This window comes from Idiotropiscis lumnitzeri, chromosome 3 (assembly GCF_059441095.1).
Source record: "Idiotropiscis lumnitzeri isolate Australia: NSW breed Sydney's pygmy pipehorse chromosome 3, RoL_Ilum_1.0, whole genome shotgun sequence".
Lineage (NCBI taxonomy): Eukaryota > Metazoa > Chordata > Actinopteri > Syngnathiformes > Syngnathidae > Idiotropiscis > Idiotropiscis lumnitzeri.
The window spans coordinates 11,762,212-11,823,159 of record NC_142393.1 but is presented as its reverse complement, the minus strand read 5'-3'; the positions used below and the strand labels follow the sequence as shown (position 1 = coordinate 11,823,159).

At 41.0% G+C, this 60,948-nt stretch overlaps 1 protein-coding gene across 4 annotated transcripts; it reads right to left on the bottom strand.

The window, feature by feature from the left end:
• Positions 1-3,225: 3,225 nt before the first annotated feature.
• On the bottom strand, positions 3,226-30,750 carry zfp64 (zinc finger protein 64 homolog (mouse)). Of its 4 annotated transcripts, XM_088292212.1 has the most exons (9): positions 30,462-30,750; positions 29,106-29,149; positions 23,337-23,421; positions 7,935-8,004; positions 7,670-7,831; positions 7,162-7,296; positions 6,261-6,323; positions 5,916-6,167; positions 3,226-5,154 (listed from the first exon to the last, which is right to left on the bottom strand). In XM_088292212.1, exons 4-9 carry the CDS (start codon positions 7,957-7,959, stop codon positions 3,977-3,979), a joined length of 1,815 nt encoding a protein of 604 aa, XP_088148338.1. In that variant the 5' UTR covers positions 7,960-8,004; positions 23,337-23,421; positions 29,106-29,149; positions 30,462-30,750; the 3' UTR covers positions 3,226-3,976. The 4 variants fall into 4 exon arrangements, with proteins under 4 accessions (XP_088148338.1, XP_088148340.1, XP_088148337.1 ...); XM_088292214.1 differs by lacking the exons at positions 23,337-23,421; positions 29,106-29,149; positions 30,462-30,750 and adding an exon at positions 10,451-10,469; XM_088292211.1 differs by lacking the exons at positions 23,337-23,421; positions 29,106-29,149; positions 30,462-30,750 and having other exon boundaries at positions 7,935-8,220.
• Between the last annotated feature and the right edge of the window lie 30,198 nt (positions 30,751-60,948).

Sequence of the window (60,948 nt, the reverse complement as noted above, 5' to 3'; positions counted from 1 at the left end):
TTATTAATTTTTTTTCAGTGTGAATAACGAAATTCAACAGCAATCCAAAGACATTTTTTGTGTTAAAATACGTATGCTGGACATTCAGACTGTTCAAATAGAAAGACAAAAATGAACATGTGTGTCGTGTCACACCCGGTGCGCCTATTTGTGGAGCTTTATGAAATCACATGTACACATCGTAAAAGTCACACGACAACGTGGGCTACTAAGGAAGGAAGATGTGATGACGACAAAACCTCAACAAAATGTGGTCGCTAATTCGAAGGTGGCTTTGTTTTGTGAAAAGATTCACCTCCCGTGTGCTCTGCGATTGGCTGGCAACAAAACACACGCACGCACTAAATCAGGACAATCGCTAGAAGAAATGGATGGATGCACTTTTTACACCAATATTGTGAGTTTTAGATAAGAATGTTAAAAGAATTATGTGTGACGTCCCCTCACAGAGAAATTGTCCATCTCCAATTTTGACTTAAAAAAGCGTTTGTTTCATTTATTACTTTGACTTTTCACCATGCGCCAGTTACTTCTTTTTACATTTGTCTGACATTTGCAACAATTTAACAAAATGAGATGCGGCATGTGCGTTTGTGATGCAAATCGCCTTGGCATTTTCCGTCTTTGTCAATGAAGTTAAGATTGAGTGCTTTATTGTTTTTAGGTGTTAATATTAACTTTCCCTTTCAATTTCCTGCAGGCCGCAAATGGCGGAAAGCCACGACCAAGCCGTACATTTAGCCCAGGAATGAAAAAACTTTGCCTGCAGAGAGAATAAACGGTTTGATGACGGTGACAATTTAACCCTGGCATAGTTTAACCCTATGGAGGAGGTTCGTCGGTATTTGCTACTAACGAGCAAACAAAATGAATCCGGCAGCGGTTGACCACATCATTTGTTTTTTCATGAAGATAAAAACATCATGTAGAGCAAGCAAATTTCTGTTGCAAGCTTGCCAGAATATAGAAGAAAAAATTATTAATTATGGAAAACGGTGCAATTAAATTGTTTAAAAAGCAAGACATCAACTATTACATGACTCTTAAAAATGTAAATTTGTTCTGTATTAAATAACAGCAAGCAGAATGTGGCCTGCGAGCCAAAACTTTCCAACCTCTGATATAAAGTCACAGTCATCAATGACAACAATCAGTTAATTTCATTAGCGGCTGGATGGCGTATTGTGTGCATACAAAACAAAGGTCATAATGGTGGAGTTAAAGTTGACACATGCAAACACACGTCATCATTCATTCAGCATGAAGACATGTTGACACTCTTTGTGTGTTTGTGGTGGTTCTTTATGTCCAGGAGGAATGCTTCTCGCAAAACTTACGATTTCTTTAAGCAGCTGGTGAGTGGAAATGGCTTTTTTTTTTTTTTTTGTCGGGGGAGTTGGGGGTCATTTATGACCCCACTCAAACACAGGAAGGAAGGAAGACGTGCCGAAACATTATCAAACTGCTGCGACCTTCAAGAGAAACACGCACGCGCGCACTCACAGACACACACACAAACACATTCTAAAGCCAATCAAACTTTGAGACACAATCAAAATGAGATATAAAACATCAATAAATGCTATTTGTCATACCACTTCAAAATTCAAAATCACATTCATACAATCAATCTAAAAAATAGAAAATTAGCCCAACTGTGTGAACAAAACCCAAATATGAAATCAGAATGTCAAAGATGAGTTCATGTTTCTTGTTAACACTCAAGTTTTACAACATCTTACAATCTAATAAATAGTCTTGTTATATTGTAGGTCAAAACAAGAGCCCGACTGGTTTGAAGGGGTAAGTTAACCATTACAAGATGGCAGAAGGAGATGAGGACCAAGTTATAAATACGCTCCCCGGCATGGCTCACCAAACCTTTTTCAAATTGAGAGCAACTTCTTGAGTATTTATTCATGCACGGGGCTACCAGATTCATGCACATCACCTTCAATTTGTTGCTAATAATTTGTTATATTCATCTACACCGATCACATGGTAATAATTTCTCGAGTGAACGACCATCAACGATTTAACGAGGCACGTGAATATCAATATGCAACACTTTATTTCTATAAATCTCTGAAAGTGTCCTACAGCCTTCCTAGGAAATCACAATGCCCCATCACTGGTGAGTTACAGAAGAGACCCGCAGGCAACTCATGTGGTCCTCTGGCAACCTGCTGCCCGCGTGGACCACGTTGGTGACCCTTTCTCTAACGCCAAACATATGCTTCTCGTCACGTCTCTTTTGGTTCTTATGCATTCATTTTCTATGACACTTGTCCTCGTTGGGGTTGCGCGGGAGCCGGAGCTCAGCCCAGGTGACTTGAGGTGAGAGGCAGGGTCAAGAGGGCAAACGTTTGATTTTTAGAACAGACAAATGGACCAGGTCATTCGTACAGTAGATGAGGGATTTAGAAGAAAAAAAAAAAGACTGTCAAATGTGTATGTACACTTAAAAATAAATAAAAATAGCTGCCACGACTACTTCAATCGAAAAAGTTTGGAACCTTAAATGTAAATTGTAAAATGTTAAATTAAATGTAAAATTAAATGTATTCTGAAAATGGCTTCTTTCTAATTGCACTTTCTTTTACACTATCTCAACCAACCACTTATCAAATTAGACTTTAAAAATGAACAAATCAAATGCAACAAAATAATTGGAAATCGATGGGATATTTATTAAATTAATGAAACAAACATTAACAGGACAGGAATAGACGTAGACCAGATTAAAATATGGCCTAGTTTTCAATCATGAACCCAGTACACACATTTAGGGGATGTGGGAGGTAGCCAAAGAAAAGTTGCGCAAGCAAAGACAGAAGTCGCACATGCACCTCCAACAAAATAGCCAGAGCAGTTTCAAACCGAGACCTCAGAAATGTGAGGCAGATGTGCAAACCACTGTTGCACTGTGCTGCACAGGTTATCAGATTTACAAAAACTGTTGCCATCATCACGATACACACTTCGTTTTGTGTAACACTTCAACATTCATAATTGTCATACAAGAGAAGCTTGGTTGCTCTTCATCTTCTTTAGTTTCTTTTGAGTCAAAGGTTCCTGATGCCCACAAAGCATCTCCCACAAGAACTATATGATTTAGGCTAAAAGGTATTTTAAAAAAAAATCAATGGTCAAGTGTTCTAGTGCAACCTTCACTTAAAAAGCAACTAAGTGCTGAAGTCAAGAGAGGAACAAGAGGCCAAATGATAGAGGCTTGAAAAAGAACAGCACTTTATTGAAAAATCAATCAATGGAGAGAAATACGGCTTTTAAGAAAATCAGACATTGGTGAGCATCATTAGATTTTCTACTTGCGAGATCCACGACGAATAGGATCTGGATGGATGCATTTGAAGATTAAAAAAAAATGCCTATTGAAAGCTTGCAATCATATCTATCTGCTTCCTTCTTGTGGACCATTTGGGGAACTGCAGTCCAGCTGCTTCTGCCACATTTTTTGCTCAAGGCTCCACACAAAATATCTTGGGAGCATTTGTGGGTGAAGTGCTTTTTGGTTTGTTTGTTTTGCACATTTTTCCCACTATTATTTTTTTTATAACAGTTTTATTTGTTTTTAGAATTGCATTGTGGGCCAGATTAAACGTGTTGGAAAACATTGTGGATTTTCTTTTTGACATCCATGATATCTAGCTTAAGGTCCATATGCCAGCACACTCTTTAGTGCACAAGAATAACAATTGTTACAGCCCTTCAGTGGCCCACATGCTCCACGTCTGCCTATGAGAATCCATCCAAATTCTATTTATGCAGCACCACTTCATCAAATAGATATTCTAAATCCTAAAAAGAAAACAAAAGATCATTTTAAATCTATCATATATCATTGCAAGTACACGACTAAAGTGAACACCAGACCCTGAAAAAGTTTATTCCAGGGAAAGTAGCTTATGTTGCAGTAAATGTCCATTTTTAAAAGTTCTGGTTGGGTCAGAGCTGGTCACATGCTAAGGCACTGCCCTCGACCCTCCGCCGGACCAACGGTGGATTCTGTAGCCCGTTCCGGCGTGGGATTCTTCGAGGTCGCCGTTGCCGCATTCCCTTCCGTCACCACTGTCACCTCTGTGCCGCCGTCTTGGACCAAGGCGCTTAAGTCATCCAGTTCGGTGCAGGTGGTGATAAAAGTTTGCGGGACAACATTGGAGTCCTGAGCGCCCATTGCTGAGTGGACCAGCGTTTGGTGCAGAGGGTTGTTGGTGTCGTCAGCGGAGAGGAGCGGTGTCAAAAGGACTGTCTGGGGTACAAAGGTGGCCTCTGTACTTTGGGACAACCCAGGTGGCTGCACAGGCGCCAGTAGGTTGACCTGCTGGATCATGGAGTTCACCACCATGTCCTGGTGTTCTGGACTCAACAGAACCATCTTGCTGGGACTCTCCGCCGAAGACACGATAATTTTAAGCTGTGTGCTATTGTAAGGGGCCAGGGAGTCCACCTGAACCGAGCCTTCCAGCTGAGTGTTGTCGCGCGGTGACATCACATGAGCAAGCGGAGTGGTGCCTTGCGCCTGCAGCGGATTCTGGGTCTCTCTGTGCTGCTTCCTGTGACTCCTCAGCGAGTCTTCCCTCACAAAGGAAGCACTGCACAAGTCGCAGCTGAAGGCTCGAGTGGCGTCCAGCTTGGCTCTGTAACGAGAGCTGATCGGTTTTGGAGGGTCCTCGCCTGTTCTTTTCCCGCCACCCTTTTCGGGCGTGTCCGAGTGGAACCTCTTTTTGTGGATGACCAGGTTGCTGCGCTGCTTGGAGGCATAGTTGCACGAGTCACATTTAAAGGGACGCTCATCAGAGTGGATCCTCTCGTGGACTTTGAGTGCCCCGCGACTGGCGCAGGAGTATGTGCACTTTGGGCACTGAATGGGCTGAGCGGGCCTGTGCTGGCGCGAGTGCTGCCGCAACGCCATCTTGTTTGCGCACGTGAATTCGCAATGGGCACAATGGAAGGCGTTCTCTGTGCCGTGTTTGATCTGAACGTGAGACTTGAGGTTACCTTTCATGGCGCAGCGGTACTCGCACAGGTCACACTTGTAAGGCTTCTCTCCCGAGTGGACACGAATGTGTCTCTTTAAGTCGGAGTTGATCTTAAACTTGGCGTCACACTGCTGGCATTGGAAGGGCGCATCTCCTTGGAGAACACAAAAACACATGACGTCAAAACAGCGCTCGTGGAGCTTCAACGAACCAAATCGAAATTCGGCTTCCTGCATCAAAGAAACGGTGTGACATTCCTTTCTTCTCATATTAGTCACAAAAATGTCAACAGGAAGAAGGCATGATGCATGGACTAGTGAAGTGATGCCAAAAATCTGTGCTGCCACATCAGCAGGTGTGCGAGAAATGACCAAATTTTAACTGCACTGATCCCAAAGGTGTTCATTTACTACAAACAAATAAACCAGTGTAGCCAGCTGTTGCATACAACTAAATCACAACTTAATTAATAAGGACACAGCTACAGACAGTGCCGAGCAACAAATCATTAAGTAGACATTAAGTGAATAAATTATCCTCTCTTGCAAGGTGTAATATGATCATACAAGCTAAACCCAAGACGTGTTCGTCGAGTCTGCAGTCTTAATTGTTTATTAAATGCAGAAAAAAAGTACTACTTGGCCACTGGAGAGTCCATCTTTTGCTATCATAATGACCAGCGCCATTTTTATTTGCAACGAAAAATCCTTCTTTTAAAGGGAGAAGAATTGGAGTAGACAAAAAGCAAGTGCTCAAATAGACAATAAAATGATTCTGACTCATGGAAGCTGCATAAATGCATCATAGAAGATGTATACATCCCAACAATCGCAACATTAACTTTCCCATGGGGGCACACATGCAGATTCCACTACATTAGGAGCAAATGTACCGTTGAGATGAGCGTTGACCTACCGGTGTGCGAGCGCAGGTGCACGGTGAGCTGGCTGGAGTTCCGGCTGGCGTACGGACAGATCTGGCACTTGAAGGGCCGCTCATCGTAGTGGATTCGCAAGTGCTTCTTTAGACTGCTGCTGTCGGCCGCCGCATAGGGGCACAGTTTGCATTTGTGAGGCTTCTCACCCGTATGCGAGCGGCTGTGCATGTTGAGCTTGTCCCGCCGGCTAAAGCGTTTGTGGCAGAGCTCGCATTCGAATGGCTTCTCACCTGAAGGGGCAGATAGCAAAAGATGTTTGAGTAAAAGTTACGACCAAGCTTTTCCGCTTTTAAATGCAGTAGGAATCAAAGTTAGGAATGTACCAGTGTGAGTTTTAAGGTGTCGCTCCATGTCTTTTTGGCCATACTGTGTCTTAAAGGTGCAGCCTGAAGGAAAGAAAATACACTTTGTGACACAATGCAAAAAAGATTATTCATATGCAATGATGTTATTAGTAAAATTCGACACATCCTCATTGCCACTATTACACATACACTGCAGTATTAGAACGTCAGAAATGGCTGGCGTCAGGCGAAACCTTCAATGTCAAAATGTCCGATTTTTGTCACAAATCAATACTATTGGTCAATTAGATGTGTGTGTTCCATTTACACAAACCAGCAACAACAATTTAAATTGACTCTGGCCAGGCCAGAGCTGTGGTTCATTATTGTTGTTTTAGTTGCATAAAGTGCCTGCCAAAAAAAAAAATACATTTGTTTACTTGACTTAAGACTGTAGCCACATCAGTACTGGTAGCATTAATTCTGCAAAATCCATCTATCTTTCAAAATTAATGAGCATCAAAATGATTAAAAAAAAACAGTAGTTGTGACTAAAGCAGGGCACTGTCATTTACATTGACAGATTTTTAATGTCATAACTGATTTTGTTTAAAATGTGGCAGACTCCAAACATTATAAGGAAAAACTCGCCACAATACTAAGACTGACCTATAAGAGGCAACGTGGAGCCACAGGGCATCCAGACTGTCAGGAGTAGGCCAAAAAAATAGTCGAACCTGGACTAAGAGCGCAATAACAGTATTTGTCTACTCCATTTAAGACATACCGTATCAAACATATTCCTTTGAACGTTGTTTACTTTTAAGGAACTTTATGATTATGTAGGGTCCTTGGAAATGTTTTTTCTATTTGAATGAAAGAAGCAATTCATTTTTTGTGACAGTTTTCTATTGTTTTGCTGAGATAAGACACGACTAACCTGAGAAACAACAGCTGTACCTCTTGGACGTCAGTGTGCCTTTCAACTTTTTGGTCTTCTGCGGTTTGGTCAGGATTTTCTTAACCCCTCTGAGGACACACGTCTGGAAGGTCTCCTCTAAAACCACCTCTATGCCTGAGTGGGAAAAAAGGAGAAACAATGAAAACTAGAAAGAGAAAACGGAAAGATGAAGATGTGGAGATAGATCCGAAGTAAACAATGCGAAAGGAGAACGACAAGGGCAATTCTGCACGTGAGATGATGTAAAAAAAGCAGAGTTGAGGAACTCAAATCACCAATTTAAGGACTTGTTATTTATTTGCTGAAAAAATGCTAAGGCTAGGCATGAGAAGCTTGAGGGATGATGCTTTTTCGAATTTTCATATTGAGTGGAACTTTCTTGGACATCTTCGATCAAAGGTGCATTATTGTTGAATTTGGTGAGTCACAGGGATACGTATGTTTTTATCCCCAATGAAAGAATTAATGAGTACAAAAAAAACGTCACCTGGAAGAGAGGAAGCTGCTGTGGCCGTGGCTGAGGTGTCACGAGTGGGTAGTGAACATCCACTCTGCTTGTGAGCCAGAAACACTTCAAAATTGTTAAACTGCTGCTTGCAGAATCCACAGATGTGGATGTCCGGGCTCACTTCCACCACTACAGAATGTCCTTTAAAGAGGGCACGCTCATTTAGACTCAAACGTGTACATGCTAAGTGAACAAGTAAGACGAAATCAGAGAAAGTTGACTGTGTTTACTTCATGTTTCCTACCTTCTGCCTCCGCGTATGTTGCCATTGTCGAGTTTATTTTTGCGACACATCAAGTCATCGTTTGGCGCCTCTTTCGGGAAAAAAACCTTTATTACAGCTCGATTCACAGGGCGGTCACAACAACGACTTTTGGTGTGGGCTAAAAAAGATCCCATTTACAATATCGAATGAAATAAAAATGATTACTGTCCAGAAGAAAAACCGTCGGCTTGGTTGTATTTTACGACATGCTGTGCGAGGTTTACGGCTTTCTGAAACACGCATGCGTGGAAAAGCTGGGGTCGCCTAGAGTCAGTGACGTCATGTGCAAAAGAGGTTATTTAAGGTAGGCTATTTTAATATCCACTTTCCCACTCTTTTTGAGGATAATTTCAAATGTCTAAAATTTAAAAATAATTCAACAATATCAAAACCTACAGTTTCATCACCAAAACCATGATGCACGTTCTGTGTATATATAAAATGATCAGTGACTAAATTGGATTTACTGTTTACTTTGACATTTTATTGATTGAGATTATATATATATATATATATATATATATATATATATATATATATATATATATATATATATATATATATATATATATATATATATATATATATATAGAGAGAGAGAGAGAGAGAGAGAGAGAGAGAGCGAGAGAGATAGATGTTTGTATATGTTATAACAAGTAATTTAAATATGATATCAAAAATACTATTACACATTAAATGATCTGGAACAGACACGATGAAATAAAAGGATATGATTAATACAAATTGATTTACAACAAATAAAATAATATTTACGTTCAAATATTAATGAATGCATATATGAACAAACCAACAATATGAAATTTTAAGGAGATCAACCTTTGCAAAATTATTCATACCGATCACATTCCTTTTATTTCTAATTAAGGCCAGAAATTTATAGTGTTAGCTTCTTGTATTCCTTTTGCTACACCTTCTCTTTCTTCTTCTTTGTATCTTACGGCAGTCTGGATGCCCTGTGGCCAATGTGTTAACTTTGGGTCAGCATGTAAATCTCACGTGACCACATGGGTAACGTGCTAAAATTCAAAGCTGAGTTGAATCGCTCAACATAGCAAATAAACGTGCACCTCCTCCAGCATTACAGTGCTAGCTGGAGGAGGAACTTGCAATGCCGTTTTTGACCTTAAAAAAAAAAATCTATTTGGCAACCACAAGTTATCACACAACATTTAACAACACAAGTTATTTTTCAGTCAGCTGGAGTACCAACTAGTAACTTAGTGACAGTAGAAACTGTTGCACCATCTGAACTTGCCACCAGAAATGCTTAATACAGGTTGTTCTCACTGTCATCGATAGAAAAACAAAGATATATTTGTAATTAATAAATAATATTTTTGGGACGAATGAAGTGAAATTGGATAATTCTTTTGTGGCACCGCTAATGATCTTTCACTGCACGCAACCACATCCAAGCTGGGAATCACTGACTTAGCACTGTATTAGCAATCGGACTGTTTCTTTAATCAATCAGATTAAAATTTTGCCTTTTTGCCCCCCGATATTTTTGGTTTAGTTTTTATTTATTTTTTATGTGAAAGTCTGTCTGTGACCTTATAACTGTAAAATGTTATATAACTAAAGAAAAACAGGGTTGAGATCAAATTACTTTAGGATTCAATAAAGTTCAAAACATTTAAGTATATGTGTGGATCATTTCTTTTTCTTTTTTTTTTTATTTTATTTTTTTTATATGTGAGCCTCTTAAACGATCAGAAGTGCCATAAAAAGTGAAGAGAAATCAGGCAGGTGCAAGTTGCAACCCAAAATACCCCTTCTTATATATCGCCTATACACACATTTTACTGTCACTAAAACAATTGAATCAATTTTTTAACTTGTTGTCCCATAATTTACGAGTTGCTCTTGGATGTGTCATTTACCATGGTTCGCAAAAATAGCTTTTAACTACACAGAGCAGGCGTTTGGACAATACAGTATTTGATACGTTAAGTAACTTCTGCGTCCAGTTGGCATCGGCACAAATGATCACTGACGTCTATATTGTCGGCAAATAGCACACATCAGCACATGGCCCTGAGATTTAGCATGGGCGGCTATCTCCAACGAGCCCATATTTCACGTGCAGCTGCTCTTACAAGGCACTTACACACTCACACACACTCCGCCATCTTTCAAGTGAGGGCAATTTAGTGGCTTGTTGGGGCGAGTGAACGAGAAAAGCCTCTTTATGCGCCGTCGCTGTGAATAAGCCGTGAACGTGAGTGACGCGCTGCGCCATTTTCATTGGCAGCTCTTTAACTGGCTCATTGCTACTGGGAGGCTCAAGACTTTGGCCTGATTCCCACCATGCTGAAACAGCAAAATCCTGGAGGCAAACAGGAAGTGCACACGCACGTAAATATGTGGAGACAGAAGCAGAGCCTTTTCAACAACTCTGACTTGTCACATATCTCATCTCCATTTGGTGCACGTGTAGCAACACAACAGATCACGTCAATCAGAACACTTACGGTATAGTTTGGCGGACCAAAAATGTGATGACACGGTGTAAAAGCGGAGAAGACATGGAAGGCTGTAAAGCAAATCGTAATTAGATAAGTGTGAGTGAGTGGCGTGCAAATCACATGCACATAAATCTGCTGCGGTTAAATGTGCATCAAAACATGCAACATACAAATGACCCACAGACAAGCTCATTAGCGAGGACTGGGAACGTCTGTCAGCAATGGAGGGCAAGGCCATTATACTTTGATCGGGACTTTATTATTTTTCGATGCGGTTCGCACCTATACCTCTCAGTTTGGAGGTTTTGGGGATCGAATCTCCTTTTCTTGTGCCAAAAACATGCATGTGGTGCTCATTGAACACTGACTTGTCCACGTTTGTGAAGATGAGTGAATGGTTGCTTGATTACAGTATATCTGCCGTGTGATTGGCTAAAAACAAATCCAAGGTGTATTGATTGTATTTGTCCATTTATAAAACATAAAAGCATTTTGCTCATGCTGTGGCTAATATGATAAAGTCCAGTATATGTATAATACTGTAAATGTGTGCGTGCATGCGTGTGTGTTGGGGTGTCTGCTCCGCTGTCACATGATTTTCTCCAGTCGAGGTGTACCAGCTGCTTACACTTGCTTAATGGCTCCAGCCTGTCATCCGGCATCACAGCCTGCTGCCACACTGGAGCGACACATGCTTTAATTGCACAATGACTTGTTGGACGTCAACAGCAATTATACCCGGCCTCCACCTGAGGGCACCCCAACAACATCCACCACTCTCCCACCTCACACAGTGTGGCGCCTCAAAGTGTCTTTTTCAGCCTCCCACCCCTCCAACCCCACCTCTTCCCAATCATATTTAGGCATCAAATATTAATCCAGCTTTGTCACCTAAGGGCCCGCTGCTGCAGGTTCGTCTTTGAGTCATTTTGCTCATTATTATTTCATGTCATTCTAGGGCGGCTCATTTAAGATGATTATGATTTCAAGGAAGAAAATAAAATGTGTGAGCGCAAAGATGGTGCAGTTCGTTCAGTTTCAAGCACTGCAGATTCAGCGAGTGCGAAAATAAAATTTTTTCTTTACTTGTGGAAACGCTTACCTTTTATAAGAATTCGCAATGTTGTAGAATCTCTTTAAATATTCAGCACCAATCAACACACTTTTTGGCTTCAATACCCCGTCAATGGCGGGGAATGAGTTAACTGACACAACGCCGTAATCAAGCCCAAAACATCAAACTCGTCCAAACATCCATGATGCAAGGCAGATATTTGTTTCCGTTGTTTTCTAAAGTTCTTCCGACACTAAACAGGCTCCGACTTGCTCACAAATCTAACAGCAACCATGTGAGATATCTGAATGATAGTCAGCAGGAGTGGATGAGAGGTAAGATGGCAACACCAATATCAGCTGTGGCAATCAACAAACAAGCTAAAGCAATCTTTGACCACCAGTTCATGTTGTCACTGTGTAGATTCATTGACTTTCGGGTCAGCAAACACAGATGCCCAGCCGTTCTAGCGCTAACTGCAACGTCAGCCCAGTGGCCTTTGAAGCAAGACGTTTGCCACCACAACAGGCCGCCCCATTAAAGGTGAGCACTATCAATGCAACGATACGCTTTGCGGTAAAATGTTCATTTTTTTCCCCCCATCGGGCTGCACCGCTACAGTAATTCTTTATCATCATTATCATATTGCAACACAGGCACCAACACGAGGCAATAAAAACATAGAAGTAAAGAATCTACATATTTAAAGCTTACATACTTGACCTCATTGATTTAACTCAGGGGTGGGCAAACTTTTTGATTGGTTGGCCACAATAGGTTAACATTTAATTTGAAATGAAAGTGAACAAAACCATTACAACAATATATATATGTCTTTGAAAAACCACAATATTTAGTTAATAAAACATTAACAAGGTTTATACATTTAATTTTTCTTCAAGTTCGGCGGGGCGGATTAAAACATCTAACGGGCCACACGCGGCACCCGGGCCGTAGTTTGCCAACCCCTGATTTAAAAGAAAGTACCCTCCCTATTATTATAATTGTTTATTATCCTTTCTATCTTATGCATATGCATATTTGTGTCATATATATTTGACTGTGCTTTTGTTTTAGTTTAGGTTTACAACTATTTTTTTTTTTAATGCATTTGGGCAGACAATGGTCGGTCATATAAACAAGATCTTACCAATCGATCAAGTCAAGCATTCTGATATGATTCTGATCCAAGGCGATCCAATACCATATGTTGTTTTCTATTCAACCAGCAAAGACTCATATCATAATAGTTCCACTTGAGAACAAACTTTTGGTCTTAGTCTCATCTGGGGACTGCGATGACATGTCGCAATATATTCAAAACAGAGCGAACTAGTAATCGCTTTCATTCTTTCATATTACACCTCGCTAATGGGGCCTGTTATAGTCTAAAGATGATAACCAAGCGTCCTGTAATTGCTTTGTGGCCTTCTGTCTGTCACAGCACACCCTTTGATTTCCCGTGGTCACCATCTCAACGCGATTGCCAGTTCCTCACGGCCAAAACGTTTACAAACCGTCCGATGACTCCGCCCACTTGATCATGGTTCTTGACTTACACGTGAGCAAAGTGCAGCGGCGCCGTGCACAAAAGGCACACATGCTCACACGCCATGCTCTTTGTATGTGTGAAGTGATGCAGATGATATGACTGCAGCACACCGGAGGGCTAAACGTGGCCTCCTCATGGACAAGAATAAAACACATCCAAGCATTAAAAGCATTGAACAATCAGCACTCGCAATCACCATTCATATATATTTGCATACATATCATGTGACATTATTTCAGTGTCTTTGACATTTATCCACTCAAAACAGCTGTGTTCTGATTTTGAACCAACAGGGGGCGTCCTACATCAGTTTAGCGGAGCGAATATGTTCGAGACCGCTTTGCACGCCAGACTCACTTCGTTGTCTCTGACATTTTGGAAATGGCTGGTCAGCAAAATAGAGAAAGCACAGAGAAGAATGAAAAGCACTGACATTTCTCATCATGGGACACTTGTTTTTTTTCTATTTACCATTGATGATTTATGTGGTTTAATTAAGCAACAGCGCTCGGGGAAGTGACCATTTTTAGGTTTCAGGTCTCTGCATCACAAGCAGACCAGATAATGAGTGCATTAGCTGATTCAATCAACTCAAATCAAATACATCCAGCTCAGTGTAGTGATGTAGTAACGGCATACTATCACATTGCAATTCTTTTCAAATACCACAGTCTGACCCACTTTTCTATTAGCCTATAAAAATATTAATATGGGACAAAATTAGAATTGGAACTAGAGTTGCATTGAAACAACAAAGGGTAACAGTACAACGATAAAGAATCTCTGAATCTGACAATATCATTTACTGTCTCAGTCGTGCCGCCTTGCTGTAATGATTATGAACCTGTACAAACAAAATGACATCATGACTAATTGGTGGTGCTGCTGGAATGATCAACATGCAAGATTGTCCAATAATTGCATTAAGAGTCTCTGAAAAATCCCGGCAGAAAAATATAAGATAGGGTGAGGTATTAAAATCCCTGATTTTAAAGCAGCATCTTCCAAAAATTGTCTACATTTTGTATTATACTATTATGCAACTTGTATTATACTTCAGCATAACCTGGAAAAAGTAATATTTTGATGTCATTGACTTATACAGTATATATAATATAAACAATATTATTGTCAATGTTTTTAAGACCAAATTAATCACTTATGTAATAATAATATAAAAATAAAAGTACCCCTTCAAATGCAATAAAGTTTTTCTACTCGTGTATTTTTTAACCATTGCAATTTGAATAAACTTTTATAGTTCGTATCCAAAATAAATAAAACAAACAAAAAACTATAAAAATAAAATGGACTCTCAGTCTCAGCTAGTAAAAATTGCACATGAATAAAAATCACAACCAAAAACAATAAAATAGACCCTGTCTCAGCTATAAAATAAAATAAAAAAAAATCACTCAAATATAAAACCAATCAACCAAAACAATAAAGAAAATGGCTAATACAGTGTTGACAAACACAATCGCACTGCAGGCATTTAAAACGTATGAAAGGGCAGCATTTCTTTTGCAATGTAGTGAACTAAAATTTCTGTGGGCGCACACCATTTTGCACCCCGTCGTTGATTGCCCCACGTCAAAAAAATTTGATGCTGTCTACTTGGTCCCCACTACCCACCCCACCCCCGGCCATCATTGAATATTCCCGGGCAAAATATTGGTCCCAGAACGTCCCTACCTCTGGTGAAGCTGATGACTTAGTAGTAAACTGCAGTACAAACATTCTTGTATACTCACATTATATATACGTACATCTACAAAAGAAAATATGAGAATCTTTTTTTCTTTCTTTTTTTTCAATGGTTGGACAAATAACCAGCTCATTGCATTTATCTTATTGTTGCAATGCACGTGCACACCAATAGACACCATCACAGGTGGTGCCGCCAAAATCATGGAAGCAAGCGTGGCTCATAATAATTGGAAAGAGGTGTGCGGAGATAATGATCCCAGACCTCACACCTGCCAAACCTTGACTGGCCATTTAAATCTCATCCTGTTCTAGCGGTCCAAGAAAAAAAAAAGTAAGGAAATCACGGAAGGGAAAATAAAGGGAGGGTCCTTGTCAGCACTCTACCCCCACACACTTCACTCCACTGTAAATCCTCGCGTGTCAAGGATTTGAGACAGAAAACGGCAAAATGCTGCAGCAGCTATTTTGTTTCAAACTCTCCAAAATAGTCGCGAGTCGTCTCCGGTGACAGCGTGCGGAGCCAGCTCTTAGCAGCATGTCACACACTTGCTGTGCCGAGAGAGCGGGAAATCACGTTGACGCTTCAAGAGAGAACGAGCGTTCACCTGACAGTCAGCGACCGAGTTGTGACGACGCAACGGCGTGAGCAAAAAGCAACGCCAATTAGGGACGGAGCTCAAAAACCTCGCCGTTTCACAAGGAAACACAAAATGTGACTATTTTCAATGTGATGGAAATATTTTATTCTCTAAACACACAGACAGAAGCGACAGACTGGAGTAGTCTTCCATGGATTGCAGTCAGATTTTTTTTTTTTTTTTTTACACATGCGTCATTGCTAAATGCTAATCAGTGAAGTTTTGCTGAGATATAAGATTAACTTGTCACACAAACACACACATCTGCACACATACACATCCACAAGCAGCATTTTGAAGCAGAAAAGCTTTCTGATCGCAAAGGTGATACCACATTTTTCGCCAGTTAGTGATATAATACGTCGACATTCGTCTGTCGGCGTAATGTGGTAAGGAAACATAGCGGCCGTTGGGCAGTCAATCCCCTCTGAGCCTTCGCTTAGTCCTCTGTACCTCTAATAGCGTCTGGTCCGCAGACCTGAGGCCCCGGGCAGGTGCGTTAGGGTTGAGGATCTCCGAGAGCTAAGCTGGGGCAAGGCCATTTAAAGATTTGAAGACAAAACTAATCTTAAAAAGATCTCTAAAATGTTCAGGGAGCCGCTGCAGGGATGCCAGAGTTATGTGCTCCCACTTACGAGTAGCAGTCAAAAGGTGAGCAGCAGTATTATGGACCAACTGGAGGCGCTTGATGGAGAACTGGCTGCAACGGGCTCAATATTCGCGTAGGGCCTGATTTGACAGGGAAACCCCCGCATTTTAGAGTTGCTCCTTTTGGAGTGCATGCCTGGCTTTGAGGGTGTGTAAAGATTTCAGCAGACAAAAGAATGAGCACAGCCAGAAAAGTACATAGCTACATACACGAGAGACTGTGGACCATAGAGTGTAGTCTACTCGAGATACAGAGAGCCACGGACAAAAAGGTCACATCTCCAAAATGTGAAGTCTTGTCTCTTGTCTGAGAAAGGAGTAGCACAAGTTAGACTGCGCACAGGAACTTCTTGGTAACGCGAGTCATTTCTAAAATGGTCAATGACCTGGAGTGCAAATGATACAAATGCAGTCATTTATTTTATGACGTCACAGCCTCAGGCCTTTTGTGACTTTGCTCAGAAGAGCGACACCCGAAAAGCTTTTCATGTACTTTCCCCGAGGATCCTCTTGCGGGTCTGCAACGATAAAAGCAAGACTGAAACAAAATCACATGAAAACCAAAAGCTTATCAAGATGAAACGCAAAGAGCGACGGTACAGGAATCATCCATCACCATCCATCATGTACTGGATTGTTTGCAAGAAAACCGATTACATGGCTCTTAATTGGAATATTATTTTACCTTCACTTGAATTATTTATGCCGATTGGATTCGTTGTTTGTAAAGTGTGTTTTTTTTCCTCATATATTATTCAAAGTGCGGGGGGTCAGAATATGTGGCAATGTAGTTGTCTGAGGGACCTCAAAGTGTCCATCTTTGAGACAATTTACTTGAAATCCGGCGGCCAGAGCAGAGCCGTCCGTTAGCCTTGCGTCGCTAATGAGATGGGGGCGGGAGGGTAAAATTGAGAGTGGTGGGCCGGCTGTCAACTGCTAGGTGATGGTTTTAGGACTAAGCAGTGATACTTCATTAATTAACCTTCACATTCTATGTAGATCCGCTCATCAAGATGCAGTTAATTAAAGAAAGGTCATTCCAAGGGCTGCTGGAAGCAGCATTATTACAATAGAGGGACGGCACTGCTTTGGGCCAGCCAGATAACACCGGGGGAAAAGCGGGTGGGGGGGGACGCCATCAGTCGCTGTTGAAATGGCAGACAACTTGCCAAAGCCATTTTCTGACTCTCGATTCGCAGCACATTCACTCGAAGAAAAAAAAAAGTGTGTTTTTAAAAGCTGTTTTTGTCTTTTTGTAAAGAAGCATCTCGACTAGAGGCTCTAATGGAAAAAGCTACTGTAAAAAATTCAGTGCACTCAATCGACAACATCTATCTTTTAACATCTCTGCACAGTTTTTCCACTTGTCTTTTTGCAGCCCCATGTCTTTGCTGTCAATTTCTCGACGGACGGCCGTTTTTTCGACTCCTGCCCGAGTCAATAATGGATTTGACCAGTAAAGCACATTTCAGGCTATTTGAAGACATTAAAATATTCAATCTCATGCAAAGAAAAAATTTAACTCTTGAGCTATGACGAAAGCTCCAGGATGTCAGTGGGACATTATCTGTCATCTTTAAGTGAAATCCACTTTGGCTTGTTGACACACTGATGAAGTGTTTTACATAAGATCTTGGGCAAACATTACACATTTGAGTTATCAGAATCAAAATCGGCTTTACTTGCAAGGATGTTAAAACATTTGCCTCCAGTATTTTGAGCCATTTTAGTATTGCAGCAGCAATCAAGTTTTTACGACGGGACACCTCGGTACAGAGTTGTAAGGTAATCTAAGTATCCGATTAATGTGGTAGTACTTAGGCATGTGCAAAAAAATTAATTTACTCAACTAGTGTGATTTTATATGCGAAGATTCAATAAATTGTCAAAAATCAGAAGTTACCACTTTCCTCCAGCAGATGGCAGCGCGGAGCCAGTTCGTTTTGGTGAGTCAGCAGAGTCACGCGATGTCAGCTAAATGAGCAAGTGCCTGAGCCACGCAGCTGGAGCACAAATAATAGTCATAAATGTTATAAAATTAGATAAAGTATAGTTTAAGAAAAAGTAGGAATAACCGTGATGTTGAATCGCAAATCACAGTTTCATCAATTATCGGGAAAAACATTTTTGTGATTTGAATCGTAAGAGTGAAAACACAAAAATGACAAATCTGATTTAAAATGCACAAAAGTAAATATTAATTAAATTAGTAAAATGGGCTCTCTTGGCCAGTACTAATTTAATTGTGTTGACTAAACTCTCAGGTTGTAATTGAAAGTTACCGTATGAGGGAAAATGAATGTGATCACGATGGTGGTTGCCTCACAGTTCATTTATGTTTCCCAGATGCTACTTGTCTGTATATGAACAGGGCTCTTTAAGCAGTTTGAATAAGTTGTGAAAAGCTTTTATTGGACGCGAGATAAAGCAAAAAAAAAAATGTAGTCACCACATTTGCGGGCTGCAGTTGACATGTGATCGGACAATTCTTTCAAATGTTCTGTTAACTGTATGTGGACACTGTTGCCTGGATCGCTCCCAATCAAACCCGAGCTGTTAACTAGGTGCCATGAAGACGGCCCCAAGTAGTGGCTGGTTGCCAGGTGCTCGAGGTTCGCACGGGCCTGACCAGTAATTGATGGTGTGAGCACGACAATGCGCCACATCTCCTTCCACAGAGCGCCGCACTTTATCAGGCCGCCTGTAAATCAGCCGTGTGTGGGCGCGCACGACAATGTTGCTTGATCCCTTCTCAGACACTCTAATAATATACACCCTCTCTGATTGACACCCGCACACAACAAAGCACATTACGCCAACCGCGTGTTTGTGTTAATGCCAATCTATAACGCATGCATTTCTCTCTCGTGGTCTTCAATATTGGGGTTGGAGGTTTTGTGAGGTGGTCAAAGGGAGGGAAGAAATGGCACATTGGGTCACTTGGTCGTCTTTTTTTTTCTCTTGTATTTGCATGTATTCTACACGTCCAGTTACTAACTTTTCGGAATTATTCATCTGTGGCACAGCCAGACTCACACTATAGCTGAGTTGCCACCAAGCACAGCACAACCAAGATGGCGCCAGTCAGCGCTCAACTTGAGTTGAGGAATATTTATGGGATATCAAAGCAATAACTTAAATTTAAAAAGAAGATTAAAAAAGATAAGGTCAAAGAGATTTTCTAGAAAACACTGTTGAGAATTGATAATAAATAATCCCAAAAGTTTGGTTGACAGATCACAAATGTTATGGTGCATCAAAATACATAAGAAAGGTTTCAAAAGGTTCTTCAATTCTTTTCAAAAGGCACGCAATGGCTTTTCTGTGCACGATTGAAGATGAATACATTGCGATTCCCCTCCATAAAGAAATGTAAGCCTGTGTCCCTGTGCTTGTATCTTTTCTTCAAACGTATTTACTTTCATTCTATTCATGTCGCTCCATCCAATCAAAGTGAATGGCGTCCCTCTCCAAATTGTATTCCCGCTCGTTTGCCGGCTGTGTGCACAAAGGAGAGCAATGTCCCGTTCAACAATGCCCGTGCCATTTGTGCCACTCAGCCCCAGAATGTCATTGGCTCGAGCGTGACAGTCCGACATAACTCTACCTTTTTTTTTTTCCCCGACAACACCGCTCCCAATTATTCAGCTCCAAATTCAATAGCAATTTTCCGCTCAATGAAATAGTGGTTTCAATCTCGAGAGTAATGTCACTTTAGAGACGTTTCTGCGAATGGCGTGTCTGCGAGCGGATGGATGGACGCGGGCGAGGGTTCATTTCGAGCCGAGGAAATGATAGTCGTCTGCTCGAGCTTGTCATTTATCGATGAGACGCTCTGTGGGGATGTTTTCGGCCATGGAGTGCTCTTCCTTAAAAACCTTCACTTGTTAGCTTTCAGTCAGGGCTGCTACAGAAAAAAAAAATTGGAAAAAGAAACCTCCAGTTTGTCACTTCATAGAGCGCAGACCTCCACCGGGGTTGAGCGGTTACAAAAAATGAAACAAATGGAGTACTGTATTCGAGCTTGTTTGTCCGATCGCATTGTGTCCAGTAGCGGTTTGCTCAATCAGAAGTCAACAAAAACATGAACTTAAATCATCATTGGAATGAAATGTTTTATACACATAACTTGAATGGATCATTTAGGATGGTCCATTTTTCAATAAACTCAATTTATGTATTTTATTTTTATCAGGAAAATAACATTAGCTTGCATTTTCAATTTGATCTACGGACTTCAAAAACACCTTCTGGTAAGAAGCTGGTCTCCTTCTACCCAAGTGCTAACTGTGACTGGTTAGCTAAATCTGTCGCGACAAGCCGTGGGAACAAGCGGGAGCTAACATGCGTGGCTTCCTAGAGATATGGAGTTTTAACAAAACTTTAGCATCGCTAAATGTCCGTCAACTATGAACAATCGCCACCCCAAAAAATCACGAGTACCGCACGTTCCTAAAATTGTCCACTCCAGTGTCGGGCCGTGTGTTTCACACGTAGGCCTTCAGTGAAGTCCGACTTGAATGAATCCCCCTCATATTGCCATCATTTATGACACTGCAGCTGGAGAAATAACATACAGAAAGACACTTACAGAGTACTGAGTGTTGGACGACCTAGCTTCTCTTGAAAGGTCCGTCTTGAAAATGGCCTCGCAGGTGCATCTGCAATTAAATCCACACTTTCCCCTCCTTCGGCCATTGTGGTTTAAAAAAGCAAGAATACATTTTCAAACGGTCGCCAGTTACGACTTACCGGAGTATTGATTCCGCATCGCGCTGCCCCCTTAGGAGTGAGTATCCAATCGCAAAACGCATTCATCACCTTCAACGTTAGGCCAGCGAGAAGGCCGTACTCTCATCAACCCGTGATCTGATTGGCTATTGCAAGTGTCTGTCAACTCTGAAAGCTCATTGGCTTTGACAGAAAGATGCCGGCACAATTGTATCTGAAGGCCTCGGGCGAATAGTGCGTGCTCCTGGTATTGTAAAATCTGCCTGGCAACACAAGCTAGCTGAATTCTGATTGGATAGAAACGCACACCTAAAAATACAACACTAGCCTATAATATGACATCAGTGGGAAGAAAATGATCATGATTTCTTAATTATGTTAGGCTAGCAGAGAAGGCCTTGAAGGCCTTGACGGCCCACCTGATTTTGATGAAGTTGATAGTGGCTTTTCCTCATAGTATATTGTGCAGATGGCTACCAAAAGGGGGCGTGACAATCCACGTACAGTGACGCTTGAATACTGCTTGACTGCGAGTCTGTCAAAACTTCCACTTTATTCTTCTTCTGTCGTCACGTTTTTCTACTAACAACCCTTCCGGACTATCTAACTAGCTAACTAACTATATTACCGACCAGCGTCAATCAAAACAACATCCCTCGCTGTACATTTGGTGGAGGTGGGGGAAAAAAAAAAAAAAAAAAAAAAGCAAGCAGATGCTCAACCTCATGATTGCGTTTGATCACAATGCGCTCGTTTTGCTTCACTGCAGCATTTAAAGTAGCACATAACAATAATAATGAAGAAAAAAAATGCAATTATAAGCAGTGTTTGTGTGTAATATATCAGCGGCCCATCCAGGGGCCCCCGTAATGAATGCGATGCAACGTGCGAGCAGTGAGCCGTGCGTGCGCCCGGCTCGATGCGTCTGTGAAAATAAACAGAGCAATGGAAATGCCTCTCATTAGTGTTGTTTTCATATGAAGTCCCTCACACGATCTTGACAAAGCCGGCTCCTCGTGCCGAGCTCCTCCGGGACTGCCGCGTCAATACGGTGAGGGCAAACAACGGCGAGCCTGTACCGACACCATTTCTACCTATAGTTGCTTTTACTTAACCCCATCTCCTAAAAAAAAATAAATAAATAAAAATTCTCCTCTCTGTGGACTACTGTGTTGAGGTAAAGCACATTCTGATCTTCCAGAAAGAGTCTTTTTTCCCCATTTATCACCATTTCTGTTGCAAAGGGGCAAATGTCCCCATCACTGTTATAACTGTGTATGTGTGTGTGTGTGTGTGTGTGGGGGTGTGTGTGTGTGTGTGTGTGTGAGAGAGAGAGAGTTTAAGTCCATTATATTGTGTATGTACTGTTTTGTATGTTCCAGTTTGTTGTGATGGCTTCAGCACATTGTAACTCTTGGCTATTTTTTTACAACACTACTCACACAAATACAAAAAAAATATTTTACCAAAATGGCAAAACATTGTGAAGTCTTGCTTACCTAATATTTTGTCTCAAAGAATGAACACAAGCCGTCATATCAGTAAGCACACACCGTGGCACACTGATGAGAAGAATGAATAACACATCGGGCTTTTGCATTTTCCATGCACGAGGTAGACGATGTCAGTTTGAGGTCATACTTTTATCATAGTTCTCTAAACAGACAGGGATCCAAATTTCAAGTTATTGTTTTTTTAAATATGTTTATTTATTTTGTCTCAGGTGTTTATTGAATTTACTATAAATATCGAAACAAACACAACACAGATTTTTTTCCATGTGCCGGTAAATACCACACACCAACCCTCCCACAGATATAGCTTAATAGTTTTAGAAATTGTGTTCCAAGATTCACTGTTAGAGTTTAAGCATTCAGAAAAAAGATATATTTGCATGACCACAGATATCAAATTCTGGTCCTGCATGTTTTCGATGTTTGCCTCCTCCGACACACCTGATTCGAATGATCAGGATTACTATCAGGCTCCTGCAGAGTTTACTGATGAGCTAGAATCATTTTTTTTTTTTGGGCACATCTCAGACATGTTTTTTTTTTTTAGGTCATTATTTCTTGTACTTAAACCCTCCATGTTTTTTTTTTTACGTTTTTTTTTTCATAAAAATAAAATGAGCAAATACATGACCCATACCCATGACATTTACACGAATAAAATGTTAACTTAAAGCTCAACACATGAATGTGTAGGGCGCGGTATAAAAATGTATTGTGAATATTGGATCATTTCTCTCGTGTGCGAATCACTGCGTGTGTGCTGGAGTGTTTTGTGTGTGCGGGTTAGCGTTATGGAAGAATAGAGTTCTTCAGAGACTACACCGTAGCCAGAAGAGGGGTGGGGGTGGGCTGGGGAGGGAACAGGTGTGCCGAGCGTCTGGCTTGCAGCATGTGTTCCAGTTGTTTCACGCACACCTGTTTGCGTGTTGACACGTGAACTACAAAGCGAACACGCGTCGCAACGCCAACGCGCGACTAACATACGAATGAATTTCACACCGCTATGAAAGGTCGCATGAATTGTGATGGAGTGCAATCCAAATACCTCTACAATATAGTGAGATCCAGATGAAGTTCCGGCGCAGTTTAGGCCTCTGGCTTGGTCCACCTGACATGTCGTCACACGGCTCCTGTAGGTGACCAAAAATATCACCTTTCTCACTATCTCGCCCTTTTCCAGTAAAGGGGGGACATGTAAGTCGATCTGGAGCGCAAAGCTGTGATTTGCTTTCAGAGGACATCAAGGTGACATGAACGGTTGGCTCCAGAATGCACTTGAGGATTAATAAGTAATGCTGCACAAAAGATGATAGTTGCACTCCGATATCTTGATGAATGTGCTTCATCACGGGCAAAGTGGTCATCCTAAACCGAGAGAAACCGTAAACCCCGCACCCTGATTCGAGATGAGATTTGAGCAACTTTGAACTTTATTGGCTATTAAAGAGGAGGATAAAGCGTTCATGTGGAATGCAATCGAACATTGTATTGAGGTTATGTCGCCATTTCTGAAAGCAATGGTGGAGGTCAATACAGGTACAGTCATTCATTCATTTATTCTCCAAACCGCGTATCCTCATTTTAGGATTGTGGGAGTGCTGGAGCCTATCGCAGCTGTTTTAGGGCGAGAGGCAGGGTACATCCTAAAGTGGTCACCAGCAAATCACAGGCACTAACAATGCCGTTTACTCGCTGTTGGCAAAAGTGAAGCCACCAATTCCAATCTGGCATTTCCAATCGCTAAGCCTGCCTAACTTGAATACATTGAGTACTCTGCATCGTTTTCACATTATTTTCTGAGTCTACGGCGAAAATGCCACAATGTATGGCAAACGGTTGTACCAAAAATTCTCTGAGAAGTGCAACAAGCACATTTTGCATACACACACACACGCATGTTGGTGCCTCGAGGAAATGCAGGCATTGGGATAACGTATAATAATATTGCCTTTATTAGTCCCACAATGGGGAAATTCGAGATTCGAACCCAGGCCTCCTGGGGAGACTGGGTCCTGAACGCGGCGCCTTAGACCACTCGGCCATCCTGGTATACACGGGATGGCCACATTAACACAGGCAGCACTTAAAATCTGTAGTGCAAGACCATTTTGGAAGTTCATTTTCGATGAACTAATGGGCAGAATTCAAGGTTTCGGACCCGTGGCCGACGGGCCACCATAAGAGACAAAATACTCGGGTCTGATGAGCCAAAGATGTAACTTTTGGGCATGAATGCCTGCTATTATGTTTGGACTAAACGAATCCACTACTCATCGCCTGGCAGGTACCATTTTAAAGTGAAGCATGTTGCTCATGCTGTGGAGAAATATTTTAGTGGCAGAAAGTGGGATACTAGTCTGGATTGAATACGGTATGTACAGATACATCCTGGTTTAAAACGTGTTCCAGACTTCAGACTGAGTTGATGGATCTTCTTTCAGCAGAACAACAACAGATTCAACATCTGGGTGCACTGGTATCGCCGTCTCACCTGATGGGAGCTGCAAAGAGAAATTGGCGACAGACTGCCCAAGACTATCGGTACGTTTGTCAAGCTTGTGGCTTCACTCATAAAAAGCTGATTAAAGTGATTTAAGTATTAAGAAAAAGAAGGCTTGAGCCTAAATTTGAACCCCGAATCCCAGAACTGTGAGACCGACTCGCCAAGCACCACTCCAATACGCTGCCTGACCCTAGAACAGATTTTTTATCAAGACACCTGTGACACCATGTTTCAGCAACAGTACGAGTTGGCGCGGACTGACTATGAGCAGAGAAAATGAAAAGGTATTTTTGTCATCTTTGTCTGCAGTACTGTCGTGGCTCCCCCTGGCATTTTGTCATTTCTTGCCGTGTTTCCGCTTTCACGCCTTAATATCGCACTATTGCTTCAATTTGAGCCGCAGGATACTGTTCCGTCTCATTTTTGGCGGGATTAACTTAGCAGGCAGCACATGTCTCAAGGTATTTGTTGTGTTTTGTTTTATCTATGAATTATTTAGAAGCTTCCAAAATAGAGAGCGGGTCTGAAGGCTGGATGTCCTGTTTGTGCCGGCAATCCCACCATGATTTGTTTAATATGGTCCACGACACACGTGGGGTTAGGCTCTGTAATTTCCCTGAAGGAGACCCCCGTTGAATTGGACTGTAATGATAAAGACGGAACTGAACATTGTGTTTGAAGTTGATTTTAGTTGTGGTGCCTCATGCTTTAGTTATTACGTGCGCCAACGGCGGTGCTTTCATTGGTTTATTCCTTTTTTAATCTTCACATTTGACTTTTTTTTTTTTTTTTTTGGGTGATATTCATTTATAGGTATTCTCGCAAGAATTTCCCCAATAAATGAAATAGTCATAAAATATATACACTTCATTAAATTAATCCAAAATGTTCATGAAATAGAAATGTAAAAAAACAATCTCATATAATTTCAATGTGATATGTATGCCGGGCTTTTTTGTTCATTAATTTATTTATTCACTTGTGACTAGTTAACCTATTTTTTTCAGGTTCATGTATTATTCTGGTAATTAAAAAAATAGTACAATTTTTTTTAAAAAAACTGCAATGCAGTAAATTGGTTCCAGTGAGTTTCACTGAACTGAAACACAAAATGAATCCAACGTCAGATACATTCACTTTTGGCATTATTTATTGACACATGAATATTTAGGTATTATTTATCTGATCATTGTGTGCAGTTCAGACTGAGTGTGTTAATTGATTTTGGAACACCACATGGGTCTTCCTCTTCCGATAAAGCCTTTCATTGATTTTTCCTGATTTTTATTGTGTTTTCTGATTCTAATCAAAACATCAGATACAGGTTCTTCTCATTCTTCATCTCTCATCAATCTTGTAGAATTTGTTTTTCTCTCATTTTACCGTTTACATGAACACAATGCTCATTGTACCAGCAGAATTTCTGCTTGTTAGTCAGCAGGCGGATCTTAAAATCAAAGCGTAGCCCCAGCTGTGGCAACGCTATAATAATTCTCCATCGGGTCATTTTTCATCATTTAGTGAACACGCTAAAGTTCACTGGGTCTATTAATGAAAGACTCCTGCTTTTTCTTTACACACCGTAGCACTTTTTAAAAATGCTAATGGACTTCAGTGAGCACCTGAGCGGGGATGAACGTGCCCTAATTCCCGCTCGAAAGGTCACCGGGATGAGTTATGGCGCTTTGAGCACCTGAGAGCTATTCCCTTGTTCGATTTGACAAAGGGAGGCTGCCATTTACTCTCTTTAAAAATAGTGTGGCCTAATAAATGATCATTTGAGGAATGCGGGTGCCACAGGCTCTGACTTTTCCCATGACAACTTTTCTCTGGGATCGTTTACATGACAATAAGCTCCCCCTCCAAAAAAATAAAAAAATGCGTAATCCTATAATTACCATAATTTCTTACATTTCTCTGTAGGTGTATCCCAAGAACAGAAAAAAACAACAACAAAAAATCAAGTCAATTACTAAATCTGCATGGAATTTGATTTACCGTATTTTTACAGGCCATAAGACGCGCTGCATCAAAGGGCGCAACACCAGTTGAGGGTGCTATTTCCGTATTTAATGCATATACTAGGCGCGCTGCACTACAAGGCGCTAGCTCTGCTGGTTCGCGCTGGCTCGCTCGCGCTAGCTCGCGCTGGCTCGCTCGCACAAGCTCGCTCGCGCTGGCTCGCGCTGGCTCGCTCGCGCTAGCTCGCGCTGGCTCGCTCGCGCTAGCTCGCTCGCGCTGGCTCGCTCGCGCTAGCTCGCGCTGGCTCGCTCGCGCTGGCTCGCTCGCGCTAGCTCGCGCTGGCTCGCTCGCGCTAGCTCGCGCTGGCTCGCTCGCGCTGGCTCGCTCGCGCTGGCTCGCGCTGGCTCGCTCGCGCTGGCTCGCTCGCGCTGGCTCGCTCGCGCTAGAATTTCCCCAATAAATGTTTCTGTTGTTTCAATTTTTAAAAACATTAAAAATACCAATACCAATATTAGTGACAAAGAGTATGACATTTCCTGAAAATTTCAGACATATCTAAAAAAAAAAAATGCTAAAAGCAATCATGCATTCAGTTAATTGATTTCCTCAACGAACCAGATAGCTTTATGCATGCCGTTGTTATATCTACAAATTAAATACAATCTCTGCCACACACGTCCGCAGAGCTCTGAATCCGTCTGCCTACACCTCGATCAAATGCACCAAAATTACATCACAACACCTGCGCCACAACTTAGACCTGCTTTCAGCCAGTCTAATGTTTAGCCTACCTTTAGGCAACAAATTGCCCCTTGTGCCGGGGGGCGTGTAAAGGAAAGCACCTCAGTCCCCTGGAACGCCCAGCATGGTGCAGCGCAGTCTGACAAATTCCCAAACACTCCAAAGGAGAAAAATCATGATGCTGCATTTTTTATGCCTGAGCGCACATGCACTGTCTACAAAAATAGAGCCCATTGTGTTTGATTAACTCTGCAGTGATGTAATTAATTAATCTCCGCCCTTGCACCTGCACATCTCCTGTGAGAGAGACAAGTTAGTGCCATTTCCACCCATCTATATTTTCACACGGTAAATGAAATTCAAAGTTCAATCTGACTATAATAATTCTGGTCTAATGCTGTGAAATGGCGCACCTTCATTTCCGCGCTGGGGCAAGTTTATTTTACTTTGGTTGAAAATTTGTCAGACCATGCTGTGTCACACTGGGCGGTACGGTGGACTGAGGGCATTTTCTATCCTACACACACCTGGCAATTTGGTGACAGAAAGTAGCCGGAAACTAAATCGGCTGTGCTCAGTGCCATAACAACGCAAACGCCCATTCGCCAAAATGCCAAAATAAAAGAAAACGCCACTCATATACACAGTTAGTTGCTCTAGGATGGTTGGTCACACGGACATGAACGATTGGGTTGGGAGGCGGTCACCAAGTGCCCACTTCACAGTGGTGATCTGTGATCGCCTTGGCCAACTACATCATCGATTTCAGTCCCTTATCAATGTACTTGATTTTTAAAATGGACTACTGCAAGTCTAATTTTGCTTCAGCAGTTTCAAAAACTGCACACCTCTAGCCTGCTGACTTTAAATGGAATGATAGGGGCAATTGGCCAAGAAGCAAGTTAGCTGTGTTCACCCCCACAACGGCGTATACAACCTATTTTCCCTAGTCCTTCTTCTTACTGCTTGGATCTACAAAAATACCTCCAAAAAGAAAACTCCACCTATGCAGACAGTTAGACCACGCTTTGCGCTAGATTTGCGCTGTGCATAAAAATAATTAATTTCATTCCAAATTTACAATGCGCTAACTGGAGTAGTTTTTTTATTCGATTTTTTGATTTATTGAACATATCTCGAAACCCATCATTAGAAATTAAGAAATATTTATCAAATAACATGAAATATAAATAAAGATATCATGACCAAAACAAAAAAATGTAATCACAAAGACTTGTTAATTATTTCATTTATTCATGCGTATAAAATATTCTTATAAATATGTATTTGTACAAATAAAGCCCTACCACTTTATGTGGAAATTTGCTTACAAAGGCAAATTAAAGACAATCAAAATAATTAAATAAATAAATTTTGCTTAGTCCTGGTTTGAATGATAATCCACTGCCCTGCGCTATCATCACCAATGAGTAAGTTACAAACCTTAATGCTACTTTGGATCCTGTTGGGTCGACCATGCTATAGTTACACCGCAACATATGGGAAAGTTATACCGGGTGGCCCCTGAAAGGTGTTCATTGTCAGGGGGGCAAGAGCAGTGGGATGGAGGGGACATTTTGAGGTGGACGAGTCTATTAATAGGTTTACCTTTCAGCCCAAGCACTCCATCATTCTTGGTGTCTGAGGGCTTCCTGTGTTTAAAAAAAAAAAGTGAGTCAGGTTGTATGTTAACTAAATAAAATGCAAAAATGTAGCCCACTAAAAAAAAATAATGAACCACCTAACGAAGCAATAAACTAGTTAACGGACAAACAAATGAAGTACCTAACAAATGCGCGGACAAATAAACTAGCTTTCATTCACATGAACCATCTAAGAAACAAATAAAGCCAACAAAGAAATTAGAAAAGATATTTTGGACAATTGCATGCTTCCAACTTTGGGGAAAACACTTTAGTTCCCAGTGCACCAAACCAATGTCCTCAAAGACATGCTTGAAGGAGTTTGGTCTGGAATAAAATGGCCAAAAAACACATTTGGATTTAACTCAAACAGATTAGAGCAACATCAGTGAAACTGAATTTCCCACGGAGACATGCCTATATCTTAAAGTCGTCCCAGAGCACTGGAAGCTGTTCTGGCTTTAAATGAAATGGACCCAACTTATGCCCAAGTGTCATCTCTGCCACCTTGTTGTCCAACAGACTTTTGTGAACAGAACAATAAGGCAGGAGACCGCTTGGAGGAAATATGGCCATCAAAAGGACTCCAATTCTTGCAGAAGGCAGTCAAATTAAAGTCTTTATTGCCATCTTTATGGCCTCATTCTCTATGGCAATGACATTATCTATGGAAACTGGCGGAGATTTTGTCATATTATCGCAGAAATCCGGAGTAAGGAGGTTGTGAGGGGCGGAAAATGAATGTGATGTATGTCCTCCAAGTCTAAATGGTTGCTGGGCCATGAACCAAATTTTGTAACATAATTCTTCTCTTCTAGTTAATTATCAATAAACGTAAGGTGATAATACTCCTATTCAGGATAATTATACGACAGCTGATAAGATGTGATGATTTATTTTAATGGAAGGGTACATTATATCGAAGAAAATGATTCTCACGAGGTTTGCAGGTGTGCTAGTGCCTATCTCAGATACTTTGCGCTACATGTTGAATCGGAGGAATAAGGGCCCCTAACAAGTAAGTAAGTAACCAGAAAGATTTCTTATAATGGGCCCAAAATTCCTAGCAGCGCCCCTGCATGTACTACAATCAATTTGGTAGTAGAAATCCCAGAGTGTCATACAAATTGTTAAATAATGCTTGGATGAAAAAAATAATTATAATAATGGCATGTTTTGCATTTCAGAGTACTGACATGACTTCCTGATTGACGATCCCTCACGTGTACTTAATGATTTTACTTTCAGTCGCCAACCAGCCCAAACCTCACACACACTACAGATTGCAACTCATCCATTTTTTAATTGCACTGGTTTTTACCTGAGTCCCACCGGGCCGACGGCGGTGGTCGTTGTCATCTGTCTGCTCTGACAGGAGGAGAGTGTGGCTCAACGCCACTTCGCCACCACCACCCCAACCGCACCCCCACAATCTGATGTGTCAGGCGTATCACACGGCCGAGCGATCGCGAGGTGACATCCTCCACTGAATCAGTGACATTTCACGGACGGTGCAAATCTATCCATCTTTGTCAAGCATTCCGCCTTTATTTTAGCATTTCCCGAGTTAGCGTATTGATCACCGCCAGGCATTTGACTGAGGACTTGTCGTTTTTCTGCACCTTGAATAGTGAGTCTTCTGACTAGGCTTTCTGCTCCATATCGCCCCCTGCTGTTTAGGCCAGGTTCACACAATGGAAAAGAACAGGAAAAGAACTAAACCAATTTCAATTGAATGACATTGAGTATTTTTCCACTGACGTGCGCTGATTTCACTAACAACACGGCTGTGAACAGAAAGCGGCTTGTTTACAAAAGCACTGTTGCCAATTTATTGATTTGGTCGCTTGAGTGATTATTTTCCCCAAAAACGACAAACGACTTCACTCCCCTTGCATGAGTGAAACGTCTTACGTTTTAATGTTACCTGGTTTAGCGGAATTGTCGCAGTTTAAGTCAATGTCATGTATTTTGGCCTTTTGTTCTCGTGGAAAATTCCTCCTTTCATTTAAAGGAAATTCTAACATTTATAGCTCATTGATTCAAAGCAAATAGTTTCACTTGAGCTCAACTCATTACAGGAACGGGATTGTTTAGTTGATCAACCAGGTGCATGAAATTTTAGTCCTCTGCAACCGTGCATTTTTAGGTTCATGTGTAAAAAGGATTGTGTTGATGCTACTTCCGAGGGCCGCTTAACTAAACAACAATGGATCTTTGTCTCATTGCTTAAACTGCAGCGGCGCATCATGACAAAAAGAAAAACATGCCGGCAATAATCCGGTTTAGAGTGAGCAAAGCAGCCTCTGTAAACTACAGTAACATGTTCTGTTTGTCTTTGGGCATAACGATTGAATAATAATGCAAATCAAGGCTTTAGTGAGAAACGTTTGCACCCGGGCCATAACAAATGAACACAACAGTAGATTCAAAAATCTGCAGTGGAGGTCAAAGTGGCCAGTGATTAGAAAATGTATGTCAATGGTCGCAGATATCACTCAAAGACGGTGAGAAGATGGGTGCACCTCCTCCAACCCCCAAGAGGCATGCTCACGTGAAAACATGAATGGATGGAGACACGATAATGTGCGGAGCTTATCCAGTGCCGACTGACATGTTCTCAGTATAATCTCTTGTATTGTGCTGCGAGGGGAGAAGATTATCCTCCTCTGACTGGCTGCTAAAAGGTTGCTAGGCTGTACTTCATGTCTGTGTGATAGGAGAGTGTTGGGGGGGGAGCATATGCCTCTGTGTAAACGATGCTGGCTGCCCCGCCTCTTCTGTCACGGGCTGGATTATGTCCAACATTATCCACACCCCACCAGCATTTCTCACACCAGATTCTAGCAATGAAAGCATTCATCTCCCGTTACACCCCCCCCCCCCCCCCCAAAAAAAAATTTTATACATCAGTACGTATGGCAAGGGAGGTTTGGCATGAATTCTGATGCTGGCAGCAGGATTAGAGGACGAGGCAAGGCAGTGGTAATGGTGAAGTTTGTTATGAGGGATGTTCGCTACCACTTTTTTCAGACTGATGTCAGTATGAGTACTCAACTATTGAGTACACACCGGTACCAAGTAACAGATACCACTATTACTTTTGATACATAAAATTTCTATGAACTCAATGACAGACAGAATGACAGTGCTATTACTGTATTATTACTAGTATCAGGCCCATCAGTACTTGTTACTTCCAGACCAAACTCAGATGGCACTTCTGAGCAGGATTTGAGTTTGTGTCTTCCGACCTGACTCTTATGTTTCGACTTGCTGTCATGTTTTTTTTTTTTTTCCGTGGGCAGCATTTTGCGCCTTTGTGTGCGCGTGAGTGAGAAGGTGTAGACTGGCCGACGTTCCCTTAATAGAGCTTCACGCATCTTCTGGCTCTGCCCTTGGAGATCACTTATATCCGAGCAGCCATCACAAAGTGGTGCAGATATAATTTGTCATCAGGGATTTCCCTTCTGTAGGATCATAGAGAAGATACAGGTCGATCAATACTATGGATTTTGCGCCGCACTGGCTGATTGTCCAATTGCCGTGAAACATGTGGCGAGATAAAGGGGCGTGCCTGGCATTTTTTTTTTTAAACGGACCGCCAAGTCAGCATGAGGCTTGTCACATGCTTAAAGGCTGCAGCGACGGAAAATGATCATGCCGCAGTTGTAACAAACATTTCTTTTGTGTCATGTAATTCATCAGAAAGGCCACCTAAACACCCTCAATCTCCATTTCTGCATTTTATTTTAGAATGGCACCCCTCTGCATCATCAAGTGATGCTTTGACCATTGTGGTGCAGCCAAATGTCGGTGGATTCTGCTAGCAGACCCAAACTTCCTTTTTGTGCCGGCAATTTATATAGTTATATACCCTGGGAAATGTTCTAAATTATGAAAAAAAATATTTCTTCAGGTTCAACAATAAGACATATGTGGACTGGTGTAAAACGCAAGGCTCGGGTGCCATATATGTCCTGCAATATCCTTTTATGTGGCCCATGAAGGTAAACCATGTGCATAAACTTCATGTTCATGCATATTGGCTTCACTTTTAACAACACTGAGGTATGAGATATTGCATTTTTTTTGTTACCAATCCCACTGTCAGATCTTGGTTTTGGCATGGTGGAGGATTGAGGTGGAGGACCCAAATGCAGTACAGAAAGGCAGGGAGTGGTTTCAACAAAACAAAAGTTTAAGTCCCTAAACAGAACTATAAAGCAAAAAAAAAAAAAAAAAAGAAGTGGGAAAATAAAAAAAATGCTGAGGTTCAAAACAACAAGAACCAAAGTAACAAACAAACCAAGTCGAGAAAATGGACTTGGCCGTGACATCGAGAAAAGGTACTCGCCAACACAATATGAGACAGGTAAGAGGACAACAAGATGAGAGCAAACAGGTAACTCAATACAAACAAATTAACGAGACAACAATGAACACCTGGACAAGACACAAAATGGAGGATGGATCTCATTGGTTAACACTAGGGAATGGGAGGACCAGCACAGGTGGACACAATCAGCTTGAACAAGAGACTCACCAAAGGAACACAAGGAAAAAAAACATGACACAAAATATTAAGCCAAAATCAACTTACACAGACCATGACACCCACCTTTAAAATAAATACAAAAATAGTTCCTTGTTTACTGGCTTCCGATTTAAATAAAACTCGTTATCCATCAATTTGTTGCGTTAAATATAAGGCAATACATTTATCTTTGGTGCAGAGAGAGGAATTCATTTTTCTGTTTAAGTCCCGTTGATCAACGGAAGCGTCCACCCCCTTAATTACAATGTCAACATCTGTCTGTTCATCACCCTCCACGAACAAGGAAATAGTCTGCTAACGAAGATATAAACAAAAACATGAGATCCTTTTGTTAACAGTTTGCCCTTAGACGAAGTCTGTCTGCTACTCTGTCACATTCTGTCTTTTGTATTGATATCTAATTTGGGAACAAATACTTTATTAACCAGGGTAGTGCTCAATTTCTTTGCCATTACAATTTCACTTCTCTCTGGAGCTCGGCAGACATGCTACACGCTGACGAATGTGAAGAGGAAGATTACGGCATACGCCTGGGAGCTATCACATCACATAATGACGAAGCGCTACTAGCTTTTTGGTTTACAAATTTTAGAGTTTTATTAATATTGTGGCCTTAGTGTCATCTGTTCATATTTGCCCAGTGATTGACTGGCGACCAGTCCAGGTTGTGTCGATAAGTGGTGAAGAAAATAGACGGATGGTTTGATTTTTGTCACATTTACAATCGTACAGCCTGAGGGCCATTTAATAACGGTGGTTCTTCATTCATGTTTTGTCACCCTGTGTCAGCAATTGGCAAAATGGACGCCCGGAGATGTACAAAAACAGGGGGGCGGGGGGGGGGGGGGGTTACTGCTTAACTCATTATTCACAAACACAACAGTAATCAGAACGTGAGCATGTTAAGATGTTTTTGGGTTGACTTCCCCTTTAATAAATACCACAAAAGTCATGACTTAGCAGTGACAGAATGTATGTTTGCAAGTGTAATGCGGGTACGTTTCCAATATGGATTTCATGACCGGCGTGAATCAATTAAAAACAAATGATTCCAAATCTAACTCACGATCGCTTCCATTACAACGACCGCCTTCGTTGTGAACAGCACATTGAAATAAACTCCAAGCCACCAGCACGAGTTGGCAGCTGTGCTCGTGCCGTCACTAGCGTAGTACAGAAGCAGTTAAGCTAGTCTTACTACAGCCTCTGGGGTGCGGATTTGAAAGGGGATGCCCTCATTTCAGGGTCGCACCACCGTGAGTGTGGACATTTCATGAAGCTGCTTAAATGAAACATTTAAGTCGAAGGGAGGATCTGCGCAACCCAAAAAACGCGTCGCTCTGTGCTTTTTCTGGTTTAAGCACAGGAGAATGAGCCCCCAGCTCAACAACTTTGATCCAAGTTAAAAGCAGAGAGTTAGTGATGAGGTCCACTTCCACACCTGGATGGGCTCAGGCTGGCAACGTGGGCATGTCAAGGATTGTTATTCTCGTCAACTGGAGCCAAGTGGCAGTATTTCGGGTGAACGGGGGAGTGGAGGGGGGGTTATTTAATCGGAAGCTTGGCCCAATCGTACAGGCGGCAAGTTTAAAAAAGGTCAGGTTAGGGGAGGAGGAGTGGAAGGGGGGGGGGGGGGGTCGGCGATTGGTGCCGGTGACCCCTCCCCAATTACAGGCACTCCAGCAGAACATATCACAGCGCTGTCCGCAGTGACAGTCATTTAGCAACAACTCATCGGAGGGGTGCAAGTGGGAGATGGATGATCAGGAAATAAGAAATGATTTGCCGGGACCTGTTAAGATCTTCTCCGCTATCTCTCCACCCATCGGTGTCGTCCCGCCTCTTGCTGCTCCTCCCGCAACACACACACACACACACACACACTCACAATAGAGACCCCCACCCCAGCCTCACACACATTCACGTGACGTGCCGCCGCATGATTATTGGCGCAATCACTCATGTAACAGCCCGGCATGGCTTTGTGTGGGGGCTCCAGTATTTGTCACTGTCACTTTCCTCCAGTGCGCCGCCATTGTCTTGGAAATTGTATGTGTAAGGCAAGAGATGCCTGTGACCCACTTCGACAAGCAGGCCAGCACTCATGCACACAAAAATACGCGCACACAAAATACACGTTCCCACACGCACACAAACAGCAGTTTGATGTGTCCTATTATGTGTCCCAGCAAGAGCCATAAATAATTGTGACAAGTTTTTTTGTTGCGCGTGAAAGTCCTTGACTCTGCCTCCTGTTCCAGCACCTCCTCTCTTGTACGGATACACTGCCAGACTCCCACCCCCATATCTCCACCCAGCCCCCCCCCCCAACACATATACTCCCTTCCCTGGCCCGATGATAGATGGTACGGTGCGGCAAATGACAACGGGATAGATTTTTAGTTTGTGCTTTGGAAGGGATCAGTAATGGTGCTTTGCTGTACAGAGCAATAAAGAAGAAAGACAGAGGGGAAAACAGCGATACCAAAAAAAGAAAGAAAACGATTGGACAATGGCGAGGACAGTGGAATTGATGGTTGGTGACGAGTGTGAGCTCTTAGAGAAATGACTTGTCCGGATACGATCCTGCAGTGCCATTTGGCATTACGTGCAAAACGCATATCTCTCATTATTGATTTGATTTTTGAGCTGTAGAGGTCAGCCTACTCAGAAAACAACATGAACAAGAATGCCATTGATTCCAATTTTTTTTGACCCCTGAAAGAAGTATGTATCGTCATTACATTCTTCGAGTCGGCACGAAACCAATGCTTTAACTTTGAAGACTCCTTTCTTCCTGTCAAGTAATAATCACGTTGAGTTTTCCTAGATGTATGACACACCAGAAAAAAATCTTGCATCAATCGTTTTCAAATTTTAGGAAATCAATTACATGTTTGGTGAGTTGATGATGCGTTCAATAGTAATTCCATAATTTTAAAACTACGGATGTCAGTAATCAATTTAAATTCAAATTTTTACTTGTAAATGTGTGCTTTCAATTTTAAAAACACCAATTAAGATGAAATACGTACACAACCTGGAAGAAATATGAAAATATATGTGTACCCCGGTTTTGAACTATGCAATTATTTTAATTCAGGAATAAATAATATCAGATCCAAGACAAGTATGTGTGATAAATAATGTAGACATCACATTGCCGGTATTTATATTACACTGTGGTTATTGTAGATAACTAGGATCATATGAAGTATGACTTAGTCTGCCCTGATTTTCCTGCCTGCCTGCCAAGGAAAAATATACATCCTGGAATGTTTTTACTCGGTTTTATACAGTTGTTTTTAACACTTTCTGTTCCCGGACAAGCTTGCATTACTTCCACACAACATTGGCCATGAAAAATGGGCTTGGGTGTCAGATAGAGTACCTCCTGCAGGTTGTGGTGCCAGGCGGGCAGGATGCTTGCTGACATCATGATCAGTCATGAAAATGAGCACTTTGGGCTCACATGCAAACATGCTTTTGAATTATGGCACTTTTGCAACCCAAAAACTTGCCTTCAGCTTGTAGTTCAACCATTCCATCAACCTGAGAAGCTTGCTCCATTTACTAGAATGCCACTTAGTAGGGCGCAGACCTTCACCAAGGCTGAACAATCTGAAACATCAACTTCAGAATTGCTTGATGTGAAAAGTTATCATTATATGTATGATGATGATGTGATTTTATTAAGATCTTCACCAAAGATTTATGGCCAAGGCTGAATAATCCTTAATCATGTCAAGCTTTTGAGTCTCTAATAACCAGCTAGCTAGCTAGCAAGCTAGCAAGCAACAACCCAATGCTGGTCTTTGAGGTAAATAATATCAAATGTAATGATTCTAATGGAGATGGAATGAAAATGTGGTGGTTTGGTTGTCTCAGATTTATTTATTTACACCTTCTCAAACCACCCCATGACGTTAGCGGTCTTTGTCTTCTTTATTTGACCACAGATGCATTTGCTAATTGCATTCTGCTCCCTCCATCAGCGGCCATGATCATTCATGTCACCGCATCAGATAGTTAAGGAGCGGGCTTCCGTAAAAATCCATCACGTACATCAATGCGCATTACGGAGGTAATTAAACAGGAGGTAACGCCGCCAGATATTAAAATATCACGGGGTGATCATACGCCCCCTCACGCTGTGCATGCAGCCTCAGCACTTAGATGTGATGCAGCGGAAGAGGAATCATCTGCGGGATAAAAAAAAAAAAAATCCAAATGGAAATGTAATTTGTCTACTTTAAAGTATCACTTCCTTTCCTGATGAAAAATGATCGGAAATGTACAGATTGCGGCACACTGAAAAAGTGGCATTAAAATAATTACCGGCGAGCCCTCTCAGAGTTTGTACATTTAGCACTGCAGCACCATTAGGAATAATCTGTCCAATTAAAGGTTGTGTAATTAATTAAACACACGTTGTGTGAAGTGGAGCGAGGGGTGGAGATCATTTATCAAGGTGCTGAAATACGACCTATCTTGTCCAAAAGACTAATATGTTTAAACAAAAGATGAAAATGGATGACAGCATTATTTGTAACAAAATGCTCACTGTGCAACTATGATGCATCTGCACTTGGGGTTGGCTTGTCCTCATAAAAGCCGTGATGTATTGAGCCCGGCTGCATTCAGTGAAGGGCAGAGCTTGAAACGCTCGGTGACTTCATCCTGCCTCAAAAATTGCGGGATGTTTTTGTATGTTCACCTGCAAACACCAACGCTTTCCAGGCCACTCTCCGTCAGCCCACGGTGTCACGATCCGGAGAAGGACAGAGCTTGTGTTTGGCACCAAGCGGATGTCCTGGTAAGCACCTAGAAGAGCAGTGGAGCAGAAAATCTCTAGCTGTGTGAAAGCTGTCCTTTCATTCGTGCGATTGTCTTTGTAGAAGACAGGTGACTCCAGGGCACTCAATAAAACTGAAACTACAATCAGCACCAGATGCAAACATTTTGAGATTTTTTCACCAAGGTTAAGTGGCAAAGAAAAAAGAAGTGAGGACTTCAAGATGTCGAATAAAAAAATTCCTTTACACAAATATGTTGCATGCGCTCACATGAGTCGAAACACGCTATTCTGAATGACATTGTATTTGTGGAATATTAATTTTTATCCATCTTAGGGGGCGGCCATTTTGATGCGCTTTGAAAAATCTTGATCATAATCACGATTGTGAATTAATTTTTGAAATCTGCACGGATAATTAGGGTAACCGGCGAGTACTTCAACATATAATTAACATGTGACATTATCTTTTAAAACACAATGAAAATTATTAATAATAAATAGCATGCCTTCAAATATAAACATTATCATTTTAAAGTTATGATATTACTTGTGGTGTATGATTTCCGCAGACATTGCTGATTATCTGATCGTTTGAATCAGATGTGTTGCAGCAGTGCGAGATGGAAAACAGGCAGGACAGCAGACCTCGAGAACCAGGATCGAAGACCCCTGTTCTAGAGTAAGTGACAGTTCCTTGCGGCCCTGACATCAGACAGTAGCACCAGAACGTGGATTTAAAGAGGCTCTAAAATGGAAAACTGCCTTTTTAACTCCTTCTGGACAAATAGTCTTGGAAGTGTTAGTGTGCTATAGTTATTAAGGTGTTATTAACAGACCTGTGAAATGTTTTAAATTGTGAGAAATGCAGAGTATATCTCCTTTAAAGGATTCGTGACATGTATTCTGTTTGCGACTCCTTTGTGTTTCCCCCTAGCGGCAAACCTGAATCGTGCTGCTTCCTTGAGATGGGACAAGCACTAAACTCGGTTTCAGGCCCACTGCACAGGAAGATGAATGTTGTGAGCAGGTTATGGTTTGAGCTACATGAGTCCAATGGGCCCATGTGCCAACTGGTGGAGGGCAGCGCCCCTGCCGTATCCCAAACTGTCAATCAGCTGACATCTCGCAGCCCGACGATGGCAGTGTGGAAGCCAGAGGGGAGAGGCGGACATAAATCCAGAGTCATCTATAAAAAGAAATGCTCTGTGTGTCAAGGAAAGGTGGGATGCCTTAAAATGAATGATAACAGTCTCATTAAAAGTAACGGCCTGCTATATGATGAGTAGGCCGACTCCTGGAAAGTGCTCAGGACAACAGCTTTGACAAAATAAGACTAGGGACCACTCAGACTGCTTTTCAACTAAATACATTTTTGCAAATATGCCTTGTTTAAACAATAACTTCCTTCTTCGCTCATGACATGATCAACTAAGGTGGGTGTGACTGTGAATACCAAAATTTTTTTTTTTTTTTGGGGGGGGGGGCACCTATGCTAACGTCAGAGAGATAACATGATAAATGAAAGTATTGCGTTGGCACCATTTTGTGGCATCTTGGTGCCAAGGGACTACGTTGAAGTGAATTTAGGTGCTTTATTTACAAAAGCTGTGATTTCACGCCATCTTGTGGCATCTATAGGTAATTCTAAATCTTATCTTTTTTTGGGGGGTTGGGGTCGATTACTCAAATCTTACACTTCACAATAGGGCTCGGTCTATCCGTCTGTCCTTGACGGATGCCAATTTTTGTACTAAGCAAGGCTGGATGTGGGTTTTCATCCATCCAATTAATCGTCCCAAACCTGGCCAAATACCGTGTGTATAGAATTAAAACATTTGCACTCGGAGCATAATGAAATCTTGTAATGCTGTTGCATGTAATGGTTAAACGCAAGGACGGAAGCGCTTTAAAACGACGCCCGGCGATTATTTTATGAATAAGCACGGAGGGAGGTTGACGGAATTGCCTAGGTCGTGAACGGGGGACAGAAGACGGTCTGGCAAAATTGCCTAAAGCGCCCATCTCGCAGCACTCTACCCAACAAAAATGTCACAGAACATATGACTGAAATAATGACCTCGTCTTCGTCGATTCATAACTATTAAAGGACATCTTTATCTTATCTATAAAAACCAAGACAGATTTGTAATCATTAAAGAATACTTTTGGGACAACTTAAGAGATTTGCACCCTGGTTGGGAATGTCTGCTCCAGACTGTACACACGTACTGACAACTGAGACAAATTGGAACGTCTTCCTCCTCTTGTGACCATAGTCAGCAAAGGTCCTATTCATTAGTCCCTCTAAAAGATTTTTGTTTGTTGCAGTGTCTGGCAAGTGTTTTTTTTTTTTTTTTCTTCTTGGTCTGTTCAGAAAACGGTCAAGACTTTCTCTTGTAAATTGGCAACTTTCTTGTGAAATAGATGTTTCGCTTGTGTTCTTCATACGACACAGTTTTCCAATGACAGGAGACTTGATGAGCCCAAAAATCTAAACAAGGGTCTCAAAGCAAATGTTTTTGATAACAGCACCGTTATTGTTTACTAAGCACTAAAATCGTGATGCGTTTTAAGTGCTCAGTGTTGACATGCATGAGTACCGTACAATACTTCACAACCAAAACAACAATGCTTGATCATATTCTGCTTCAGCAAGTTTCAGTACATTCATGGTTCGCTCATAGAACTCTTAAGACCCCGGTTCTGGCAGCACTCACGCAGCCCTCGGACCGTGACACCCCCTCAACCTTCCTTGACTGCAGGCTGGACAAACTCTTGATATTTCTTACTCATGCTTGATGCCATCTGAGCCAAATGAATTGATCTCGGGCTCATCAGAACACAAGACATGGTTCTAGTAATCCATGTCTTCAACCAACTGTTTGTAGTTTTTTTTTTCGTGTATCTTCTGAAAAAGAGGCTCGCTTCTGGGACCACAGCTATGCAGAAAACTTTGATGCAGTTTGCAGCATCCGATTTGAGCGCTGACATGCTGACCGCTACAGCAGCCAATTAGGCCCAATTTGGACATTTTCATTTATAAGTGTATTCAGTGTTGTTGCCATCGATGTAGACATTAATAAATGTATTATAAACACGCATGTCATGTAAATTTACAGTTATGACTACTATATACTGCAGCAAACTATTATTTTTTTAGTGTTGTCTCGTGAAAAGATATTCTAAAATATTTACAAAACGAATTGCAACATTATGTACTCATACAAGGCCACTGACGAGGGCAGATGGGGAACAGTTGGTGCGTTCATGTGTGTGATATTGTTTTTTTGCAAAGTGACACCGCTGTCATTTTTCCCGGTCTGCATGAACGGGCGGGAATTGTTTTTGAACTAAAAAGCATGAAAAATGAGATCAAAGGTCACGTTTGATTATTGAAATGGACAAATGCGCCAGGTCATTTGTAGATGAACAAACTTATGGGTAAAAGTAACATCATAATTAATTTTCATGGTTTTAAAAATGTAGTTCATTAAATGACAATTAATTAACCATTTTTTTAATATTAGATGACATCAAGTGTATATTGTAAATAATTCAAATAGTTAAAAAATCTGTTAAAAAGCAATAAATTTGACAAAATAATAAAAACTTTTAAATTAACCAATTTTAAGAGAATATTGCTAAATTAATCCTACAAATATTACAGGACTATTTGCAACATCAAAGCTCTGCAGGCTACATCAAAGAACGGAATGGCTCGATATAGCCCGAGGGCCATACTTTGCCCACCCTTGCTCTAGACTGTGTTGGTACCAAACATGGATGCTACTCTCACACGAACAATCCTGACATGAGAGACAGTTCGAACGTCGCGAATGATGCCAATAAACTAATCTAAACTATCTCACTCAGCCTCAAAGTGCAGTCTTCGTTTTCAGACTGTAAAAAAAAAAAAAAAAAAGCACAGCGTGTAAACATTTACATCTGTGTGACATAAACACATCCCAGCACTGTAAATAGTGCCGAGAAGAGACAGAACTCGGGCCTGTCACGGGGAATGAAAATGAGAAATGGATGAGTCGTGCAAGCAGCGGAGTTCCGAACTGATAGACGTCCACTCCCAAGCAAGCTTGACGTGTCCGCCAGTGCACCCTCACGCTGTCTCTTCTCTAAACACTGACATTCCGCATGGATGAGAAGCGCCTTCTGAAGAATTGAAAGGAGCCGTACGATTTCAACGTTCGGAGCACGATATGTACTGCCTTCTTTCAAAAAAAGAAAGTTGACTTTCACTCAGGTTTGATATTTGCAGTCTTTTACATAAACATCTAAAGCTAGAAATGCTCCCCAGGTTTGTATTTAACACTGTTATGGCCTTATAGAAAGCAGAAAAAAATAGTGCACACCACACTCGATTCAGATTCCTACTGGACTGATTTGTCAGCAAGCTTTGGCGTTGCCATGGTAACCGTGACGCAACTCTGACCTGTAACTGAGAGAAAAGTGTTTCTGTTGTTTCCATGGTGACCATGGTCACCTAGTTTAGTGGTCTTTAATCATGGTGGACCACTTGCACAGAAGTTGTCAAATTTGATTGACTTGCACATTATTTCAACTAACATTGGACAGCATCAGTCAGGTTTCGGTCGGAGTGTAGTAGAACCCAAATGCACGGATGCGAGGCTCGAGTAACTTAAATGGGGAGTTAATGAAAAGAAAACAAAAAGGCAAACAAGGAACTTGGAAAATCAAAAAATACTGACGTTCAAAACAACGACGATCAAATTAACAAACAAACAAAGGGATTTGGGATTGACACAAAATAAATAAATAAATAAATAAACAGCCTTCACTTGAAACAGCAAACACAGACAACTGTCATAGACAATGACCCGACAAGAAGTGAAAGCAACCAGGGAACTAAATACAACTTAACGAGACAACGAGTAACACCTGGACCAGACACAAAGTGTTGGAGGGAGCTGACTGGTTAACACTAGCGGGTGGGACGACAAGAACAGATGGACATAATAAGCTTAACGAGACAGACAAGACACAAAGGAACACACGGCAAAACATGAAACTAAAGCCAAAAACCTAAACCAACAAAACCGATCATGACTGCGTCATTTTATATCCCCTGCAGTCTCAGCACCCTAGAAGGGGGATTCCCCCATCTGTGGTCCCTTCTCAAGGTTTTGTCATTTTTCCCCATTTTTTCCCCCCAGCCCTCCTCGGGGTTAAGATCAGGGGATGTCGTTAATATTTGTGAACTGCGGGCATGTGAAGCCATTTGAGACTTTCATGTAATTAAGGGCGATATAAATAAATTTGACTTTGATGTTGTATTTGGACTCATTTTTTAAGCTACCTTCGCTTTAAGCTGCCTCCCGAGGGTTCTGAAAATTTAACATTGAGTGATTTTTGACAAATAGGGAAGCCATCACATGTACAGTAAATGTAGTTATGTAAGGTTTTGTCTAAATCGGGTCTCATTTAAACCAAAATTAACAAAGCGACAATTTTCATAAAGTTGCGCACAGTAATGAGAGTTTTCACGCACTTTGTCGCTCGATTATACACAGCCACACGGCGACACGACTTCATTGTCATGTACCCGCCATTGACGCCATATGGATGCACCAAATGGAGATCACAGACTGGCAAAAGGCAATCAGCTTTTTAATTAACAGAATTAACAGTGCGATGTCAAGGCGTAATGACAGCAGTAAAAAAAAAAGCCGTTGATGTGACAATGAAATGTGCACCGAACACAATCACTTTATTTTCACAAGGCAACAAAGAAAAAAAGAGAAAACTGGAAATAGTCTCAAAGAGCAAACAACCTATAATGATGTTAATGTAAACAATGCAGACACTAATAAAAAATTAAATGTTCTTTTTCCATTTTCGTGTGAAAAATCAATCCAATGATATGATCCGGTCAAACACACCCTAACAGTGAACAGGTTTTTGGGTCACCTTCACAATTACACGGCAACAAAACAGACGTAAAATTTTTGGCCACATTTTTTTTTTTTTTAGATAAAAAAGCAGTGAGGTAATGTTTTCTCTCTTCGAGGCAGCCTTACGATGTGATTGAATAAAACATTTTCAGACTATAATTATCACCTGCCCACATAAATTTTGGTGCAGATCTATCCCAGTTTTTGTACGTTATGCCAGTGGTCCCCAACCACAGGGTCGCGGGCCAATTTGAACTCGGCTGCAGCGGGCCGCACAGAAGAAAGAAAAGACCAAATTTGCAGTACTTCCAGTTTATTTAGTATTCGAGGCTGAAAAGTCAAGTCAAATTTCTTTGTATCGCCCTTAATCCCAGAAAGCCTCAACAAGCTTCACATACCCACAGTCGACATCTTCTGATCTTACACCCCAGAAGGGCAAGCAAAAACTAAAAAAAAAAAAAAGAAAAAATGACAAACCTTGAGAAGGGACCACAGATGGGGAATCCCCCTCCCAGGGTGATCGGGCTGCAGTGGGTGGCGACTTAGGCAACATTTGACACATACACGTTTCATACAATGTTTGTTGAAGTAATGTGAGAGTCAATCAAATGAAGCGCTGATGGAAGATGACTTCAGCGGAGCGAGTCCTCGCCCAGTTGATCAGAGTGTGACTCCAAAGCAGCACTTCCGATGATGTGGTCAGCCTTTGATCTTGTACCGGTCAGTTGCTGTAGAATTGATACAGCTACTATCAAATCGGCCCAGTTGGACAATGCCTTACGCAATCACCCAATTCCCAAGCCGAAGGAAGAGGGGGCAGAAAAGAGAATAAAAGTGTCCCTAAGCAGACCAACAAACAGTTCAACTCAAATCAGACGTTTTTAAATAAGTCTTTAGTCGCGTATTAAACATTTCTACGGAGGTGGCGCCCGTAATATCCATGGTAGTGCATTCCAGAGCATCGGTGGCCGAATAGAAAACACTCTCGAATTTGAAAACTTCTTTTTGGCTCTCAGGATCACTAAAAGCGCAACATTTGGTGAACCCAGGCAAAGTATTTTATTTTGAAAATTCATCGACATCTATCTATGATGGATTCTTGATGAATGTCAAGATGCTAATTGTCTTGGTTTCATTAAGCTAACAATAAACCAACAAGCTAGCAAAAGGAGTAAAAAGCAGACCATGTACAAAGCCCACTCTGCACAAGATGCGGCCAGTGGCTCTTGAGAACGCATTATAATGAGCTATATATGTTCATAAATATGTCCTTATGTTGGCACATTTCAGTTAGGCGCTGCTAAAGTAGCCTCAAAATGTGGCTTCACCTTTTATTGTAATATCTCGTTCATGCACGTTATCGTCGTTCTGTGGTGTCTTTTGCGTTACCATAGTGACCATATTAAGGGACATAAAAATACACGGTTGATTTGAATGTGTTGTTGTCGCGTTTTATTAGTCAGCCAATATTAGTCAGTCATCTAAATCACGAGAATACTTGATGGCGCCATATGACATTTTTATCGCACAATAGACCAGGAAGCAATTGCAAAATGAAGAGTAGCGTGTTATGACATGCAAGATGTCACAGTGATTTTGTCAACCGGTCAAAAAAGGCCTAGATGGTAGCATACAGGGTATCTCATTGTTTTGATATATATTGGATTCATCTTTTTTTTTTTAATGTTTTTCAGAGAATCAGATGCCATTGATATTTGCCCTTTTTATCTTTATACACACTGCCTGATAAAATGAGGAATAAATATTTTTGGCGGGCAATCTCAGCTAAGAATGATTTGGTGGCACATGCATCTTGTACCTACCTAAAAAACTCACTCCTCTCCCATTTCTCACATCCACAACAGAAAAACAGCAAGAACATATGAATAACAAAAATATCAATTCCAGCATCTCAATGTTGTTCAGAAAAGAGTCGAAAAAAAATATCGCAGTTTTGACCTCTGTCATAACACAAAGGCCACACATTTCTTTGAGCACTGATTGCTATTTGTTGATTTGTTGTTAGCATCCAGCTCAAAGTCGTCAGTCAAACTTTAGAGAATTGCCATCACGAGCTGCGAAACCTCTACAAAAAAAAAAATAGCTGTTTATTGACCAGAAAGCATGTTGTACAAAGAGCCACAGATGGCGAGATGGACATCAGTGTGCGCCATCCCCACTCCCCCACCGCCCGCCCCCCCCGCAATCCAGCACAACAAAAGAAAGTCAAATTATTAGAAATAATGAAAAGCCATCAATAAGAATTCAGCGGAGACTCATTTCATTCTGTTTTCGCCGGCGCTTTTCAGCCCATTATTTTCTGTAAATGTTAACACGGCCAAGCTCGCCTATTGATTCTATTATTTTTGACCTTGCATTAGTGTCGGCTAATCTCGCGTGCTATAAAATTTCATTTCATGGTGAAAAATGCTGCGGGGCCCTCAGGGTGAGTTATACGCAGGTTGGGGGCGCCCCTGGGATTCATAAGTGCACATGCGGGTAAACAAACGGCACATTTAATGTTTCTTAGATGAGTGAGCAGCGCCCGCACTTTCATTTCATTCCTTTGTTTTTTTTCCTCCACAGTGAGGGTCAGGTCGAGAAGCTCATTCCAAGACAAATGTGAGCATCTTCCGGAACAATGTTGTATTTTCTCTGCTGATCCCGAGTGAGCCTTCCCATTGCGTGTGGGAGGCACTGCTTGAAGAATACTTCTTCCCGACACATTTGTGATCACAGTGAGGCGTGACCCGGGCCTGACCTGGATGAGAGAACAACGAATCACATCTACCATGTTGACCATGCAGCTGAAACTCTCTCCACTGGTCAAGTCAATGAGATCGAAATTCATTTTGGAGGCCTCATAACGGATCAAACCAAATATTGACATGATTGTAGGTGTGGCCTTGGTCTGTTATTATTAGACGCAAACACACCTTATTCAATCTGAGGGCATTGGTATTCATAGAAATCTGAACTGTGTGTGTGCTATAAATCAGGTAAACCATATATATATATATTAAAAAGAAATACATATATATTAAAATATATAAATATATGTATATATTTATAAAAAAAAATATATATATATTAAAATATATATATATATATATATATTAAAAAAAAATATATATAAATATATATTTATTTTTTTAATATATATATATATATATATATATATATATATATATATATATAATTATTTTATGAATAAGGATCGAGGAGGGATGATGACGGAAGGGTGCCCAGGTTGCCAGCTGAATAGGGTAATAAAGTGCCCATCTCATGTTTGCGGTGTTGACACTGAGCAGGTAGATTGGCTGCTTGAAAAGTGGATCTTAATTCCAAAAAATTTTGCTTTAAATTTAACACAGCACTGCCATTGACTAGTGACCAGGATGTACCCCGCCTCACGGTCAAAGCAGCTGGGATAGGTTCATTATCATTATTATTATAGTGTCCCCACCAATCAGCTCCAATTGTGTCCTGTTCAGCTGCGCTTTCTTGTCTGTATGTATGCAATTACTTCCTTTGTTTCGGTTCACTTCTGATGACATAGTCTATTGTTTTGCTGCCTGTCGTCTCTCGTTGCACTCCAGCACACTTCCCAGGAAACAGCATGTGTTGCATTTGAAGGCCGAAAGAATTCAATTGAATACTTTTAATGCATCAGTATCTATTGCAGAAGTGCTTCGAGCAGCATTCGTCAAGTGCCGTTATCATCACATTGACGACTCACATGACCATAACATACTACACGAACAGCAATGGAGGAAGAAGAGAGATTCGCATTTTCTAGATTGTCTTGTCAACAGAGTGTTTTCTAGCTTCAATAACAATGTATAAAAAAATAGGAACGCTACACCATATTTTCTGACTGCAGGCGGTCCCCTATTCAAATTATTTACAAACAATGTACTTGATGATCATTAACTGTTGCCTTTAGAACATTCATCGTTAAATATGTCAAATAACACAAGCCTTTATTTCAGATTTTACAAAAAATGTATTCATGTTAAGGGAATTTATGTTAAGTGAAATCCATTTTTTTCTTTCTTTCTTTTTTTTCCTAAATACACTGTAATTCTGGTAAGTCAACAAGGCGAAACGGTCGTCTTTATTTATTTTTAATAAAGACAAACTTCCTTCTTAAATGTCACGGTTAAAACTCCAATTGCCGTTAAGTGGCAAAACCAGATGTCATTTTGATGTGAAGCAGGGTTCGCTAGCTGCTGAGTGTAACTACTTAAGTCATTTATAATCCAATTTCGTTCAGGTTAAAAATCAAGTAATCAGTAAAATAGTGAATTACTTTTTAAATTAAGTACACAACTAAGTAACAAAGTGACATTTTAAGGTAATTCGGCAATACTGATGATCATAAATAATTAAAGAGCGCTTTTCCAAAGCAGTACAAATGCATTTACATTTTTATTTTCTGTAAATAAAATGAAGACATTTTATTTATCCTCTTAAAACAATTTCCTGGTTCAGTCATGCTAAAAAAAAAACAATTCTGTGCAAAATGGAATTTTGTTGTAATTTGGTGTTTATATTCCTTTCGGAAAAAAAAAACTTTTAAATTGTTATCCTTTGTGTTATTCACTGCAGACCTACAAATAGTGTCTGATGAGACTTGACGAAAAGAAGATGGCAAAATCTGGATCAGTTCAGAAACTGGCTTAAAACAGCTGTAACGAGTAGTTCAAGAAAAAAATGGTGTGCTTCTTTTGTTCTTTTAAACATTTGCAAGTCATCCATCACACTACTGGAATAAAGATTGTCTATTCAGAGCGCCCGCATCCTAGATTGATGAAGACTTGGATAAGGTGGATAAAAGGTTCCAGAGGGTGATCGGAGGAGAGGCAAATGGAATGTTGTTGTTCTTCCATAAGAATGATCCCACTACATGTGTTGGTTTTTTTTGGGTTGTTTTTCGAAAAGACTCACGTTCAGAGTGAAAATTAGCAACGTCCATTGGAAGCTCATCCAACTTTAACCACGCACAAAGGACCTGCTCTTATGGAAAATGTCATGAATAAATGAGCAGACGAGTTTGGTCCAGACAAGTGAGGGACATGGCACTTGCCTATGCATTTTTGATAGTGATCTAATTCATGTGGCAGGCGTGGATGTTGATTAAATCACAATGTCAGCCACTTGACAGGACAAGACGCCTCAACCTGTTTGAACAGCCGTGAGCCCCGCAAGATGGCTGGGGAGATTTGCCACGCGGTCGCCCAACTCAGCCTGCCGCCCTCTTATCGCTTTCCACAACATGTCCATAGAGACAGACTGATGGACGCCGACCAAGCCGCCTCTTCTGTTCTCTCTCGGCGTGACATCAGGCCAATGTGACACTCGCGGTAAACACGAGGGTGTGATGGCGCCGCCGTGTTCCTCTTCAGTCTCCGTGAAATGTGGCTGTCAATTACAGCGCTCGAGGCGGGACAGACTGACGTCATATACCTCGCAATCATGGCTGCCTAAGCTTGTGTCAGATAGCATCAGTGGGAAGTCAAAGTGCGGAGTGAGTTTCCAAAATAGGTTGCAGGTCAACCTCCAATTTAAAATCCAAAAATCCAACCCGAAAATATAAAGCAGAAAGAATTACAGCAAAATGCCAGTCTGCACTTAGCCTTAATTGCAGTTTGACATACTCATTCTATTTAAGTGACAAATTTAATATTTTCACTTGAGTGTAACATATTTTGGAAGTGTGGGAGGAAGCCACACAAGCAAGGAGAAAAAGGATGGAGCCCGGTTTTGAACACTCAAACACAGAATTGTGTGCACAATTCTCCACATTGGAAAATTATTGATAGAATATATGGCAACAAAAATATGTAAAAAAAATAAATATTTTTTTTTGGTCACAAGGGTGTATTGCTTTGTCCTCACCTTCCAGCTTTCACAGCTCCGAGAAGGTCAAAGTTCCATGTAGAAAGTCACTTTACTAATCTCCTTTGTCACTCATAAAATTTACACAACATGTCCCTCATGGAGGCCTGTCAGTTTGCTTCTTGCCCGTGGCTGTCACACAACACAGATAATGACTCGCAGGAATCAGCCAAAGCCTTGATTATTTATAGTGAGCCATGTCTGAAAAGAAAGACAAGCACTAGATGTGGCTTTGAATGATTCCTTGTTAGTAATAATACAAGACTGGCCTTTATAATAAAACAAACAAAAAAAAAATCTTCATTTCAGTCATTAATGTTATAAAGCCAAAAGAATAAAACTCTTGGGTCACTTTTGATGCTGACGGATTTTATTTTTAATAGATGAAATGAAGATTCGCTCTATCAAGAGACTCAAACAGTGATATTAAAAATTAAAAAAAATAAAATTAAAAAGGAAATTTAGTTTCAGCAGCAAGAAAAAGCTTTTAACAGCAAATATTCTATAAAAACCAAATCATAGCTATAGATCCAGTTATGTCAAAATGTTCTTTATGTTGTAAATATACTTGCTTGGAATACTTATCTCAGAATGAGGTGGAAAAGTAATGATGGTCGACCTGTCGTGAAAATGTATATATCTGCATCAAACAAAGCAACAATGAATATTTATTAGAAATGCAGTCGGACAGGAAGAGGTTTTAGACGGGTCAGACAGATAGAAAAGAATGCCGAGGGGGGGGCGCGTGTGATTCAAGGGGAACATGATTTTTTTGTGCCGTATGACAATAAAGTGCAATTGAACCTCCACTCCAGTAGGTGGCAGTGGCGCTCTCCTTGCCCATTGTGCGCAGCGAGTATTAACAATGGTGTTACTTGCACCTGTGAATTGTGGGGTGGGTTTGGGGGTAAAGCGATTACAATTGCTGTGTATAGCAAGGAGAGCGTGGCCCCCACCAAACAACGTAATCTCATGGCCGTGTGTCTCCATCCGGAGTTGCTCTGCAGATCCAATGACGATATGGACCAGGCCTCACACACTCAAGCAGGACATCCCAAATGATCCATAATGGTCCGCGAGTTACACCGAAGAGCCCAGCAGGGCCTCATGAGGAGGAGGAGGAGGAGGAGGCGACAGTGATCTCGTTTGCGATCGCTCCTGCTCTTTGTATGCAATCATCTCCCATGGTAACATGAGAAAATTTAGATAAAAAGAAACAAACAGCTCTTGATTCCCCCATCAGTTGGTAAGATCTTTCACATGTCAGAGAAGACAGTGCTGCTATGTCCTCTTTTTTCTTTTTTTTTTTTTAAATCTTTTAAAAGTAGCAGGAACAATGACTCCCAGTCTGTCTTTTGCAGCGTGACACATTCAACACTCCAAATGATAACATGAAACCACACTCCACAAAAGCTTAAAAGTAACACTTTTTTTTCTGCTCAAATTTCTCTGAACTGAATTAAAAGATGTGAGATGGCAGCAAGATATGAAACTGCTTCTGTCTCGCAAGATTGGCTTCATACGTTTCTCTGTGTGTTAATGAGCACTCCACCGGCAACAGTAAGTCACTTGGCGGTTCATCCGAAGATGTGAACTAAAAAGCACGATTATATAAGTCAAGTGGTAAACACATTCACCGAAACATACCGCGTGCATGTCAATTGGAAAACAGACTTTCGGGAAACCCTAGAGCAGGCGTGGGCAAACTACGGCCCGGGGGCCACATGCGGCCCGTTAGACGTTTTAATCCGGCCCGCCGAATTTGAAAAAAAATAAAATAAATAAACCATGTTAATGTTTTATTTTCTAAATACTGCGGTTTTTCAAAGCAATATATATTGTTGTCATGCTTTTGATCACTTTCATTTAAAATTCAATAGATTGCACTATAATTTGTGATCTTTGGGGTATTTTAAAGAAAGCATGACATTATTGAGACACCTGGGATATGTGGTCATAAACGTAACAGATTTCTCCTTCAAAGTATTTTTGAGTATTTCCTTCCACCATTTTAATATCAAGAGTGGTTAACTTCTTTTGCCACTTATATGACTCCCTCACTGTTTCATTCTGTATTCTAATGGCTCCATTGGTGCTCTCTCAAAGCTACGTAACATTGTCTCCATAAATGTCAATAATTTATATGTTAAAGTTTTTCCAACAAAAATGACACTTTTAGCCCCCAAAAATACAAATTGTGTATTTTTTATTTTTTTACAGTGTGAGAATTGCCTTATTTGTCAGGACCGGAGGAAAGTGCACATCACACCGAATGAGGCGCTAGGGGCAGGTGGAGCGCTGAAGGGCTGATATGAACATACAATTATATTCCCGTCCTGAGTCTGGTGACAGTTGTGCGCGCTCGCACTAAAGGCCGTAAAAGCCATGAATTTCCTGCGACAGGCTCGGGCATGGAGAGAGGAGCACTCGGGGAGGATAACTAGTACTGCGCAGTATAATCTGACATTTGGACCATGGGGGAGTCATTGCGCATTGCTCACAAATGACAGTGTCACTGTTGGTTTGCATCCCCGGCGGAGTAGGTTTAAGAGAACGAAACATATTTTTGCGGTGGAGTGCCACAGTTGCAAGACAGACCCGATCAAAATGAATTGGATGGTGGCGGCAAGGATCTGATTGGCAATGCCGAGTGAAGACCACCGACTCTCCACCTCCAGACACGCCCATGCAACAAGCAGCAGTTTGCATCCTCCACCCATGGATGGCGCGATTTGAGCGTGACCATTAACAATGGCCGACTTCCCATCCACTTTGTGTCAACTAACTGTGGATGTTAATCCCCCACCATCAAACTCCCACACCTCATTCTCAAGCGTCCCTTCATGAATAAACATCCAGTTTATCAATCTACGATTCTCACTTTGTTCCCGCGGCGCATCGTTTATATAATAACACCGGCTGCCATATTTGAGTACCTGTCCAATCTTTTTAAAGACAACAAGTGTGATGTCATTTTGCGTTCGATGAGATGGTCCTAGAGGGGGCTTTGCGAGCGTCCGTTGGGAGCGCGGACTGCAGCCCAACTGCGTTAGGCAAAAATCTTGTCGGTCGCTAATCAATTGGCTATTCGGAGAGAATGGCGTCACGCTTAATTTATTTAAAAGGAGGTGACAGGTACTCAAATAGTTTTGTTCATTCTAAATGATTTGTTTTTAGAAATACTTTTATGACTGGGGGGAACAAAAGACTTTAGAAGATGCAGCATGAAAACATTCCGCTTCCGGCACATGCACACATAAAGCCAAAGTGGTGCTGGAACTACAGCTCGTTTGGCCTGGTTGGATAAAAAAAAAAAAATGCTCGAGTCCTTTTTTCATTCAAACAACCACCCCCAAAAAATATTTTGATGCCTACAAGGCATTTATTTGAGTCCTGGAGAGAGTTGCGCCAAGTTTGTGCAATCTTTGACTACATTTGCTGCAGAATTAACCAAAATATGGCACAACATTCGGTCTAACATTTCCTAAACATACATAAAATGGTGGAAGTGTTAAGTGGAGATGGTGGTTGGGCTGAGGCAACTCTTGCCGACGTTTCATTCATCGGGCATACATGATAATGACAATTTTTTTTTTTAAACTAATGAAATCTATCACTTCAAAGCTTTTTACTGACGATGTCAAGTTTTGTGTGAAGGTGGAGTGAGAGAACCCCAAATGCAGGGAAGTGAAGCAGGGGTAACTTAAATTGTAGTTAATTAAAGATAAAAAGGCAAACAAGGGACTTGGAAAATCAAAAAGACAAAAGTACAAAATATCAACAAAACAAGGATTTGACTGAACTTGGGAAACCGAGATTGGCGTGGATAACAGACAAGAACAACGACAACGGAACCAACAAGGAGTGAAAGCAAACGAGGGACTAAATACAAAGAAAGTAACGAGACAACGACGAACACCTGGACAAGACACAAAAGGTTCACACTGGGGAGCGAGACGACAAGCACAGGTGAACACAATCAGCTTTAACTCGAGACACGCACCAAACAAGGAAGACAATGAAACTAAATACAAAACCAAAAACAACAAACACATAACAATTCAACTGTCTTTTTTAAATAAGATAGAAGCGGAGAGCAACATTTAGAGTCAGTTTGGAACGTAAGAGTAACTACTAGTTTTACTTTGTAAATCCAAATTATTATGTTGTTATAGTCCCATTTTGTGTAAAAAAAAAAAAAGGAACATTTAACAATTTCAGAATCCTGGCCAAAGTTCTGCACTGTATTAAAGATGGAGCCTCCTCTGATGTTGCATATTTATTCCGATTTAATCATTTTTACTTTTGCTGGAGTTTAGCCTGTTTTTTTATTTATTTTTTTGTGTGTTTATTTGTGTTGTTTGAGCAGATGTGGATGTGTACAAGACACAATCAGCATATTTTGTTTATGTCAGGATTGCATTGACGGAGTATATCCAAAATGTACAAACTGCACTCGCATTGGCAGATGTCCGATACGTATCGGATTTTCATCCGCATTTGGAGGAGGCCTGACTCCGATCTCAGGATTCATCATTTTTTTTTCTCCTATACGCTGCAATGACACATATCCCAATCATGCCACTTGAGTGCCAAAAATTGGAATCGTATCACCTTGAACGACGCGGTGTCGATCAAGCTTGAGGGGTTTTATTGCATGAACTCAGGATTTGTTTGCATCTAGTATCTACTGTGCCTGTCAATTCCTTTCCAAGAAAACAAGCCTGATGTCATTCTATCCATTTCATTCATGCCAGTTGAACACTCGTCCTCCCGCAGTTTGGCTGCTGTCCGTCCTCCCTGCGGATGCTTCCGTAACCCCCCGCGGACACCAAGGTGACGACGCCCTCGTCATCTTCCGAGACCTGCCTCCACTCTCGGGAGGAAGTGCACTACAAAGCTGCATGCTTGTTGGGGGAAATGAGCAACCTGCAATCTTCAACAACGCCGTACGGGAGCCCCCTGCACATGGGGGACTTTATTTCGGGGTGAATGCTGCATCAGCTGATTGATGCGTACGCAATATTCCCGCCACTTAGACACTGTAGTGCTCCAGCAGGTTTTACGGCGCCTTCCATTTTCTTTGCATACTCCTCCCAAAGTGCCTTTGAAGACGGAGAGGCGCTAGTGCTAATAAATAGACGTATGGAATGTGAAGGTTGGGGACATCTTTACTAGGCAACAGTAAAGCTACGCTAACTGTGGCAGCAGAGAAGACGAGGTGCTCAGCTGAGATTTGGGCATCAGCAATATGCAGGCAGTCCCCCCCCCCCCCCCCCCCCAATGATATCGTTGAAATATTTCTTATGGGTGTGCATAATGGCAATATAAATCTTTCCGGGTGTGCAATTACAAAGACTGGCATGGTCTATTCCCCGCTGGGTGATCGCCTGAGAACAATGACATATTAGCAGCCGGCCTGCAGTGGTCATTAAGAGCTGATATGGGATTTATGGCCAGTCTTTAAACACGAGATGGCATTAAGGAGATTTGAATACAGTCAAAATGGCACAAAGAATCCGGCTTGAGCAAGACGGCGCTAATGAAGCGCGCTTGGAAAGCAGGAGAATATGCAGTTATTGGATTGTCCATGACAAGCTGAGCGGAATAAAACACGGTATGGTTTTATATGTGGATGTTTGAACGGATACGTTGGATTTCTAGTTGTGCTTTCATAAAACACAAGTCACTGTTTTATTTCAAACATGTTGACATTTTTTTTTGGGCATTAATATTTGGGAATCTTTCATTGTTTATTTAATTCCCTTTGTGGTTAACTTCTTTGTTATATTGTGACTAAAAAAACACAACCTGCTCTTCTCTTTTTATGTGTTTGTAACAATAGCTGACACTGAATCATGGGCCAAAAATAGAATTTCCGTCTTGTTTTGTATTTTAGTTTCTCACAAACATTTAGACGATGATTAGTGTGATTTATTATGGTTATTTTGTTCCATGACTGACAACATAAATACCGTAGTTTTAAATTTTGGCTGGAGTTTTGTTCTGTTTAACTCATAATGGTTTTTATGAGGTACTTTTAACAGCGGTTACATTTTTTTCACTGGAAATAATACAGGAAACTTGTTAACATTTAACTTCAAATTCTGTCTATACAGTTAATTCTGACAAAGTGTAATTATCACGTTATAACAGTTGCTTCCTTTTTTTTTTTTTTTTTAGGAAAAATGCTTTCAAATCTGAAGGTCTAGTCTAGTGTACGCAATTCCAGTTTAAATATTCGGTGAAAAGCAGATTACACGAGATGATTACGCGCCGTGAAAATCACTATTACATGAGTCGAAAATGATCACTGCTGAGTGAGCGTAAGCAGCTTAAATATCAGGTGTGTTCACTGTTAAGGTGACAAATAAAGACTTTGCGTCGTCATATTACCTTTAATGCAGTTGTACACCTCGTGGAGTTTTTAATGAGCTGTCTGTTTGAGTGTAATTCCAATTAGTCTGTCCGTCTCCAACAATGGCATGATTACCTTGCCAGGTTGATATTGTTTTTAGAGGCCGCCAGGAACGCCGGCTAGTTCAATTGGTTTCCAAGCCTTTCCTTCTGTCTCAGAAACGCAACACAGGCGAAGACGAAATCCAAATGAGAGTCAGGTTGTTATTGCGCATCCTCAACTCTTTGCCGCCACTCAAATAGATGCCCCCGATGACTCACCAGGGGCGTCATCCACTTGAATCAAGTTGATGACTCCGATACAAAAACGCATGCTCTTACGCTTTCAGTTGATTTTGTTTGTGAGAAAGTTTAGGTCTCGCGTCCCCGCAGATCTCGTTGGGTGGTGACGAGCAAAGCTTCTCCAGGTCAGTTTTGTGCATGTAGAGGATATTTACAGGCCACAAACCTGACTGGCTTCTTTGCTTTCCAACCAATAATTATTTTTCAATGTCTTTTCTCTCTCTCCGATTTGCTTGGAAAACAATCATAGCCGAGTTCAGCCAAGCCACGGTCTCCCTGATTGTGATATAAAATAGAATGAGAGCCAATCAGGTTGCGCCATTGTGGAACACAGATAGAGACTCAATCAGTTGTGTTGAGTGTTTGTAAAATGTGTCTCCCAAAATGTTCACCAGATTAAATATAAAAAGGGAGGAATTAGCAACCGCTTTGCATGACCAGACGAGCTAACAGTTAACCTGGCGTCTTCTAATTTTTTTCTTTCAGTCTACTAGCCTCTTTTATTTTTCTTTGCATTTTCCAGTAGTCTGTACACCTTTTGGCACCATGCTGCCTCTTACAGGTCAATCTTGGTACGACAACAGAAATCTACAGAGCCCCTTAGGGGACATGGAAGAGAAAAAAAATAATTTGCGTTCCCTCGCAAAATCTTTGCGTTCCCTTACAAAGATTGCGTTCCCTTGCAAAGTTTGCAGTTGTTTTTTTTTTTCGAGTGAATGTTTATTTTTTTTTAATGTGCGTTTATGTACTTCCGGGTCATCTTCCGTGTAAACAAACGCAGCAAAGATGGAGTGTGTTCACCCGTGAGCGAGTTTAATTGAATTTTACTTTGAAATTGTCTTGAAATACAAAGAAATAAAATCAGTTCTGGATATTAAGCACGGTTTTCAAATAAGTGAAAGACAGTTCCAAGCCCTCCTCCATGATTAGTGCCGCCTCCAACGTACTGTCGTCTCTTGAACAGCAGCGCATTCGAGGCAAGGGTAGTCAAACTGACCCGGAAGTACATAAACGCGCATTAAAAAAATAAATAAATAAACATTCACTCGAAAAAAAAAACAACTTTGCAAGGGAACGCAAAGATTTTGCGAGGGAACGCAAAGTTTTTTTTTTTTCTCTTCCGTGTCCCCTAAGGGGCTCCGTAGAAATCTGGTTCCGAGTGTATTAATATAAAAACCCTTCGAAAATGTAAAGGTGAAATTGTAGGTGTTAGAACATCACACCCCCCTAACAGATGTGTGTTCCCTGCTCGGAATTTAAGAGGCGACACAAAGCTTCCCTGTCTTTGATTCTATTACTCATAGCTACTCGCAGCTTAGCAGCAATATTTGTTGAAACAGGTCGTTATCAACAAATGAGCCCAGGAAAGAAAAAAAAAACCAAAAGTGAATTCTGATCCTCTCCTCGATTTGACACCCATCCAGCAGAAGAGACAACGTGAAAGTAAAGGTAATCTGAAAGAGAAGAATCAGCTTGCTACGTGTCTCAGGATGTCACTTCATCCGGCACTGCGATTCTGACTTGTCTTTCTTCCCGGCTGACAGGCGGACTCGGGCCTAACCGACACTTCTTTAAAGCGCCTGACAGAAGGAGCGCGTTAATTAAGTCATTGCTGGACTTTAATTGTGTTAAGAAGTTTAAAAAAAAAAACTCATATGAGAAAAGGTGAGAGAGTCCTCGTCTGTGTCAGATTTTCTTCTTTCTATGAATATTAATGTGCTTAATGAAGACAATCGACGCTTCATCTCGCCATCGTTCCGTGTGCAGGTGCCAAGTGTTCTCAACCACTGATTTGTTGTTCAAGAACAAATATGTCACGGGAGGAAGTGACTGCCATGTCTTTTATCTCAAAGTCATCACGAAGAAACCTTTCTCTTGCTTTTTACTGGAAGCGAAAAGGTTGTCAAGGCGTGTTAATTAATAATTATTCCGAGAGCAGGGAACAAAAGGATATTTTGATTTATTTGGTTAGTGTTACAGTCTATTTATTTTTTTTTTGGCATGTGTCACTTACAAAAAGCATTTAATATATGCTTTGTACATTTGCTTCTAATCTCACAATTCTGAAGTAATAACAATAATATTATGAATAATATATATAATCACCAAAGTGCGTTTCACATGACCAAGACATCCATCCATTTTCCATCTTGCCTGTCCTCATTTGGGTCATGTATGAGCTGGAGCTTATCCCAGCTGACTTTGGGCGAAAGGCACGGAAATGGATAATGGAACAGCGTTAAAATGGAGCATATCTAACTTTGAACAGCAAAATAGCAGACAAATTAAAAAGAATCTGGTCTCTCCCGAGAAAACGATAATAAACAAAACCGGAAATGAATTATGGTACGTCAGCCGGGAGGAGTGGCCTGCAGCTCAAAAGTGTATTAATATTGGATTAAGTATTCATAACATCAGGAATGTTATTTGTTTGATTTCACAATAGAATCTTTTGTTTTATTTTTACTTTTGAGGTTTGTGTTGTAAATGCTCTCCAAGCTACATCACAGTATTATTTATTTATTTATTTATTTCGCTTGGCTAAAATACCATACAGTGCATTAAACTGAAATGTGTATTTCTATTTAATATTATCCCACTGAAAATGTTTCTGGACCTACTGTTTGTTGCTATGCAAAATGTGAAGTTAAGAAATAAAAATTGTTGATTATATACAAAACTAAAGCAATTGCTAATTTGTTATATTGTAACATTTTATTGTTTTATTGTTTGACAGAAAACCCTTGCTTCAGGTCCCTGGAATTAACCTGCAAAAAAAAAAAAATCCTAAAATTAGAAAGTTACTCCTCAAATTAAGTTATTGATTAGGAAAATTGTTCCGCATAAAAAAAAAAAAAAAAAGTTATTTTGATCCTCTACCCTAACATGCATCATATTTTTGGAGTGTGTGAGGAAGTCAGAATTGCAGCAAACCCACGCAAGGACAGAGAGAATACAGACTGATCAGATTCGAACCCCGTACATCAAAATTATGAGGTCGCCATGCTAACCACTGGGCTCACTAATTTATGCACCACAGTTTCAGGCCATGCAAATGTGGCTCCATAACGTCTGTGAGCATCCTAAAAAGTAATAGCAAGGCCATCCCTGATAAACCACATTTAGTTCCTAAATTACATTTGAATCTGTTGAGTGATGACGATGCAATTAATCTCGATAAAAACAAGCAGAAGAATAACAAGCGGAAGAAGCCATACAGGCAACTTCCTATAAATCACGGCGGCGCAATACACGTCTTCCGTTGTTCCTGAGCCTAGCTTCTCGAAATGCGCCTCCAAAGATTGGTTGCTTTGAAAGCGGCGACTGACGGGTTGATTATTTCAAAGTGGGCTTGTTCTGTACCAGCATGTGCTACAAATATACAAATCCAGTCGTTGTGACAACAGTGACGACATGAAAAATTCAAGCTCATTTTCAATATGGCAAAGAAGATGCCCCAATTTGGTGAGGGTCTGGATAAAGGTGTGGATACAAAAATGTAGACTCAGCATTTGAGTCCCGATGGAATGCTTAAATGGGGAGCGGGCGGTGTTGAATTTGGTTTCATCACCTTTACTCTCAGGTAAATGGAAGTTCATTATTGCGCCGAATGGCAAAATTCTGGGATCACTTCCAACATTATATCTGGGTGTTGAGAAAATTTGAGGGGACAGTAAATTATCAAATAAACTGCTTTGCATTGCAGTAACGTGTCAGACACAGTCCACTGTATATGCCAGGCGTGGGCAAACTACAGCCCCGGGGGCCACATGGGGCCCATTAAGCGTTTTAATCCGGGCCGCCAAACTTGAAAAAAATGAAATGAATAAACCTTATGTTTTATTTTCTAAATACTATATTGTTGTCATGCTTTTGTTCGTTTTCATTTAAAATTAAATGTTTTTTTTTTTTCTTCAATGAGGTG

Coding starts and splice junctions, on each gene's coding strand:
- zfp64 (XM_088292212.1), bottom strand. CDS start 7,959: ATGGCAACATACGCGGAGGCAGAAG. Junction 6,168..6,260: donor ACACCTTAAAACTCACACTG/GTACATTCCTAA, acceptor CTGCCCCTTCAG/GTGAGAAGCCATTCGAATGC. Junction 5,155..5,915: donor GCACCTGCGCTCGCACACCG/GTAGGTCAACGC, acceptor GTGTTCTCCAAG/GAGATGCGCCCTTCCAATGC.